The 72,089-nt window shown below is 36.6% G+C and overlaps 1 protein-coding gene across 3 annotated transcripts; it reads right to left on the bottom strand.

The window, feature by feature from the left end:
• Positions 1 to 23,109: 23,109 nt before the first annotated feature.
• LOC145687578 (angio-associated migratory cell protein) lies at positions 23,110 to 67,934 on the bottom strand. Of its 3 annotated transcripts, XM_081761048.1 has the most exons (11): positions 67,793 to 67,934; positions 62,647 to 62,751; positions 62,066 to 62,137; positions 57,414 to 57,618; positions 46,214 to 46,341; positions 41,699 to 41,830; positions 36,943 to 37,087; positions 33,578 to 33,777; positions 29,796 to 29,942; positions 25,192 to 25,373; positions 23,110 to 23,239 (listed from the first exon to the last, which is right to left on the bottom strand). In XM_081761048.1, exons 4-11 carry the CDS (start codon positions 57,616 to 57,618, stop codon positions 23,164 to 23,166), a joined length of 1,215 nt encoding a protein of 404 aa, XP_081617174.1. In that variant the 5' UTR covers positions 62,066 to 62,137; positions 62,647 to 62,751; positions 67,793 to 67,934; the 3' UTR covers positions 23,110 to 23,163. The 3 variants fall into 3 exon arrangements, with proteins under 3 accessions (XP_081617174.1, XP_081617169.1, XP_081617180.1); XM_081761043.1 differs by lacking the exon at positions 62,647 to 62,751; XM_081761054.1 differs by lacking the exons at positions 62,647 to 62,751; positions 67,793 to 67,934 and adding an exon at positions 67,623 to 67,647.
• Positions 67,935 to 72,089: the final 4,155 nt, after the last annotated feature.

Raw genomic sequence — 72,089 nt, 5'->3', positions numbered from 1 at the left:
ATATGCAAAAAAGGAAAAGGTTGGTGTGGTGAGTGTAGGGTGGCGCCGAATTCTACTTCGCCCCGGGCGCCGAAATCTCTAGCTACGGCTCTGCATGCATAACAGGTTGGACTTTCATTAATGTATTTCACGTAGATACTAGGGATGGCTTAAATTCCGGATTTCGGAAAAAATCCGGAATTTTTCTCACCCGTAATTTTTTTGATTTCCTTAATTTTTTCGAAATCCGGAATTTTCTAAATTTCAGAATTTTTCCGATTTTACTTTCCGGATTCTGGAAACTAAAAATTTCGGACAGCCATCTCCAGTAGATACGGAACTTATTTAGATTATTCATATACGAGTCTATTAAATATTAAGGTTAACTGCTGTATCGCCGGAACAATTTTAGGAAATTTATCGGGTCACTTTGTGAATTTATTTAAGTTTGTAAGGAAGAATAAGTGGAAGTCAGGTAAGGGGAAAAGTAAGATTTAAGAGTGGTTGTATTTGTTGGTTGTATTTGATGTAAGCGACACTGTATGTGGAGGTGGACGGACTATTTCGCGGAGGTACCTTGTTATGATATAGTGGTGCGACCGACAGTGTCGAAATGGCTCGTGTATATCAAAGCTATGACATAGATTGTAATATGTACCCAAAAAAAAGCCAAATTTTTAATTTGACCATTCCATGTCGAGAACAGAACCCAACAAACCCCTCAAAAGAGCCTAAGTCAATTTTTGTCAATTTTGAGATATTGGTTCTATTAAGTTCCATTTCAGCATCTCCGTATACTAAACTGGATTTCATGCCAAAACTCAATAAATCAAATTAATTGTAGGCAAAAGAAATCAGTGTTGTTTTCCAAAATATCCTTGTCAACAGTGTTCTCTGAAGTTATTTTCTGACTCATGCCTAGAAACGCTTATTTAACTCTTGCTATAGATGATAATTTCACCGTTATCTTACGAAAAGTAGGCAATTACAATTTTCTTTTATGTAGATTACTTTTCTTTCACAGAAATAGAATGATGGAAACCCCCAAAAAATCGTCTTCTGAAAAACTGACTTTTTTTTGACAGGATCTTTTGGAATTGAGCTCTTCAATTCTTGATTACCATAATGTTTGAGTAATTAGTTAATGTACCCCTGCCGCTGATAACACTCCGTACTTTGTCCGTTAAATCATTATTCTCTGAGTTTAGGAAGAATGCAAAATCCATTAGATTGTTAAATATAGGGTAGTTTGAAGTACTACCCTAATAGTTAAAACAAAGACGTGATGGTATTCAAATATGTCACAGGTATTTTGGGGAGTATGTTGAAAAGACCTATGTTATAAGTGTAGTTGTTCGAAGTTAGATTTAGATGGTCATGCTGAGTTATAGGGACGTTCCTTATAGGCTATGTCATATACTCTTTATTATAGATATTGTATTTGCGCCTTTCTACATGAATCACATCAGTGCACAGTGGTCCAGACGACCTCCAAACTTGGCCAAAACCTCAAAAATTCGAAATTATTAGAAATATGAAAGACATTACAGATTTAATAAGGAAAGATGTAAGGTGTGTAGAAATAGGTAGGTTTTCGTAAAGGTTGGGCCTACAGTTAGAACTAAAGTGAAAGACTAAAATCATGGAAGAAGAACATGTATCCAGCCCGGTAGCAGACGCAAAGTTCATGAGTGAAAACAAAATAATGTTTCGTTGTTAGGCGTCAATAATGATTGTGCAGAACATTGTTATACATTCGTCGTTCGTGACACATACGTAGAACTCTATTATGCTTTCATATGTTAAGCAATATGTGGATAAATAAAATTAGATCGAAAACCAAAATTGGTATACTTGATATTGACTTTTATGTAGAGTTTTGAGCAGGCCCGCAACTAGGGTTTCTGTCACCCGGGGCAAACACACAATTCGGCGCCCCCCCAGGGACGGCGCTAAGGGTGGGCGGGGGTGGGCAACCGACAACCCGATGGATGGCCTCGCCCACCCATCCGCCCACCCCAACAGAACAGGGGTGTCATTAAAGGGGGGACAGGAGGGGGCAATTGCCCCCCGCAAGATTTTGAGGAATACATATACTTTATCGATTGTCTACTAATATACTAGTGCAAACTGTGAAAGTCTTATGTTGTTGGTGTTCTTGCCCCCTCAAGCGAAGTTTGAAATGACACCCCTGCAACAGAAGGAGAATAATACAGGTGACCAGTGCCGGATTTAGGCTTGATGGGGCCCTAAGCTATTGAAGATAATGGGTCCAATTTATTTCTAGCATTCTTTTTCAGCGATAAAATTTCGCCTTTTCTGTTTGAATATATGCTATATGGTAATTTATGGACCTAATACATATCTATTAAGTAAATACGTTTAATTGTATATTTCGTTAACTTAACTTACTGTTTTGAATACATTACAGAAAACTGTAAAATTTGTAAAATTAGCGGTAGTTTAATTTGGTACCAATAAAGTCCCTTGTCGATCGTTTTGCACCAACTGTGGAGACCGCATCATTTCTCCATATGTGGAGACCGCATCATTTCTCATTTCAAGTTGTTTCTATTCAGTTGGGTAAAGTTTGAAACGTTTCCAGGGATCCGTGTAAGTACATACAGTCTAAATATCATCCAGGGTTGGTAATTACTGCCTGAAGCTCAACTAATCGTGTGAGCTTTTTCGAGGTCAGGTTACTGGAGTAACTCAAAATGGAATGCAACCCTCGAAAATTACACAAGGTGTAATACGACACAAATTCGCTGGAACCAGAGGCGAACTTAGAAGTTTAAACCTGGAGAAGGGGCAACTAAACCCAGATTATGATAGATATATCGTGAGTTTACTCTAAACTTTCAAAAATATGTAAGTAATGGCTTCAATTATTTTTGTCACTCAAAAAACTGGGATCGTAGACCTCTCCGGCCCCTGGCTAGATACGTCTCTGGCTGAAAATCATAAAAACATCGTTAAAAAATCTAACTGTTGCACTAAAATTATTATAAGAGCTATAAATGTAGGTAGCATCTTTTTACTGCGACGTGAAAAGATGTTGGTACCTTGCCTTGCTATGTAGTAACCAGTGGCGTATTTAGGGGGTTGGCTTCCGGGCTTAAGCCCCCCCGAAATCACTTAGTATATAAAGTAAATGAAATATCTTGCAGAATTTTCACATTTCCAGGCAAACCTCCCCCCCTCGAAAGTTAGCAAAGCCCCTCCCGAAACAAAATCGTAAATACGCCACTGGTAGTAACTAGTGCCGATAATCTAATAGATTCAGCCTGTTGCATACTAACTTACACAAGGTAAATTCGGGCAATTCTGAACGTAACAATACATAAAATACTGTTAATATATACAAACGAACGACTCATATGCCTAGAACGAATGGATGAAATCACTACGATTCGTGCTCCTATTCTTTCCTTTAGTCAGGGGCGGATCCATTCTGAATGTTTAGGGGGGGCAGTCGTTCGAAGTCAATAGGTTTTATTTTACGTTTATAATACAAAGGTGAAAATTCTTAGGATAGGTTTTATTTTTAAAATAAAAACACATTCAATTCTGGGGGGCGATCGCCCCCTGGATCCGCCCCTGCCTTTAGTGATCCATTATTGCACTCTATAGATCATTATATGAGCTCCTCCGTGGCTAAGCGGTTAGCGTACGCACCTTTGGCGTGGGAGACCCGGGTTCGATTCCCGGTGGGAGCTCATGTGGTTCGGATTCCACGTTAATCAGTAGGTCCCGTCTCATGTAGCCTCGCTGCTGAAAGGGACGTTAAACTCAAAATCAACTCAACTCTATAGATCACTATGAAAATCAGTGCCAAGTTCTGAAAGTTATGAAAATACTTCTGCAAACTACTTTTCATACTTACGTACAGCGAAATAAAATAGCTATAATTTTGCGATGTAAAAATTATTGCCGCTTAGGGCTGTAATTCCTTTATATTTTACTATTATTTCGCGAGCTTGTCGTTTCATGCCTTCTTCTTAAGCATCCACTGTTACCAGACTCAATTTCTTGTCGAATTCCAAATAGTACAAGAAAGGGTAGCACTAGAGTTCTATCCGTATACAAGATACTGTATCACTTATGCTGTGAAGTCTTATCAACGTAGCTAAGTGTAATGGCTGGAAAACAGGGTCCCGATTACAAATGGGGCTCTGAAACAAAATCCCCATTACAAGCAGAGCTGGGAAACGAGGGTTCCATTATAAGCGGGGCTGGGCAACAGAAATCCCATTGCAGGCGGGTTGGAAAACAGGGCCCTATTACTTGCTTCATGAGAGCTTAATACATAACAGTGCAGAACACCGTTGTTGTATGTGCGTTTTATCTTATTTGCTTTTTCTTATTATTTGGAAATGTCATTACAGCCACTTTTTCTTTAAAATTTTTGGGGCCCCCAAGAGAGCTGTAGCTTGTTTAGCTTATACGCAAATCCGGCACTGAAGGTGACATCCTGTACTTCACAAGCAATAGGTATTACTTTCGATTGTAATGTAATAGGTTCTATGACTCTGTTTAACTCTGCAATGGACAATGATTTTAAGACAGATACTTGTAGTGATATAATGATGCCAAAAGTCGTGATTAATGAATTGAAGTTTAACACACACGCACAATCGTGCTATTGAAACGCCAGTGTTTGTATGTGCTGCACTGAAAAAAAAAAAGTGCTTTCTAAAAAGCCAACTAAATAATGGACAGAGCTGGCCAGTATTATCTATTGTCTCATTTTGAGAAAGAGAGGGAGGAGAGTAGTGCTTTGTGTCAAGGGCGCCGATCCTGGGGGCCCAAGGGGGCCCGGGCTCCCCCAAAGCCCATGTGCGCCCCTGCATTTTATTTATGAATATACAATATTTGGCATAATTTGAATTCAATTTGTCTTAAAATCCTCATGCATGCCTTCTGCATCTGAATGTCCCCCCCCCCAAATTTACAGAGAAATCGGCGCCCTTGCTTTGTGTTGGCGCGATAGGGTTCCAACTTGCAATTGTTTACAGCAATGTACCACATGTCTTACCCGTGTGGCATTAAACAGATTTGTAAAAACCCTTATTATAGCATTGTTGAGTTGATCTCTGTTACGTTCAGAAGTCTTGGCGGTCGGTGCTAGTTCAGCTAATATGTCGAAAAAATTTAGCGATTTCTTCTCAGGCTCGGTGTCTTTCTCGTGTTCAAAGAAGAACGATTTTCAATCCGTTGATGTTAGTGGTAATCCTTCTTCTTCAATGGGGAAAAAGACAAAAAATACAAATACATGTGACAACCAGGATTCGCAATTTGAAGTGTTCGATTTCGAGGAAAGTGAAAATGAGCTAGATGTTGGAGAAAGCGAAGACGACAGCATTGCTTCTGAAGTTACTCATTTATATTTTTTGTCTCTTGCTTTCTTGTAATAAATACTTCAAAGATAAAAATGTTTGCAGCAGCCTATTTTATCCTTGTTTTACTTTACCTACTTATTGTGTATTTTATGTTATTAACGAAAAGTAGAGTATTATCTGTTAGTCTGCGTTGTTTGAACCTTCTTTTATTTCTATGCATTCATGTGCATTCTTGGAGGGAGAGGAGTTAAAGCAGTCTTGAACTTCGACAACACAGAACACACCGTTATTATTATTTAAAAAGCTGAAAGTAGATGTAGTGTGTGTGCCACGCGGAATTCGGTAGATCGAGCATATTGCCACGAACTCCCGCAGCCCATCCTAAGTCCTGCATTTCTTCAGTCTTACCAGGTGAATGCTGGAATGGCACCTTCTATAAGGCCAACACAGCTGTTTTCCACATCCTTGTTTCTCCCCTATTTCGGTCTGAGCCTTAGCTAACTAAAGAGTATAAAATTTGAAATTTAATTATTGTCAAAAAATGTCTACATTGCCCAGTTCTCATTTTCGTTGTCCGCCCACCCAGCAACTAGGTCCGCCTCTTTCCGCCCACCCCATCAACGTTCCTGGCGCCGTCCCTGCGCCCCCCCCCCCAGGTTTAGTCGAAAAGTATCACTTATGGATTGCAACTGTAAATAACATTCTTAATGAAACCAGTTATATCGATTTTTAAGTACTTTAACCCTCCAATACGCGCGCCTGCTACCATTGTAGCCCAGCGTTTTTATTTTCCTTGCCGCAAAGTAATTTGAGATGATAACTCAAAGGGTGTCTGTGTACCTTTCTATCAACTATCATTCTGCGTGTTTAGGGTGTGGTCAAACGTAAAATCGAAAGGATCTCATTGTTATTCTGCTTGAAAGTTTCATGGGCTACATCTGTAGCCCGCGCGACTATTGATGTCACGGGTGTTCCAAAGCGTCAAAGTTTTCTCATTATAGTTTGAGTGTTGATCAGATGGTCAATGAGTTTGCAAAATGCCAATTCTGATGAGAAATGTTTTTAAAACCAATATTTACGATCCAAAATTATTGAGAACATAACAATGCAACAATGAAAAGCTTATTTTTATTTCTGTAAATTTTTCGGTGTAATCCTTTGATGTGGAGAAAAGAAGAAAACTTTCCATCAACAATGAAGCACACAAGAACTCCACACTATATTGTTATGTGTACCTCTCGAACTTGAGCACTTTCTGTACCTTTTGGGCACCTTTCTGTATACTTTCTCTTTCTGTATATATGCACCTCTAAGGTGAACACAAGTGATAGAAAAAACTGATTCGAGCAAAGCATCTCTCTTTACAGTGCATTAACTAGAAAGTTCATTAAATATGAAAGAAATTGCTTCATAAAATATTAATAAATAGATCAAGATATTTAGATTTAATGTATAGTAAATATTATACATTATACACGATTAATGTAAAAAAAATGATTGAAATTAACAATAAAGCATAATAAAGCATGAGTTGGACTGATAGATAACAATTCAAAATGCCTCGAAAAGCTCTCAAGCAAAACTAATAGATAAAGCTTCATACAGCCTTCACTCGCAAAATCTCTTGGTAGGCGTACAAGAAACAATTAAATACACCGAGGCGTGTAAATTATCTTTTCCGCCACAAAACTGCCCTCTAGTTTAAAAACATTACAGCAATTGCGTAACATTACAGGGGGCGCGTCTGAGCTAAGCTCTTCAACCACCAGCAAGCAACAAAAATCGGGAACTTTTCGCCCCCGCCCCTATTGATAACAGCGTTTTAAACTTCAGAGCTGTTCTCAATGGAATTATACAAACAAATAGCTCCTTGTGGTAGGAAAAGGAAAGGGAGGCGGATTCTCTGTGGTCGCCCAAGGGAACAAATGCATGCAATATTAGGTTTTCAATGTATGACATTACACCTATAGTAAATATCAGATATATATAATCAACGAAAAGAGGTCCCATGGAAAAGGCCAAGTAAACTTTTGATTTCTTTTAACCTCTAGAATAAGTTCCTTAAGGGAAAGGGTGCGATTTTTAAAACAATTGATATATCTTCTTTCCGGCGCCCCCTCCAACCACGCGCCCGGGGCACGTGCCCCCTCTGCTCCCCCCTAGTTGCGGGCCTGGTTTTGAGTCCAGCCGAGTCCAGTTCTATTATGCGCTGGATATGATAGTAGAGGATGTTTATCTGTTAGAAAAAAAGACCAAGTGTTGCCCATTTTTGCCCGATCTGATTTGAAAGACGTATTTGTACGTTAGTAGGGTAATATTGTTACGAGTAGTATTTAGGCCAATGACTGTTTTTCCTTGTCATTCCAGAAATGTCATATATACGACATTCCAGAAATGTCGTATATAAGTAATTATCTACCATTAATATAAATAGTGGAAAATATATTTACTCTTTATTGTATCTTTTAGCTTTTTTATCTTTCAAAATTTTTGGGTAGGTCCGTGCCTACCTGGCCTATCCGCTAAAGTCGCCACTGTTCTAGTATTACAGATTATTTGTAACATGAAAAATTTCGTTCAGATGAAGGTGAGTTGGTTCATGGGCCTATAAGGGTAATAATGTCAATTAAACGGCGTAACAAACATCTTGTCATTTGAAGGCGGCGCACAATGGGACAAAACCGTGCGTACCGTCTCAAAAATCTGTAACGTTGTTGTTGATTGAAGTAAATAGCTGCAATTTGGTATGTAGTATCTCTAATGTATATACTAGCAAGTAATGGCTTATTCGTTGTTGCTTTGTTAGTTATAATATATAAAAAAATGATACAAAAATAAAAATGACACTTTTTCGTACAAGAACATAGTTTACTTAATGTATTGAATGATAAGTAAACAGTTTTATGATACGAGTATTACACCATTATTTCGTATTTTGTAATCAAATAATGGTTTATTCATTGTTGCTTTGTTATGTATAATATATAAAAAATGATACAAAAATAAAAATGACACTTTTTCGTACAAGAACATAGTTTACTTAATGTATTGAATGATAAGTATACAGTTTTATGATATTACACTATTATTTCGTATTTTGTAATCAAATAATGGTTCATTCGTTGTTACTGTGTTATTTATAATATATAAAAGAAATAATACAAAAATAAAAATGACATTTTTTGCGTACAAGAACATAGTTTACTCAATGTATTGAATGAGAATTATATAGTTTTATATGACACTATTATTTCGTATTGTTGTTAATATAACATATGACAATAACCTATAATAAATAACAAACATCTATTAATCCACGACATAAAAGAGACAAAAATAAATGTATGTACATACTTCAATTTAAATATCTAAGAGGTTCTTGGCTTCATCTAACAGTTCCTTGGAAACAGTGACTGATGGTTTTCTGAGACTGGATATGTATGTATCTGATGTAAATAGAAGACCATGAAATACGTCTTCATTCGTTGCGGACCTAGTGCACTTTCTAGCGTGATATAATATGATATTTTTGTAATCTTTATTACGCGATTCTTGGGCATCCTCAGATAGATTACCAATAGGCAGAACAGCAAAATGTCTAATTATACTTTCCCCATGTATTAAGATCTTATGTACTGAAGAAGGCATGTTATACCACATATATTTCGTTACGTACAATTGTGCAGTAGCGCGAGTATATTCACCAAATTTTTCTGAATTCACAGCAATACCGGATGCCAAAGTCTGAAGAATAACATAAAACATTTTAATAAGATCCGCATCAACTCCTGTAATTTCTGAAGAACAATAGTAGTTCTCAAAAAAACGTCGAGATGTATTGCCGTCATTGCTGTTTCCACCTCCTTGCCGTGGTTTATCAACGTGCAAGCCCATTCGGCTTCGAAAGAGGCTTTGTACAAGTTTCTTCTTCTCTGCTTTACTTGTTTTATCTTCCGGAGTTCTCGCAGCCCATTTTTGAAACGAAAGATTATATGAAATATGTAAAATTAACTCCATGCACCTAATCCACGCATGCAACGTAGACAAACCGTACTCGTAAGCATTCATATGATCTGGCTTTGATTCAATCTTCTCCAAATTATTCATCTCGCTTGGTTTAGCCCTACACACCGTACACACAGCTCCAGAACTTGTGTCAGTTAGAACTTGTGTAACTTTGCCATCCACCATAGTTAAGAACAGCTCGTGACTTATTTCAATTACCTGGTCCTCCTTGTGTATCTTAGACGTTTCCAAATTATTAATTTGACCACGAATATCACCAACCACCGAACGGGTTTTCTCTGGCGTTTCTTTTACAAATACAATCAGAATTGGTCGGCAATATCGAATAGAAGAGCAAGCCGGATTTTGCCAAAGAACCTCGTTTGTTTCAGTATCAGTCAGCTTTATTGGTACCAAAGACGCTACAAATAAGTTTGCATCTGAGACTAAGTCGCTTTCATCTGTTAAAACTTGTTTATATTCGATTTGTCCCGATGAACCATCACATCCGCATTTGGTAAACAATTTAAGATTTCTTCTTGTTGGGTTGTAAACATTTTCAATGTTTAAGATGCGGGCACTCGTGTGATCCAGCAAATCTTGTAGATTTACTTTAGCGCCTGTATCGGTTATTTCAATGCTAGAGGATGGAGGATAACACTTTTTTTTTTTTTTTTTTTTTTTGCGTTTGTCAATATAATATATGATGGCAGTATATCGAGGTTTTTGCTAATCAGACTTGCTCGAAGTAATCCGTATTGTGATTTTGAAAGATCTAAATCAGCAAAAAGACTTAAAGCTTCATCCGCCGTCAAATATGTTGCATTGTGAGTTTCATGCAACAATTTTTCCTTTATGATCTTTTTTTTTATTTCTATCACAATTCCGCATCATTGCAACAACAGAAGCTTCGTGGAATTCTCCTTCAGACCGCAAACCTTGAATGTATGCGTTATGTACATACTCGAGTCCATATTCTTGTATTAACTGCATATTCTTCCTTTTTTTTAGATTTCTCTGATAGATCTTCATAACACTTTGGTGGTCGTCCACGTTCTCCAGATGTAGTAGGTGTGATATCCATTGGTACTTCCTCGAATTGTACCTTAAATTCACCGTCCAACCACTTTGAATTTTTATTAAAGAAACGTTCTTTGGTTCGGTTCGATTTGGTCCAGCGATCGTTAAAAGGTGATATAAGTGATTTTTGAATATGTTTCACAACTAATTCACTTTTTGCAGACGTCAAATGGTGATGATCTTCTAAGTATTTTTGAATATCTTTTGATTTTGTCCCATGGTCAATAAAAAATGCGCATAATACCCGTCGAGGCAAAACAAATTCACTCATTTTGTTGTTTAGATACTTCGCAAATATTGATTTTATCGAGGATGGTGAAGCCTGTAAGAAATGAAAGTAATACATTAACCAGTATTTCCACGTTACCTAAACTTTAGTTTCGTTACTAATAGACAATATTATTTAACAATAAAATGTCAAAAATCATGTATTTTCCAAAAATCTCATAAATCAAATCTTAAAATAAATTTTGATAAATTTTTCATTTTTCCCCCATCAGGCATTTTCGGTCTCATTTTAAGGGGGGCAGATTCGGGCAAAAAAAAATTTTTTGCCATGACTTTTATGTGAGCTGCTTTATGTGATGCTATCAACATTATGACATAGGCAGACATCGCTAACTGTCAAAAGTCTATTTAAAGTTTCTAATATGGATAGGAAGTTATAGGATTAGTGGAAGAATAATATGGATTAGTGGTTTTTACATAATTGTCCACTTAAATACTTTTTACATAAAGTACTTAATAACCATTCTAACCATATATCACACTTACCGATTTGCATTGACATAATGAAAATATAGCCATGTAAACTGGTGGAATTCTGTTCTACATAATCGACATTATTTTAAGCGTCAATTTGCAAGTCCAGTTTGGTTAGCAAAAAGTGTGCAATAATCTATTTTACATTCTCTATAATATGTATTTGACATTCAGTGAGATATGTGCATTACCAAAATATTCAATATCGAACATTCCCAAAACCTATTTTTGAGACGGTACGCACGGTTCTGTCCCACTGTGCGGCGCTCCAAGTTCCCTTTAAATGCTGCTAGCAAATGAGAGGCCCGCGGTATTACCACGTTTATTGCGTACACATTCACTTCAGTCTATTCCCTGCCACCTGATCGCGCTGTAGTGCGTCTGCTTAGCCAAGTCATAGCCGCACCCTTTTACCACTTGGCAACGTCGCGTCAGAGCTTGAGTTTTATTCGTTTAACTGAAATGCCAAGATGTTTGTCACAGGGTTTAGTGCATATAAAGTTATGTGCACCCAGTAAGGAGGGTTGTATAAACACCAGGCGCAAAGGAGAAAGTTGTAATATGTGTATAGAGTTGAGTTGATTTTGAGTTTAACGTACCTTTCAGCAGCAAGGCTATATGAGACGGGACCTACTGATTAATGTGAAATCCGAACTACATGGACTTCCGCCGGGAATTGAACCTGGATCTCCCACCCCAAAGGCGCAATTTGTGTATGGAATTAGCCTCCCCAACATGAAAGAGGAAAGTAATAAAAGTAATTCCCTTTTCTTTACAATTATTGTATTAATTTATTCTCTTTTGCACAAGTTAGAAACTGGAAACTCCGAGAATAAGAGAAACTTGTTAAAATAAATAAATAAACATTTTTACAAAGAAATTACAACAGAGTTAAAACATCGAGAGAGAGAGAGAGAGAGAGAGAGGTTTATATCACAGGATGCTGCAATGTGTATAAGCTGGCAAAATTCTTTGTCGCATTACCAACAAAGTTATTCGTTTGCAGAAAAAACATAATTTGCAGACATAGAATGCAATTTCATTCTAAACTGAGAGAAATAAAAATCTACAGAGATGAAGAACTTGTATAAAATTTCTCTTTTCTTCATGTACAATGGGCGAAATTAGGAATTTTTAAGTTTGAATCCTTTCCAGGAGTTTGTAGCAACTGCATATACTCACATACGTTATTTGTCTGACTAGGGAAGGTCGCGACGTGTTACTCTGACTTCATATTGATACTATGCTTAATCGACTCATTTTTACATATGAAACAATTAAGTATACGGTGAAATTCTCGATAGAAAGCGTATTCGAATTACGAGCGTTCAAAATTCAAAATTGAACAAATTTTTCAAAGGTTTGAAGTAACTTTTTTTTTTTTTGATACTCGCTTCATTTTTGGTATCGGGGGATTTTCTTGACTGCCCAGCATAGTGGTGAGATCAAAACGTACGCATTTTGTAAGATAAGGACACTTATGGAGCAGGGGCGGATAGACATCATTAGGGGGACGCGGGCGCTTTTCCCCCCAGAAGGGCCGCTAGCATCTTAATATCACAAATCAAATTGCAGTTTTCTTTCTACAGTAAGTCAATACTATGAGGGGAGGCTGGAAAGTTCATGAAATCACCAAGAAGAAATTTACCTGGAAAAGCCATTTTAATACACTATTCAACGTATTCCCCCCGAAGCTCAATACACTTTTCACAACAATGTTGCAACATTCCTAAGCCTTGCAAATAGAAGGTCTTTTTTCTGCTGTGCAAACCAGCCCTTCTCCTCCGCAATGAGTGCCTCATCGGATGAAAAATGTTTGCCTTTGAGATGTGGGAAGAGGTACTAGTCGGTGAGTAGGGTGGGGGAGGTACACAGGTGAAGCCCAGATCCACCACTAATTGCATGGTTTGATGAGCCTTGTGGGAGAGTGCATTGTTCTGGAGAAACTGAACCCAGTGCTCACTTTTCATCGACGTTTTATCTTCAGAGCCCCCTCCAGCTCAATCAAATAGTTGGAATAGACCCCAGCATTGATAGTTTCACCATTTTTAAGATATTTGGTAAGGATGACACCGTCCTTATCCCAAAACACCGATGTTAACACCTTCCCAGCTGATCTTTGGCTTCGGTAATTCTTCGGTTGAGGAGATCCACTGTGGCGCCACTCCATGGATTGCTGTTTAGTCTCTGGATCATAGTAGTGCAGCAATGTTTCATCTTCTGTCACCAGACTGCGTAAGAACTCACCAGGGTTTTTTGCTATTTATTGGAGTTCCGTCAAGCTTTCACGTATTCCTCATTCATACTGAGGAATGGCTCAACATATCTTTGGTCCGTACTTCTTTGAGGGTTCCATGCCCAGGTTATTTATCCGGAGATGTTGAATGATTCCACAGCTGCAGAATCTAGGCATCAACAACACGGTTGTTTACCAACACGAAGGAGCTCCCGCTCAGTTCTCACTTGCTTTCCGTGAACGTCTGGAAGCACTTTTCCTGGCCAGTGGATAGAACGTGGGTCCCCAAATTCACCAGCCCCTTATCCTTGGCCACCTCGAAGTCCGGACCTTACGACACTAGATAATGCCATGTGAGGTATCATCAAATCACATGTCAGGAAGAAACGGTACGGGGACAATGATGCTCTGCGGACAAGTGTATTTAAAACTTTCCAGCTTGTGACGCCGCAGCTGCTAAAGCGGATAATTAGGAAGACATGGAGGAGTATCAAGCCGTACAGGGATAGTGGAAGTGTACATACGAACGTTTTGAACAAATAACTGTATTATTAGTGTAGGGATCAAATAAGTGCAGGTGTAAAGGGATTTTTTGGCTACCCTGTAGCTAGAAAGTAAAATACTAGGCAGGGAGATTAAAATGTCCGACTCACATGTCACTTTTGAAGGCTAAGGAATTAAAAAAAAAATAGCTGGTTAGAAATGTAATCTCCAGCTGCAGCTAGACACTCTTACCATTCTTCAGTCAACGATTGGATTCCATAATGAAAGAAGTCTGGAGTATGTGATGCAATGTTCTATTTCACGTCCCACTGCCCGACAATCAGGGAAGTTCTTTCCTGCTATGAAGTGATCGAGATGCCAGAAGAGATCGTAATCTGCGCGAGAGACGTAAAGAGAATACAGTGAGTGAGAAAGGGAATACGGTGAAATTCTGAAACCCATGGAGAGTCTACACCGTCCTTTGACTGACACGTGAGCGTGTATTGTTGTACAACACAAGGACTCCATGGCTGTTGATCATTGCTGGATATTTGTAGACAAGTTTCCAGTGCAGTTCATGGGACTCAGCTCTGTAATGATTGAAAGTGATGGTATCGGGGAGAAAAACATAATGAATCATCTTCATCAGGCAGAACACCTTCTGCGGATGGAATACTGGTTTTGGAAATCGTCCTGGACGTTCATCATGATACACCCAATGTTCTGATTGTTTATGGTTATCATGCCACGTCCATTTTTAATTAGAAGTGATAATGCGATGCAGGAAATCTTCCTGGTTATTCTGTACTCAGAGAACTGCACACTTCTACATGCCGATTCTTGTTGGCCGGTGTCATACTTATGCGGAACCTGTTGTCTAACTTTTCACTTCCCTTTAACAACAGCGATATAGTATGTTCCTAACATCATCATCAGAACATCCTGTAGATTGGTGAATGAGAGGCTTATTTTTCAATGTTGTGTCATGGACATGAAATTTCACAAACCAACTGCGTTAATTCACCACTCGTGGCCTGAATGTACGTTTTCCCCGCCTAGATGTACAGAATCTCCTATTTTAAATTTTTCAAAGAAAATTACTCGCAATTATGTTATTCATGGTGTACTTCCATACGACCTCTTGTTCAGTGAAATTTCTCGTGCCTGACTGGGCATCCCAGCTTGTTTTCTAACATGTACAGAGTTTGTGATGTTGTACGCGTGATTTATCCATTGCGTTACATATAGGGATATCTCTTCAGATGTAAAACTGGACATTTCAATCGCACTAATAAATAATTTCATGTAAAAAAAATGGGTGAAAGAGAATCCTGGATGCTTGGACATCTTCATCAATTATCGGAATGGTATTTTTAACAATCTCGGCCGGATTTTGGCTTTCCTTTCTTTATTAAATTGAGAATGATTTTTTTTTTTTTTTTTAAATTTGGTTAATCCATCAAATACTAACACTCAATTTCTGAATGAGGAAATAATCAGCAAACATGATCAAACCTTGCATGTCGTCAATGATCGTAATGGGTAATGATTTTATTTTTTTAAAAAAGCAGGGAAGCAAATGTAAATAACTTATTTTTTAACTTCTGGTCCGGATTTAGCTTTACCTTCACTTTAGATATGTTACTCTTGTGCAATAAAATCCTACCACATACACTACTTCCACAAAATACTCTAATCAGAATCAAAGACCATTTAGAATATAAAATCCGGTATCTTATCCAGCATTTTTATAAACCGTTCTTTGTCAAATCTTTTATCTTTGAAACAATTTGCCCCATCTCTCTCAAAACGAGATGCACTTGACTTCACTGTAAAACTTAAAATGTTATTTTAAACCAACCACAAATTTGTGATAATCATTAATGTCTCTTCTTGCCATCGGCTTCTCTGTTGATCCCATGTCAACCATCTTGGCCATCATTGACAATTTGGCCCACTTCCTCGGTTCCAGAGGTACTCATGCTGATTTCTTGGACCACAGCTATCTTCCCAGAGCTTAGGAACTCCAATGCTATATAATAAAATAGTAAAAAAAATAAATAAATAAATAAATAAATAAATAAAATCTTTATTTTACGTCCCACGGTTATGCCGGTTAGGCTAAAGGAGACGGTGATGATGAGAAATGAATGAAATGGTGGGATGAAGAAAGTGGGAGGAAACGGGAGAACCCCGAGAAAACCCACGAGCACGGTGTTTGTTCACCACAAAGTCCACACGGCGCGAGCTGGGATCGAACCAAGGACCCCAAGCACCGGGGGTGAACGCTCTACCACTGAGCCACCGCGCCCGTTGAATTGCAACAAAACCGGCACCTCTGCTGTTGCTAGGTCCTCCAATGAGGCTTGGGCATACTTTCAATATGCACCAAAAGTGCGTTTCTTGTTGCAACGTTAAGAGCCCACTGTCTCAAATAACAATAACAGCGCCAGTGCAACGATTTAAACTGCATAATTGCGCAAGATTTATATCTGGTAAAGAAGCATAAAGCTCAAGTACATATACTCCATCCTTCAAATACGAGGGTTATTCGTAAACCATAATTATTTCTTTCTCGCAAATTGAGTACAAGATGTAGATTTGAAAGTATGCGGCTTGTACTTCTAAATGTTGCTACTAGATGTAGTATTTTCGCTGAGTGGCGGATGTGAACACGCACTCAAGTTCTGTCGTTGAGTAACAATGCTCAAGAATGAAGGTGACGAATCGTGAACAAGATTGCATTCTCCGCGGCAGAAATACACATACGCAAGAAGTGGGTATACATGCCCTGTCCTGTTGAACAATGGCGGAAGAGAGAGAGCTTCAAACAATGCAGAGTGTCAACTCCTGGTATGTATTGCAATGAACGGATTGTATCCAAAAAGAAAGATGTATGGGTGGTGGTGATCGAAGAGTGCTTGTTGAATGAGTAGAGGCACTGGACAATAGAGATGCAAGGGCTCGGAAAAAAACCGGCTTTTTTGAAAAAAAACTCGGTTTTTTCTGCTTCGACTTTTTGCTTGGGAAATTTTGGGCTTTTTTCAAAATACTGCTTTAAATTGATAAAACAGACTTTGTATCACTTCTCTATAACACAAAAAATCATTTAATTAGTGGTTGATGCTGATAATAATATAAAACATCGAAAATAAACTATGAATTTCGAAAAGATATTTCAAACAATTTTTCTTCAACATATTTACATTATGAATTCCACAGGATTAACCAATGTTTTAACCTCCTATATACAAAAGTAAGCAGAGTTGGCAAGAACCATATGGTTGTTTTTGAAAATGCCAAAACCCGTTTTGGGGGATGTTTAAACCAGGCTTTTTTGATTTAGATTTTTTGCTTTATGTATTTATATTACATATTCACAGAAATAAGTTTGTTTCGCCTTGGTGTTATTATGCAACAGCGGGGTTATGCCGGAAGAACTCCCATAAGCTTAAAGAAGTCCAGTCAGTAAATTTCTTAAATTGAGAATCTCCCGCCCTAGCCATTGGGAAAATCCCGTCATTACTTGAAATGTAAGACAATAACGGGAAAATCCTGTTATTGCTTTGCATGTAAAATTTAAAGGTCAACGTACCATAATCAGTACGCTAAAACTGAGGTATTAAATTACAAATTTAGTACGTAGATATCATTGAAAGTCCAATCCAAGGTAATGTTGGAAGCTACGTAGACAATCGATACATTTTGCCAATTTCTATCAATATATTTAAGCAATCTTGGCTTCTTTATAAAACAACAGGCATTTAGGCATGCAGAAATATACAATTTGGTTTGTTTCGTATGTTTAGGCTTAACATCCTTACGAAATACCGAGGTTATCAAGGAGAAGACTTTCGCTTAAACTGAGATCCGAACCTCTACTTGGGTTACGCATGAAAGAAGGTTTGTGGTTCGACCGAGAATTGAACACCTTGATTGAAAGGTGAAAGGGAAATAAAACTATTGCAGGTGGTTTGATATCTGGAAACGTCACCATGAAGTTCACACGTTTCGCATTTTTCATTCTTTTTATTTTTTTGGTTTAAACCAGTTATAAAAAAAAAAAAAAAAAGTTGGTGTAAACCAGCCAACCCTAAAAGTAAACACTTCTTTTAAAAGAATACACAAATAACTAGCAAAATAGTATGTAGTAGTTTTACTTCAAAATATTCCATACCCTCTTTTTGAAACAAAATAAAATTAAAATAAAACATAAGAGAAATACTTAGATTTATATGATACACTTAAAGGCTGCACATCTAGAGCTTTTGGTTCTGTATATTCTTGAAATTCTACAGTTAAGTTTTATAGAACCACCATCACAGTTTACCCAGTCCTCAAGTTTTCTGAATTTTTAACAAGATGGATTCAACATATCATTACGGAACTCCCCCCTCCCCCCCCAAAAAAAAGGACTACGGAATATATTTAAGTTAAGCTAAATACAACTGCACAACAAACATGACTGAGTGATTAGCTTTTGAGCTTCTATCGGGAAGTCCGGGATTCAACCAGCATTCGACCATTCTGACAAAGCTTTTCTTCATTCCATCTGTAAATGTAGAAATAGTGCGTGTGCTGTGAGTTGGGCGACTTCCTTTCTTATTGTTTTTAAATCATTATTACTAATTACCAGCAGTGACGGTTTTGCGAAGGTTTGGGAGGCGGTCTTTCGGACTGAAGCCCGTTCCCCAAAGTTACGGAATGTCTGCAACAAACGAAATATCTATTATTTATGCCTTTACTCAAACTTTAAGCTCCCGTCAAATAAAAATTACGAATGTTTAAAAAAACTAAACATTAGAAAGAAAAACCCTTCCCAAAATACTCTTCTAAATCCGCCACTGATTCTCAGTATAAAATGATTTTTAAAGTTGTATCCGGAAGATTATTGCTAAACATATAAACGAAACGAAATATTAGTTATGCCTGTACTCATAAACTTCAAGCACCTCCCAAATAAAATTAGGACTTTTTAGGAAACGAAACAATCAGAAAAACCCCTCCTAAAGTACTTTTCTAAATCCGCTACTGATTATTTGTATAAATTGGTATTCAAGGTTGTGTCCGGAAAATTATTGCTAAATCACTTCACAGCTACAGTATAACAGAAATGTGGAAGTACGGTTTGACGGATATATTGAAAAACGTACGCTTTGACGGATAAATAGAAAAACGGGCAAGTTTAACTTTTACGCTAGAAGCTAGAGTACTAAAAGCTCTTAGAAATGAAACACGGATGACAAACTAGAGAAGAAAAAAAGATGTCGATAACTCAAAAGTTAAAATAAAGTTAAATAGCCTCTAAAATTATTCTCAAATACGACATTCTTCATGTTAGCTTTAATTCGTAAAACATGTGCTCCATCCATCTTGATGGTGAATTTCCGAGCGAAATATCGCATTTAGGTCATGGAATTCTTATCTAACTATAGAATATACTATAAGAAAAATCATGAAAATGAAAAAAGCCAAAATTTCCAAAATTCTCGTTTTTTTCCCAAAAAAAGCTGGCTTTTTTGCATCTCTACTGGACAATGATGGAATTAGCCCAGCAAACAGGATTTGATGTCTTAATTGTGAAGTGCAGAACATAAATGTCCAGAACCACTACAATACGCTATTATCCTACACAATCATGTGACAGCTTACACAAGAAACATTGTTAGATGCCGTTTACTACCGTTGAGATGGGAGATTTTGTATACTAACCTACTCTCCCTCTCTCCAACATAGAGAACATTTTAACAACATTTCGGCGAGAAAGTACTTATTTCAGAGTAGTCACATGCAGCAGATGCTGTTCAGCCTTCCCTATGCTGGAAACAAATCAGCGTGGATTATCTGGGTGACTACTTTGAGGGCTGTATCATTACATGTCATTCATGTGTTTGTGTTTTATACGTCTTGTTCATGCCACGCAGTCATACTCCATCTGGTGGCAACATTCAGATGTACACTCATGTCCAAAATTATTGTTGCATGTCTATAAATATGTTGTTGTAGGAATATAATTTGATAACGAATTCGCCCGGTATTTCTTATAACGTTAGTATGTGTATAATCGGCAAAGACATATCTGTGGAAAATTTCATGTCAAAAAGAGCAGTAAATAGGAATAAAACGAAAATAAAACGTTCTTGCCCATTTAGCAACATTTTGTTTTACTCATTCTAATTTTCGTATTTATAATTCTTTTCCTATGAAATTTATCATAAATATACATTTCCCGATTATACACATAGTATCAATATTAAAAGTACCCTGCAAAATCATTATCAAATTATATTCCCTAAAGAAGAGTTATAGATATGCGACAATCATTTTGGACATAAGTGTACATACCATACACTTTCAAATGTGTATCCTTAGATGTATGTGCTGCTTCCCGTTCGTGAGGGAAAAAAAAAAGCCATGACATATGAATCAACTCTCGTATAATGGAGAAGACGAGGAATAGTCGAAAACTGTACAATGCTATCTTGCAGGGGACAGGAGGCATGGGAGTATCTGTCCATATGTGATAAAGAGAGGAACACTTATTGTGCCCATGATTTCGTGAGTATATGAGTGTGCACAAATTTTCCTCGCGGGTTTAAGGTTATTGCTAATTACTCTGTAATGGAAAACTTACGCTACGCAGTGAGTGGACAAAAAGGCTAAAATCAATGCAGGTAATCATTAGAAGAATATTTTGGAGAAACTATAACGCAAGATATTCCATCTAATATGACAGCAACATATCTTGCGTTATCATTTACCAGGACAAGGTATCCAGTCATATGGCGAAGTCAACGATAACGTAAGCTATATGGATTGGATAAAACATAGTGGAAAAGAAAAAGCCAGAATGGCTGGGCTAGGTTGGAACCTGGAATCATTCGATTTCGATAAAAGAACGTTATCTACTGACCCACACCAGATAGATAAATTCAGCTATTAATTACACGGCTCGACAAAATAAAACTTTTTGAAGGCTGTTTTTGATTTGACACCTGATTTTATATAATTTGGGGTTGCTAATTAAGAAAATAAAATTAGTCCCCCCCCCCGTCACGTCAGGTTTTTTCACAAATTGGAAAATATGATTGCGTAAATTGTGCTATTTACACAGCATCGCTGCTAATATAGAGTAACATTGTGACTACATATTTTTAACAAAGGAACATTATTTTGCGTCAGAACTGATCTGAACATCGATATTCTAAATAATTAAGGTCATCAGTGACGTAACTAGGGGGCAAACGAGGCTTGTGCCCCGGGCGCCGGATTGGGAGGGCCCAAATTAGGCAAATATTTGGGGGAGCGTTTTGATTTAGTTGGTCAGGGGGGCGCTAAGGCGCGTTCTTGCCCCCAGGCGACAACTAGCGTATTTACGTCGCTGAAGGTCCTTGATAAACAACTTACCTCATTTTTGTCTCTGCCTTTTCATTTGGAAGCTCCTAAAACTAGACTACCTTTTGTGAGTAATTCGTGAATCTTCACGTACCAACGTCCAACAATAATCCGCCAACATTGTTGTTCTCCAACGTCCCTAATAATAGAATTCAATTGCTTTGATGTCCTGGTGAAATCTTTCATAATGTTCTTCACTTTAATCACCGAAGTTAGAATGAAAGCTGTCTAAATGTGAATACAGAAAATAAATCTTAAGACTCATTTTGCACCCTAATGTTTTAAACTTCTGGAGCATATTAGACACAATATACTTATAATTTTCGTCCCTGTTGTTTCCGAGAAAATTATGACACATGTCCCTGAATGCACTTCATGCTTACTTTTCAACACTTTTCATACAATGTTCAAAGTCTGACTGATCTGAGAACCAATAAATATTCCTTCTTTTAACTTAGCACTTGAAAGTTCTGGGAATTTTGTCACTAGACACTGGAAGTACTGCCCATCTTTATTCAGGCCTTTGACAAATTGTTTCATTAGGCACAGTTTAATATGCAAGGTGGTAATATGACTTTTCAAGGGTCTACGAGGCAGATATTTTTCACATTTTTACTTCCTATATTGCGGCTTTCACTGACAGGCCAGTCAATTGGAGTCCAGTGTTTACCGCACTCTCTGCTGTTCCATTCGCAAAATGTGGCATGAATATTTGGTGTACCCTTACTTCTGTCTAAGAAGCATACATATCACCTTCAGATCGATGCACAATAACCACTGATGATCCTCGTATTTTATTGTTTTTAAAAACATTTCCATATTTTTATAAGTCTCCTTTAAATGCAGAGAATGAATAATGGGTATAGAGAGGGTTGTTGGTTGCTGTTGTGAAGAAGCAGACCGTTCAAACTTCTCTTGTTGGAATCAATAAAAAGCCTCCATTCCTCTGCATTATAGTTCTCGCAATCACAGCTTACACAGCACTGTTATTGCGTTCCCAACATGTAACGCGTTGTGATGTCATTCAGTGCTACCAGATACAGTACATATTTTTTCAATGTTAACAGAATAAGTAACTGCACGTCTTTTATTACAAATTCAAAGATAATCAGAAGGATATGGCATAGAAAGTATCTTTTTATATTTGTAATTATAATCAGTACTTCTTCCGAAATATACATATATACGGCTATTTACATCTCCCCCTCCCCTCTATTTTAAGAAAACTGTACGTGATAGGGCAAAACACTACATTTTTGGATTTCTCAGGTCAAAAACATTAAAAAAAATCTTAATAGTTTCCAAACAACAAAATCATTGTAGAGCAGTGTTATTATTATATTTTAAAGATACTTAACTAAATTAGGAAAGGTGTTCGGCAACTTTAAATAGGTCAGAACAATGCTCTGTATATAAGACGACGACAAAGCAAACAGGCGACAACTTAATACTGCACAACTCAACACCGGAACACAATAGACATCTTCAACAATTAGTGTTTGGCAGTAAGATTTTACAATATATGCTTATCTCATTGTCAACAACGCTAATATACAAAGATGTTGATGTAATACGATAAATGTGATTTCATTTGTGCTTTCAAAAAGACAGTAAGCTACGGACAAAATTTCTTGAGATTCACATATGAAAATTCAATGTATCATACCCAAGACACTATTGATTGTAACTCTCGTAACGTGATGATACCATAATGAATTCTGCATTCATCCCGTAAAGATTGCAATGATAAAACATTTTATTTATAGTTTATTTACCTTAGTGAAACAAATACTAAATCAATGGGTCACAATGGAAACAGAAAAAATATTACACTTTTCACAATTTATTAAACAAAAGTGTATATACAAAAACGACAGTTATTCATCGATCGGGTCTAGTAAGGGAGAATACCCTTGCAGTCTTATCATCTGAGGCTGTGAGGAGAGCACTGCCGTCCCTAGAAAATAAATTAAGAAAAAAGTTACATATCACATTACTCTGCGGAATGTTATTCTGACTACTTACTGAACATCTTAATAGCCTATTACCCTTGTTTTTACAATCTTTATAATTACAACGCAAGTTATCAAAATAAGTCGAAGGCTACAGGTCTTTATTTTCTATGGGCTAGTAGCTATATTGTTGTCCACTTTGAAAATAAGTTTTCGTTCACATTTTTTCATACGCAGTAACACATAAACACAAATTTTTAATTATTATTTAAAATATTACAGGATGTCGACATAGAACTTCTGCTCAAATTAACTATTTTAATTACTATAAATGAACGTATAAGGTGTCCAAATAAGTTCTTGCCGTTTGTGATGGCCTTGTTGTTCGAGGGTCATAGACATGCTATGACGTTAGTCACTTGCGCGCGACGCGATAAGGAGGTACGCAGGGCACTGACTGACATTAGTAGACGCTCGTTGGGCACACTACAGAGACCTAGCTCAAGTGGCACAGTGAAATGGAGGTGTGGAAGCAACTCATTGGAGGTGTCGAAGCAACTGACTTCAAGGTAGGCCTATCAACGGCCGCATCACGTCGCCACATATGCCAGGCGTTCGGGGAGAATGCCGTGAATGAACGCACCGCCCGACAGTGCTTTCAAAAATTCCGGATCGGCGATTTGGGCTTGAGTGATTAGCCCCGCAGTGGACGACCACATGTGTTGGATGACGACGCCCTGAAGACAGCCATCGAGGAGGACAGTAGTCTTACATGTCAGGAACTTGCCGAAAGGTTTAAGTATCGATGGAAACAGTCAGACCACCTGCATCGCATAGGGAAGACATACACACACATTGTCATCGACCAAACGACAGCGAGTTGAAGCTAGTTTATCGTTGCTCCCCAAGCACCAGAACACACCGATATTTGATCGATTGATCACTAGTGACGAAAAGTGTGTCCTTTACAACACACCCAAGCGTACTCGACATTGGTTGTCGCCACGTGACGTAGTTCCACACACCTTAAGACCTCCTCTGCATCCCAAGAAGGTTATGCTGTGCGTATGGTGGAATTATCGCCATGTGATTCATTATGATCTCCTACCACTAAGCCAAACCATCAATGCGAATGTCTACTCCCAGCAGTTGCAACGAGTGCACCGTGCATTGCAGGAAAAGGAGCAAGCATTGGTTAATCGCAAAGGTGTGCTGGTCCTTCACGATGATGCAAAACCACACGTGGTAAAAAGGATCCGGGAAACCATTCTGCAACTTGGTTGGGAAACTGTCATCCACCATATTCCCCTGACCTTTCCCCTACAGATTACCACTTGTTTCATTCCTTGGACAATTACCTTCGTGGGAGACAATTTGAAAATGAGAGAGACCTGCGGATCGCACTCACGGACTTCTTTGCTTCCAAGACCGCTGACTTTTATCACCATGGCATTGTACAGTTGCAGGAACGTTGGCAGGTGCTGGATGCAGATGGCGATTACTTCGAGACGTAACCGTGAGTATTTTGTGCTACAACGTAGACTCTGTGCGGACTCTGAAATCGGCAAAAACCTTTTTGGATATCTTGTAATACCAGTAGTGTTAAACAATGAATAGTGCAATGACTTTTAAGAAATTTGAAATAATAATAATTTCCATTAAATTTTAATAATATAAAATGTGTTTCTTTTCTCATTTGTTATCACAATGAAATTATTATTAACAAATTTATTTTAAATATTATGTTCATAACAGCACAATATTTATTCTGGCTTTTTATCTTTCATGACTCAGTTGTACGGGCACATGGATTGTGTACTTTCTAACACGCGGCCATGTTAAAACTTTGGTTACTTGATTTGTAACTGGAAATGGATGACAAATAGTATACAGATAATCTTTCAATTTTCTCCTTACATTAACCTACTTTATATAATACAATGTCCAAAATACTTACGCTAACAAACATAAATCCAATATATCGCCATTATGTCCTAACAGCACGCTTTCAACAGTTCCACTTCTTCCATCGTATAACCTTACACTTCCATCAAGACCTGCTGTATAAATTATGGAACTCTGTCCTTGCCATAGAAGTTTTGTTATACCACTTTCCTGCTTACATTCGTGTCGTTTCATCTGAATTAAAAGAAGGCAACATATATTTCTTCAAATATATTTTGCATATGAGAAAGGTAACGACAAAAAAGATTATTAAGCCATCCTCCGTATATTTAAGTGATTACTCCATTTTATTAACATTTTTATGGGAAGCCAAACAATATCAGAAATATGATTAAAAGTTAATCTAGTTTATAAATGATACGAAAACTGTAGCGCTGAGTGAGAAGGTAGTAGCCACGAAACAGTCAAATACAGTACATGCTATTGTCACTGCAATATCATCATGCAAAGTGAATAGTTTGTTGGAACATGGTACGAAGGTTTTATCTAAAATATTTGATTATAATCGTCGCAGAGCTGTAAGTAGGCTTAAGGCAGGTAGAATTGTCACAGAGGTTGCACGTTTGATGGACTATTAAAAAATATTCCTCCTACTTGAGACTTAAATCTATGTAAAACTTTGACCTTCTCTACGTGGTTTGTATAATATACGTGTTAGGTAAAACCTGAGCAGCTACTCAACAGTTTATATCACAATGGCTTTCCTTTAGTTACAATCCTTAAGGTGGATCACTAGGTGTTCCCACTGCTATGCTAAACGCTGCTTAAATAGTGTGGCGTTGCCAGATAGTGTCGAGTGTTTACTAATGCCAGATAATAAAGGAAATAATCATGGAATTCTGCTTGGATACTTGCTAGAGAAATAAGTTTTCGACCTTTACAGCAATTCCGCTTCTTGAACTGCAACGCTAGAATCCAGGAATTTTCTTATTGTGACTACTACAGTAATCGTACAAATTTGGCAACAACGCATTATGGCGTTCTGCGCAAGTTTCGTCTCAAAACCTATTTCCTTAAATGTAAATTAATATTTAAATAAAATACGAAACATAACACGAAAAACGGTCAAACAATATATCTATTTCGTAATAAGATCATTGCTTTAAAATGCTTTGCACATACAAATGAACATTTCGTAAAACTGAGCACTTCTAGTAAGATCTTATAGCAAGTGCTATCTTGTGTGCTCATTGTAAAACGAATCAAATACTTTCTTTTATTTGTTACATTTTTCGATATCAAGAGAGAGAACCAAATGAATCAGTGCCTTGTGCTGTAGCTGAAACATTACTCTATCTTATAGTACAATATTTATATATAATGTTTTACTGTGCAGTAGTTAAGGCAATGAGCTAAAATATGTCCTGACTTTCGGGTGATGATCCACCTTAATTCAACCTATTTATAAAGTTTAATATTTTGGACATGAGTGCTCAATCAGCTTAACTGTAGCTCAATCAAAAAACATTTTCTCGGGCTAGCTTAAGAAAATAAAAGGATAAGGATTACACCTTCCATTTCCATTTTACTCCTTCTCCGCAATTAACATCCTGCAAAGGAAGGAAATTTTTCTCATCACTGGATGTTTCCACAGGAAACTGTGCTGATGTTTTGTAAAATCGGTTCATAAGAGTGCTTGTTATGGACCTGAGCACATGATGAATGGTGTAAACAACTGGCTCTTCTTTTTGGAAGTATCCTGTGAATTGAGTAATAAGTGACACTTGAATATATAAACAGTAATTCTGCTTTCAATGTGTCAATTTTCAACACACAATGTTTTTATATTTTGAACATTTCATTAAATGACTTTTGTACTTTGGGATATATGTCAAGAAATATTTCATTACTGCAGGCCATAGCTCTAGAGAAATATTTCATTACTGTCGGCCATTGCTCTAGAAGTCTTCTACCTGCAGGCTCCAGGGTCAATCATCTAGAAGTTACATGCTTGATGAATCTATGACTGGGCAGTTTTAGATCATTTTGAATTTGAGAAAAACTTTCCCATCTTGCAGGCCAATCAAAAAAAAAAAAAAAAAAATCATGAATTTGGAAAAAATTGTTCAAGCTACCAAAGAGCCTAAAATACTGACACAATACTGACTTTACTGATCAGTTTGCATCCCTGCGTAATGTTCGCACAAGAATTTTAGAGGTAAAATTAAAAAAAAAAAAAAAAGTTTCTTTACTTGAAAATATACGTTACGGGCATTTGTATTTTATTATTGTTATATGACGTAACTTTTATTCCTCTTTTAGTCATGATGAAGGGTATTTTATCTCCGTGAAAAACAGAAACGCGTCATATACATCTTTAAAGAAAAATAGGGTAAGGGAAAAAAAGAAGTAATGTCACAAAAATTCATTTTCGAGAACGGCGTTTTAATATTGAAAACTGCGTAAAAAAGAACAGGGTTAGTCAAACTTTTGTCCCTTTTACATAGACATTTCTACATCTACGCATGCAGTCAAATACAGTCAAATAGTACCATGAGTCACCAACAGATAGGGCCAGGCACCCGATAAAGCACACACATGGACATTCCTTGTTTTTTCCCCTTCTCCTTCATATGTATTTGTTTGTTTCCAGTTAGTGCCGGAACGGAAAGAAGGGACGTATCCTCACGCTCTCGTCCTGGTGTTCTTCAGCCATAACACCGGTGTCAAAATGCGCATTTTTTGAGCGAGACGCGGGATTCTGCACCCTATCTTGATGTTCCAATATAAGTACTTAAAAAAAACTGCCAACATTGCGCAAGCGTATACGGTATTTGCGATATTTATTATATTGCTAATGATCTCTAATGAACATTTTGATACTTGACAGTATAGCTACATAAAAGAATGACAGTCAGCCTTCGCCAAGCAATACTGGATAAACAAGCTAGAATCTGCCTTGAGAAAGAACATTCAGACACAAGACTTATTACGAGCTGTTTATTACTATTAATTATTATTATTATTACTGTAAGTTTCTTCCTGACTAAAAAGACAAAAAAAAAAAAAAAAAAAAAAGGATATGTACAACACAATCCTTTTGATATTCTTTGTTATTAATTAAACAGGAACTTGGTATGTACGGATCACTATGGACTACAGGTAGACAAAATAAAACTGCGCCGGAAAATAATTGTAATCCTGACACAAAACGTACCCTTTTTCATAACAGGAGAAATGTCCTTTACAGAAAATGCTGGAAAGTCACTGGTGACGTTGATGCAACAATCAGCTGCCATCACATGTCTGCGCATGCTCATCTCCCGCACGCTCTGTTCCAAGTTCTTTGCTGCGTCATTAAGTGTGAATAAGTGATAGGTGCAGACGTGTCTAGGAAGCAGCGGAATGCAACACAAAATGGTGCTCACGATAAAACAGCGCGTGTTCATTTTGAGTGTTATGCGAAGCACAATTCATACAAAACGTGCGAGACTGCACAAAAGTTTAAGAATGGAATTGTTTTGGCAAAACCTCCAGTGAAGTCTGCAATGCAAAACTTAGTGGCAAAATGGTGCGAAACGGGTTTTTGTAACGGATCAAAACCTTAACTATCCGAAAAGAGTTCGAACAACAAAAAACATTTCTTGAGTGAAGGAATGCTGGTACAAAGTCCAACGAAAAGCCGTTTATCTGTGCAAGTGGGAATTAAGATACCGTGGTCTCGAAACATTCTCAAAAAGGACCTAATTTTTGTCCGTACAAATTTACTGTTGTGCATTATTTAAAGCTCCAGACACACTTTCGCGTGTTGAGTTCCGCTGGCAGTATCTGAGTGAAGTGAAATCAGGGCTTTTGGATCCTCAGTTCGTCATATCTTCAGATGACTGGTTCAGCCTGTCAGGGTATGTAAACTCACAGAACATGCACCATTATGCATTAGAAAATCTCCATCATTATTTTGAAGAGCCGTTTCACAACCTCAAGATTATTGTTTGGTGCGCAAGGTCTAGTTTCCGCATCATAACACAATTCTTTCAACGAACTGTTAATGCATACCGGTATCTTCAGAATCAGTTTAATTCATTTGTGGATCAAATCAGAAGATAAACGACCGTATGGGTATTTACAGTAAGACAGGGCAACAGTACACACCACCTTGACAATGGATCAACTCAGAAGATAAACGACCGTATGGGTATTTACAGTAAGACAGGGCAATAGTACACACCACCTTGACAATCTTGTCACGAGTGCATATGTTCGGTGAGGAGAGGACAATCAGGAGAGGCAAAGTAATCTCCTGGCCACCTCGATCGCTTGATCTCTCTCCCTGTGGTTTTTAGCTAGGGTAAATTCAAGGGTCAGGTGTACTCACATAATCCCCACACATCGGAATAACTACAGCAAAACACTGAAAACGCTATTACTGCTATCCTTCAGGGAGATGCTATGCATGTCTCTTAGTTTGATAAATCGAGCACATCGCTGCATCGACGTCAACGGTGGCCATTTCCAGCAATTTCTATGACAGGCGGTTCTCCTGTTCATTAACAAGGGCCTTACGTGCCAGTCTTATAAATATTTTCCGGGCCAGTTATTTTTTCCTTGTATACGGAGTATATTATTAACCTCTCGAGTGTCAAAGAATGTACGTACCTGCTTTGAAATATCCCACACAATAAGTTCTCCCTCCAAAGTTCCAGTGGCAGCAAGGGAAAGAGATAAGTCTTGACAGAAGCCAACAGCCTCCACAGAATGTTTGTCTTCTTCATCTTCAGACGCACATGGCAGTACACACACAACCTACAACATACACATACTGATTTTGGTAAACAAAAATCGTACGAAAGACTTGGAACAGCATTTAGTTCACTAGTTTCAATATTTTACTAGTGACATCCATTTTTGTTGAGTATCAATCCTAATCGAAGACTGTAGTTGTACATCAAATACAGATTAAAAGGAAAATGGTAAAATATGCAGTAAAAATATATCATCAAACTGCAATATACTTCAATTTAGAGGTTTCATAAAAAATAAAATAAATAAATAAAATAATTGTTTAACTTGTTACAGCACACGGAATACACTTTAGAAAACAACATCATTTACCAATTCCGTTACTTAAATTTGAAACAAAATATGCATTTGGAAGTTCGCTGTAACTTACCTCTCTACCAAAAGAAGAGGTAAAGAACTTCGTACATGATAATTGTTTTCTGTACGTATCAAGCAACTTTGAACATGTGTATGTTATTGCACTGTACAGTGAACTTGATAAAAAATATGGTCAGTTAATGCTGACTTACCCAAATATGAGATGGACACCTAAAGTACGTGGTTTTGTTCTAAAGTCTACATTTTTTGTCATTTTAGGATAGCAACCGCGGCGTCGGATACCTCCATCCTTCATTTCTAAGCAGTGCAAGTTTTGTTTACCAGATGACTAAACGTGGAATTTTCGGTTGACGAGCAATGAGTAATTGTGAAATTCCTCAACGCAGCTGGACGATGTGCAATCAATATTTATCGCCAATTAGGGGATGTGTGTGGTGATAATTATCTTGCATAAAACACTGTTAGGAATTGAGTGCACGAGTTCAAAGCATGAAAGATGAGCAAAGGTCTGGACATCAAGAAAAATCAACTAACGCTAACATTTTGTCCATGTTGAAAATTTGATCATGGAAGATAGCCTTGTCATCATGCAGGAAATTTTGATGCACTAAGCCTAACAATGGTAATATAGAACGAGTAATTACAAAGGAACTGGACATAAGGAAAGTCCCTTTTCGCTGGGTTCCACGAATGCTTAATGGCGATTAAAAAGAGGCAAGGATTCAATCAAGTGTTGCAAATTTGACACGATTCAGAAGAGAAGGAACGCAATTCCCCGGAAAGCGTTGCGATAAAGGATGAATCACAGATTCCACTACTCAACTCAGAAACAAAAAGCCAGTCGATACAGTGGAAACACCAGTGACTGAAAAACGACCCCCTCCCCGCTCAAAAAAAAAAAAAAAAAAGTCAGGTGGTACCTAATGTGAAGGTACTGTACGCTATCCTCCGGGATTCCCAGGGAGTGATATTATCCTACCCGAAAGGTCATACAATTACGGGCGAGTATTTTCGTACACTTTTAGATACAGAATTTTTGTCAATATTGACTGAGAAACGACCACAAACGGCAATTTTATCCTCCACATAGACAATGGACCGTCACTTCGTGCTAAAGTTGTGACCTTATTCTTGGCTGACTACGGTATTTAACTTCTACTACACCCATCCTACTCACCAGATTTAGCTCTGAGTGACTTCTAGCTGTTCTCAAACCTCAAAAATTCTCTTCGTAGATGCCATTTTGCCACAAGATCATCGCTTGGAAGTGTTATTTTCCAGAGTCTGAAACATATCCCCGAAGTTGACTAGCCACATGTTACACAAAATGTATGGAGCGATGACAACTGTGTATCAATAAAAAGAGTTTGTTGAGAAATAGACACAGGGTAGTTCCTTGTATTTCTTTGTTCTTGTAAATTAGAACGAAACGACATTACTTTTAGTGTGCAACTACTACAGAGTACTTACAGAGTACTTATTTCTCACCATTCTGTACGTTTGAACTAAACGGTCAATGTGAACGAATCATTTATCGTGTAACGTGCAAGTTTTAGTATAATAATTTAATATTAATTTTAAAAAATCAACACCTTTATAACGAATATTATACATGAATTATATTTCTAATTCTTACGGTTTAAGGAAGCTACAGAAACAAAAATCCAGGCAACGGAAACTGTCCTGCCCTAATTCAATTTAGGTTAGCCACTTCCCTAAGATATTCTTTTATATGTCATCCTTCAATTTTCATTGAGGTTTACCATAAAGCTTCTTGGAGTTGTGGTGACTCAGTGGTAGTAAGCTCACTTCTGGCGCGCAGTGTCCCTGCCTTGATTCCAGCTCCCGCCAAATAGGCTTTGCGGTGGATAAACACCATACGCATGTGTCTTTTCAGGGTTCTCCTGTTTCCTCCCACTTTCGTCATTCAACCCTTATAAATCTCATAATCATATTCTCCCTTAGCCTCGGTGCAAAATCTGTGGGACGTTAACCTCACTCTCAAGCATATTTCCTTTGCGACCCGTGTCCTGTCTATCTTACGCATCTTGTATACTTGCTCGCATGATATATGGTGATGAGTACATATTGTACAGTTCTGGTTATATAAAATCCTCCATTCTCCCGTTTCTTTATTTAGTCTCGCTTCACATATTTTCCTCTAGTCCATGTTTCGAGCATTCCCGTTTGATTTTAGAATTTACTACTTACTGGAACATCTTGTGTGCGTGTATGTTTAACTTTCTTTCTGCGCACTAAGCTATGTACAGCGTGAATGTGATCCAATCCACATATACTCCATCTAGAAATCGAAGCAGAAACTTTCCCATGGTCAACGAGCAAAAAAATCACCCTTTCAGCACGAGAGAGCTCTCTAAAAATCATACTCGAAGCAAAGAAAGAAACAAATTCACATCTGGAGAAGCACATGTGGCTCTGTTGCCACTTCATGAGTATTTTGATGAGCCGCGCTCTGTAAATATCCTGTCTGACGAAAGGAGAGAACTTTTTTCTTGAGTTTATGAATGAAACAGAATTTATGTTTGTGCGCGTGTATGAGAGAGAAAGGAAAAATGAGGAACAGAGACGACACTTTACTACGATTGAAAGATTTTTTTTTTTTTTTTTTTGTAAAATAAAACAACGTTTAAAGCAACAAATTGAAAAAAAAAAAAAAAACGGAAAAAATGAACAATCGAAATAAAGGAATACAAATCACAATGTAGTTCGCCATAAGATTAGGCCAAACATTGATTGGTGCAAAATGGGACCTCATCGATTTCCACCTGGGGTAAAATGCTGAGCGCCATTAGCTGGAGCAAGCGTATTATCCACGTCTCCGAGTGTATTAGGTGTACTGAGAGCAACAGTATCCAAAGTTTTTAAGTTAGTTTGGAGTTTAACGTCCCTTTAAGCATTGGGAGAGGCTATGAGACGTGGACTAAAAGCTGAACGTGAGATTCGAACTACATGAAATTCCATCGGGACTCCATAAACTTCATGAACCGGGGTCTCCCGAGTCAAAGAATCACCCGCTAACCATATACCTATACATTGCTTTCGTAAGACGTAAAATGCAAATACTATGTATCCGATGTAGATTTTCTAAAAACCTTTGTATGGATTTTTTGCTTTCCTCTATATATGGGCAAGACCAAATATTACGTTTATTATTAACTTCTTTCTCTACACTAAAGGATATTTGGTTTTATTATGAGCACAACCTTGACATCGTTAAGCATATATTTGTATTTCTATCTTTTGTAACGCCTGAACACATAGACCAAATATATAAAGGAAAAATGTATGACAATTTTTACCTTTCCAGTCTGGGTCTTCAGTATTGCAGCGTTTCCATCAATACCACCAGTAATAATTAGATTATTGTCAGTGTGACAGTCTATACTCGTAAGAGCACTTTTGTGAGCCTGGCCACTGGGGAACTGATGTTTCACTGTTGCTTCCTTCAAATCAAACACTTTAATTGTCCCATCGGAATATCCAACTGTAGCTCGTCTACCTGAAATTTAGAGTACAAGACCAGTTCTAGGACACTGCTTCAATACACAATATTAAAAGCCAATAGTATCTACTCAGTGCAAACTAAATACAGTTTATATACAAAGAGGAAAAACTGAATGACGGGACCGACATTTGAACCCACATCTCCGACTTACTGTGCTGATGTGTTACTCAACTATCAGAGGTGTTCAATAATAAAGACATTCAGCCGTTAAAACAAAAAACAAAACAATCCATGTGATCTGAGTATAGACTGCTTCAGTATAGACTTCAAGCTCATAGATGTTCTGAGAGCAGACTGAGTAGCGTAGTGGTCAATGCATCAGCACGGTAAGCCAGAGAACTAGGTTCGGTTCTCTATCCATTAACGTATTTTTCACTCATTGTATTCACACCACCTATGGAGGAAGTGGTGTAATTTAAAAGCTGTTATTTCTTCTGTTTTTGATATATATAATTACAGCTGACTCAAAATATGACTAAGTTCAGATGACAATTACAACAGTAAAAATTAAGCAAAGCTATTTTCAGAAATTTTTTAGATGTGGAACAACTAATAGGGAACAGGGAGGATATGATAGAACTACGTAGTGATGCAAATTCTGTTAGTACCTGTTGACAAGAATTTTAAACTTCAACGGATAGCAGTGGAGAACGGATGTCACTATGTGTTGGGCTGTGGTAGAAAAGTGAATTAAAAGGCGGGTCTATTGGAGGGAGGTCTTTACGAAGTACTTCCGCATTAGATGGACAAATCACCATTTGAATTCTTCAATACTCTGCAAAGTTTAAGATCAGCACAATGTTTGCCTATCGGGTCAATAGATAATGTGAAACACAGACCACTGAAGACTACCTCAGGAAAGGCCGACCACACAGCGTGTGAAGACAAAAATCGTATTTGAAGAAATTCTGTCAGGAAACAAGTAGTGACGGCTTGTAAGCTAAACATTTTTAAAATGTCGATATCTCATGTGTTGAGAAGTCACTGGCGAAATATTGGTTACTTCCTCACTTTATAGCTTAAGGTCCAGAGGGACTAAAAATCATGGGCTCTTTAGTATTACGCAAAGAGTGGTCACAAAAGGACTCTTTTTACTAATGAAAAGATTTTCACACTTGAGGAATCTTTCAACTGTCAAAATGACAGGATGTAAGCCTCCACATATCCCAGGGCATTCCTTCTTAAAAAAAAAAAGGGAGGGGGCTCTGAGAAGCCATTATTCATCCCGATTCAATTATGGTTTCCTGTGGGGTATTGTACAATGGCACACTCCACTTGTGAAAATGGTGCTAAAACGTCAACCAAGGTGTAAAAAGAAATAAGTTAGAGCCTACTGTGTAAGTTTTCACAATCACCGTGTTCCATAATGAGCCTTGAAACTTCCAGCAGGACTCAGTACCTGCCACAAAACAAGGATAACACAGTAGCTTCTGGAGAATGTACCTTATTTCATCTCACCAACTGATTGGCCCTCCATCAGCCCCAACCCACTGAACTATTTGAACAAGTTGTGTCATCAGTGCTCTTTTTAAAGCAGTGGCCGATTTTACGTGTGTGCCGCGATTAACTTAAGATTTGTCCATTTCCAGGAATGATTGGTGCGCTGAGCTGGTAATATCTGTAAGTCTCTCAGATACAAATATTAAATTAGCTTTCAGGCTCTTCCCGTATGTTATTAAGGACGAAGAAACGCGAATTTCTGAAAAGGAATTAAAAGAAAGCAATACAAAAAATGAAAGCATGAAAAGAATATTTCTTCTTAATCTGTGCCCAATGTACTCTTTAACTATCGCAAATCACCTTTATAATTTCACTGCTAGTGCACATTTTCCATACTCAATATCTTCCTTTTAACTCATATCATAAACGTAACTTGAAACATCCTTCATAATTCTATATCTTATTTACACATGCTACTTTCCTAACTACATACAGGACATTCTCATATTTGTGAGCACTTTCAGCCCAATCCTATTTCCAACACGCCCTTCATGATCAGAATGGACATAATCAAATGTCACATCAAGTCAAATACTCAGCTGAAAATGATGATAAGGAGCACTGTTCTTTTACCGATTTGATTTAGGATTTAGATTTATGGGCTTTCGGCACCTAAGGCCATTTAGCCCTTCACGATTTGAGGGATGACGTCCGGCAAGCACACAATCCGGGAAAGGGAAGAAAGAAAAGATTGGGGAAGGAAGGAAGCGGCCTGGGACCTATAAGTTAGGTACTACCCCAGCATTTGCCTGGTGTGAATGAGGAAAACCCAGGAAAACCTCATTCAGGGTGACTGGCCTGAAAAATCGTGTTACACTTTTTCGACCGCGTGCCCCCACCGGGAATCGAACCCGGGACCGCTCGCACTTTTACAGATTTGAGTCTCAGAAGAGTTGTATTTGTGTCCTTCCTTCACTGAGACAATCTATCCTGGCGATTTCCAGTGAGAGCTCATGCAGTTGAGATTCCACGTTAAACTGTGGGTCCACGCCTCATATAGATTCGTTGCTGAAAGGGATGCTATACCTCAATTCAACCAATCTACCCAAAACAAAAGGAATATCAATACTGAAGTAATTTAAATGAAAATATAACTTTAATTGTGGAAACAAAAAATTTTTTGTTTGTCCTAACTATTAGTATGTGTATACCTAAGTAGATATGAAACTTCTTTATATTCGTGATACATGAAATTTAACTTGGAATTTGAATACAATTTGCTGCTGAAAGAATTAAAAAATGATCTACAGGGAATAGTAACCTTCTCTGCTGATCTAGTGGCTAGCGTTTGCGCTTTTGATGCACGTGGTCCCAGGTTCGATTCCTGGTGAATGGCATTTTATTTTTCATTACCGAGAATAGTAAAACAAAACAAAAAGGTAAAAAAAAAAAAAAATGAAAACGGGGATTAGTACGTTAGTAATGATAACAGTGAAATGCACAAATTTGAATATAATGTAAATGGAAGAAATCAATCACATGTGAATGATATGAATTGAAGGGCAAGGAACGAATCAGAATGATTAATGTTATTGAAAGTAAAGAAATATCTATGTTGACTAACACAAGAATGAAAGACAAGTATACAGAAGCACACGAACATTTATTTTCAGAAGTTAATAAGAACGGATTTCATATATATCTATAATGAAAACTTACCATCAGGCATAATCACACCGCACTCGGATCTCTCGCCGTGGCCTTGAAGTACTTTGCAATCGCCACTAGGAACTTTCCACATATATACTTCTCCAGGAACAGTCCCACCGAGTAGAACATGGGCACCATGATGCCATTTCAACCACTGAATACAAAATAAAAGTAAAATATGAATACTTATTTATTACAGCATCAATATTTGTTACAGTAACACAGGTTCACTCTAACTGATTGTAAATGCACTCAGAATGACTACCAAAGTAAACTTTAGAAGAGAATCTGTATGGAATCTGTGATCCTTTTTATACTCTTTAGAATGAACACACCTTACAAACAGCTACAAAGTTAATACAAGTTCAGCAATTGCTAAGTACTACACAGAAATAAACTATTTGAGAACAATACTATTGTATGAAACTTATTATCCTTTTCATATTTTTAATTCTTTTTAACATATTATCTACTCAAACTATACAACAACTCTGGTATCTCTGTAGATTATTATCTACTTATCTACAAAAAATAATACCGGTAACAAACCAAACACGGTATACTGGAGCCACAAAGAACAGTGATAAACGAACTTCGGGAAAAAGTACACAAATACAAATACAGTACAATCGTGTAAAATTGATTCAAATGTAAACTTTTCCGCGGCTCAACGTGTATTGTACTAATTTTAGCGGCCCATACCGGTAATTTGCATATTTATGAGCCTTCATATATCCGGAATTCAATCAATATCCTACTATAACGCTCGGACACATAATTGCTTTTAATTTCTTTACATGTAGCTGGACACGAATGTGGTCATATGCAAAACAAATTGGATAAAGTACTGCTTCTCTGACGCGTTGCCCACCCCGGCCGCCATCTTGGATCTGCCATATTGGATTCAACTTTCGGTTTTTCAAATGGGAATTGGTGCATGTGATACGTCAAATTCTTATAAAATTGGTGTAGTGAGTTTTACCGCAGCTTGTATTGTTTGAAGGTATTGCATGTTAAATGTCAAATGCTTCACGAATATTGAACCAAATAGAAAGTTGTGCAGGGCCCCGTGTTTATATGTAATCTTTTACGCAATTTATCATTGACGAAATATTCTTTGAACGTAGATGCATACAGACACACAAACGTCAATACGAAAATGGTAGGTCTTCACACAAATCTGGGCATATCTGGATTTACATTAGGAATTTTGACCTACTACAATACTTCCTTGCTATAATATAACATGGAAGTAATAACTTCCTTTCTATAATATAACATGGAAGTAATAACAATCACTCACAGAAATATAATAAGGTTATGGCACCAATGTTGTAAAGAGTTTGTTTATACCACCGTATTTTTCCAGTTAGAAATTGTTTTTCAACATCAAAAACGCAAGCTTAACTGATATTCCTCTGCAATGGCTATTCGCGAAGTGCCTGGAGGTATTTAACATGCAATACCTTCCAAACGGTACAAGCTACGGTAAACTTCACTACACCAGTGAATTTCAGAGAAAATTGCACATGAATTGGATGTATCACTTGCACTTATTCCCATTTGAAAAAACGAAAGTTGAATTTAATATGACGGATCCAAGATGGTGGACGTGGTAAGTAACATGTGTCAGAGAAGCAGTACTTGATCCAACTTGTTTTGCATATGCCCACATTCATGTCCAGCTACATGTAAAGAAACTAAAAGCAATTTTGTGTCCGAGTGTTATAGAAGTATATGATTGAATTACGGATACATGAAGCCCCATAAATATGCAAATTACCGGTATGGGCCGCTAAAATTAGTACAATATCATTGGGCCGCGGAGAAGTTTACATTTGAATCAATTTTACACGAATCCCGAGGGGACACTTCGCGAATGTACCTTGTTAGATTCAATATTCTAATTAAATGCTAATTTTTTATTAACGGGACAAATTCAAAGGTCTGTACTGAAAATGTATGTGCTTTTTGTGTACTACTACACCAAGAATATAACAAAATATTACTTATACATTTTCTTAAATTAAATATACGAACATGGAGAAAAATGTTTAGTTGTTGCAAAGTTATGCTTTACTTATGCATTACAATGCGGAACAGGATTTTATTTGAGGTAGAGAGGAGACTAAAAATAGTATCGCGAATTTATTTCAAATAAAAAAAATGGAGGTATAAGTAGTACACATTGCACCGAAAAGATCAACCAGCAAAGGGACCAAAAGGTCATGAAAATTTCCTAGAAGGTTAAAACTCAAAATTAACCAAAATTCCACTAAATAAAGATTCAAATTTACCAAAATCCAGCTTCAGTAAATATCCCCCTTTTATTTTATTGATCTATTTTCTTTTTTACAAATTATACACAAAATTAATTATGGTAATTAAATTTATACTTGTATAGTATTTTTCATAGTACTTAATTAAACTGTTTATATTTAATTTCAGTAATTTACAAAAACCCTTGTAGTACGTTGCTCTTCTGTTATGACGGTTAATATCTGGATTGATTACGAATTATATGACCTCGTGATGGTACATCATCACTAGGAAATAGATGAAAAATATTTCCGTTAGAAACTAACAAACACCAATTTGGAGAAAAAATCGCTTTACTGGCAAAAACTCCCTTTGAGCACCCTCATCAACAATGAAAAATGAAATGCAATTTCTAGTTTTACGTCACTCGCTATCTCCTTTACGCTAAAGAAGACGAATGATTAACACATTGATTGCAAACTAGAAAAAAATCTTTTCCCGAGATCCACGGTGTTTTAATACGAGAATAGATTAAAAGCTTGTAAAACGACATTGATTTATTTATTGTTGTTATTGTTGTATGTCGGCAAATATCCAACTGCCGGATTTTGTTCAAGGGCCACCCATCAGATTACATAAATGTTAGAACATGGTAGCATGGGTCATTCCATGTGAAATCAACCAAGCCCAAAACCTCATGGTGTCAGATTTCGATGAAACTTGGTGTACATGTAGGCCCCTATAAGAGATGATCATGCACCAAATTATAGCCCTGTACCCCTGTAGTTTCAGAGTACATGGTAGTAAAAAAAATAGACAAATTTGATGTATTTTGTAGAACCCTGTTAGCTTCAATTGGCCATATCTCCCGTAAATATTGAGCTACAGAGAAAAATAATATACCATTTTGAAGAGGAAAGAATAGGCTACAAGATATGTCAGGAACATTTATTTGAAATTCAATATCATTTTTCGGGAAAATGTTTGGATCAGTGATATCTCAGAAAGTGCCCATTTGATTTCCTTGAAATTGGGTACCAAGGTAGCCCCATATGTCCAGCATAAGTGTACCAAATGTCAACTTGGGCCAAGAATGGGCCTGGAGCCTACAATGATTTTCGTGTGACCATGTCGGAAGAGACACCTGGGATGCCAATGTGGCAATTTGCCAATTTGTCAGTACTGGTGAAGTAAGGTATAACTGACCTAGCAGTAATGTTTTCTGGTGCAATCTGTAATTCAATAATCCTGTGGAGATCTTCGGAACATGCCATTACGTACGCCAGCTGCTCTGGAACGGTGCCTACTTAGTTCCTTCCTGCACTTGTTGCACAACTTGCTCAGACTCTGAGCTTTGAGTTGAGGAGCCAGTTCTGCCATCCACGCCTCCACCGGGCGAAGTCCAACCATTTATCTTACTGCTATGACTGCCAAATGCATTGGCACAGTAGAGGCGTGGCAATGCTGACACAGTGAAATCACCTAAACAGCAATGTACTTTTTGAATGCACACAGTTACAGGTAATGCTGCACCTGGATCAAGGGACTATCCACTACTGGCACTCGGAAATATGCTGTATCGTCACTGTGATCCCACTAGCTATGCTTGAACACAATATAGACACTTGCAGCTAGACTACTTGTTCAGTCTAGAGAAAAGAGATTACTGACATGCAGTCCCCATGTCCTCTGCTTTTATACCGGTAACGATCTTTCCAGAATGTCCCAGACGGTTCTAGAACCTTCTAGAATGTTTCAGACGGTTCTAAAAATTTCTATAAAGGTAACCAAGAAAGTTCTGTTGCTTTTTCACCCACTACCTACGAACATCGATATGTCGCCTAACACGTATCTGGAAGATCAAAAATAGTCCCCATCAGCATCGACGACCTTCTGCCAACGTTCTGGAAGGTCATGGATTCCATCGCGGTAGAACTTGGTGGGCCGTGAAGCGAAGAAGGTTTGAAGTGCATTTTGGATTAGTGGGGATTTGAACTGGCGCTCTCTAAGCTGACTGTGCAAGGAAGGACCAGGTGATAATCGGACAGTGGAATGTCCGGGGAGTATGGCGGATGTAATAGTGTTTCCCATCCAAGGCGCAGAAGGGATCATTCTAGCTACGTGAAGCTTAGCGTTGTCCTGCAACAGAGGACCCCTTTGCGATTCAGAAGTGCTGGCTCTAGAGTTTTTCTTGAACATGACTCAACCGCTGACAGTACACAGTTGCATTGATGCTCTGACCAGCTGGTAGCAGTTCCCGATGCACGATGCCACGAGCAGTCCACCAAAAACAAAAGAGAACCTTCTTCTGTTGCAGTGCTGGTTTCGGCTGTTTTGGAAGTTTATTGGATGCTAACCAATGATGACGGCGCCGTGGAGTTTTGCAAAGGACCCAAGCGGAGAACTGGAAAAACTCACGGTCACGATCTCACCCATCAAATCACTAATAATAGTAACACTAATTGTTTTTCTTGAATCAAGTAGTTAGTTTCCTAAACTTACTAACCGAAAGGTCATCTGTCGAAAAATCCCATACTAAGTTTCCCGTTGACATTTTCCACACTTGGATAACTCCACTCATATCACCAGTTGCCACCAGGGATCCATCATGACTGAAGGAGGCACTGATAACGGAATCCTAAAAGAAAAATCAGAACAGGAAATTAGATAAATAAAAATATATTAAAATCATTGATCAATTTTGCCCCCTTTTGTTTTAGAGTCGGGAGAAGTAAAACGGTGGTAACAGTGAAAATGAATCCATGATAATGATGGTGCCATGAAGTAAGTCAGTTTTCGTTTGAAAACAGAAATTTTATATTACAAAAATATGGTATTTAATGTCTTATCTCTGTCATTTATGTATAGCACCGTACGATATTGATGCAAATCAAGAAAGGGAAGTGAGAGTTTCGCCAATAAAGAAGGCTTGATAGTAGATGTATTTAAGGATATAAATCATACTGGAAGAATCGCTACTAGCTGAAAGGTTTTTTTTTTTTTTTTTTTTTTTTTTGATCGTATAGAGAATCAAGGGATCAGATCACAGATATCCTTATAGCTCAAATTCCTAATTTAACTGTTCCAAAACACACAACTCATTACGATAGTACATTTGACCACACCTTCAGCGTATCATGTCTTCAGTGTTCCTCCGAAAGATATGGGAAAACACATTACTTTCCTATTCACAACCCCCTCCCCCCCTCGATCTGAAATGTCTGTAATATCTTGCCTTACTATACACACTCCGTTACCCATTTTTTTAAAAAAAAGAAAAAATCTTCGCCAATTTATTATTATTATTATTATTATTATTATTATTATTATTATTATTATTATTATTATTATTATTATTATTATTATTACAGAGTGTCCAACATACAATGCAACCCGGAGTTTGGGATAGTAGAACTTTTGAACCGGAAGCGGTACTCAATGGTTATGCCTTGTTCATGCATATATTTTTGAACTAGGAAGCAACGATTGAAGTACACTAGGAACCACATAGTGCTGCCAGATGTAACCGAAGGTGTAAATCAATTTTTTTACAAGTCCCATAAATTGACTCATAACTCATACGTATGGATGTTCTATCGTTAATTTTCACTTTATATAATTGGAGTAGCTTGGAAACTATGGAATGGAAAAAAGAATTTTTCATTTCCACTGATAACTAATCGGATGAGGGCTCCGTAAGGGTTACTAGGGAAAACGTAGATTTCATAAATTAACATTCTGAATTGGCAACAGAAATAATGGAACTCCAACGGCGAGGCAGATATGAAGTGATGTATATCAGAAAAAAGCACAAGAATTAGGACGGAAAGCTAACAGAAGTATACGCACGTTTGGAATCGAACATCAACAAGGTTATGTAGTCACTGACCATCATAGAATCATTACAATCTGAGAGAAATACATACAGGATTTGTATGACCAGAGGAACTGTCCCAAAGATATTGCGATCGAAGCAGAAGAAGTGGATGATGAAGAAGAAGGATCCAGTATATTGAAAAGTGAAGTAGTACAAGCCATCATGCGAAGGAAGAAGGCCTACTGGAGACAATGATACCAGCATATCTGCTCAAGGAATTGGGAGACACTGTAATGGAAGTACTGATTTGTACGTGAGTGGAAAAGCTGGCCAAAGTATTTTCTTGATGTTACAATGGTCGCATTACCCAAGAAAAAATAAGTAAAGAAGTGCAGTGATCACACAACCATTAGCTTTATTTCCCACACTGGTAAAATCATTGCGTGCCTACTGAATAGACGGCTGGAAAGTAAGATAGAAAAGGTGTTGGAGGAAGATCAATTTGGATTCCGGACATAAAAAGGCACCAGAGATGCTATTGGGTTAAGAATTATATCAGAACAAGTTTTTGACGTAAAGAAAGAGATGTGTTTGCTTCATCGGCTGGCAAAATGCTTTTGTCCGAGTCAATTGGACCGAACTTCTGAAAATATTTAAAACAAATCGGGGCCAACTGGAGAGAACGACGACTCCTTCGTAACCTGTACATAGGATAAAAGTAATGCTGTGCTTGAATCAAGGAGAAATTAATAGTGTTGAGGTTGGAAGAGGAGGAGTCAGCAAAGAGGTAGTATGTCACCTGAATTGTTCAACATTTACAGCGAATATATTAATAAAAGTAGGAAACTTTTTTTTAAATACACATCAGATCCTTTGAATTCAGTAACATACAAGGAGTGAAAAAATGAATGCTGGACCGCGACTCGAACCCGAGGTCTTCGGTATACCGTGCCGAAGTGTTAACCACTACGCTACCCAATCCGCTTCTCAGAACAGCTACACCCTCTCTCACTCCTGAAGTCGGTGCTCTCCTCTCGGACCACATGGCTTATACCACAGCCTACAGCAGGGCCAACAAGAGATCTCTGAAGTTTCTTACCACATGCGGAGGAAAAATGCTACTTTGGTGCTAGTGTTACCAACCATGGTCACTTTGTCTTACATCATTAATTAAATTGCCATTTTAGATTCACCGAAAAAGCCTTGATACGTGAGTAGTGGGAACGCCGCCGCGAGGTGTCAGAGACCTCTTGCTGGCTTCTCTATAGCTACTGTGCCTGGACAGTCCAATGTCCATATATTGAGAACATCATTCTGATGGTTGTGATACCATATAATGAAAGGGACAAACCACCGGAATTTTTTACACACCAGATCCTTTGTAAGTACGAATTCAATAACATACAGAGTGGAAAAAAAAAAATCAGTTGTTTCTTCCTTTCATTAATATATGATATCACAACCGACAAAAAAGTGTTTTCAATATATGGACATTGAATTGTCCATGTGGTACTAGCCATATGGACTGAGTGGAGAGCACCGACTTCAGGAGTGAGAGAGTTTGTGGTTGTTCTGGGAAGCGGACTGGGTAGCGTAGAGGTTAACGCATCAGTACGGTGTGCCTAAGATCCTGGGTTCGAATTCCGGTCCAGTCATTCACTTTTTACTCTTTGTGTGTTATTTATAGTGAATCTTTAATGAAGGATGCATGAATCGGAATTAGAGATATCAAGATTTAGAGAGCTTCGAAATGTGGTGTTAGAGAAAAACGTAGAAGATAAAATGGACGGAGAGAGTAACAAACGAAGATGTTATAAAACGGGTAGGAGAGAACGCTTTCAGCTTGCATTCTTCGTAGGAAGGCCAATTGGATTCGACACATCTTACGAAGAAATTGTCTTCTTTACACCGCCGTAGACGAAAAGATAGAAAGAAAGCGAGGAGTAGGAAAAACAAGAACATAACTGAACGATGATTTGAAAATGGAAAAAACTATTGGGAGTTAAAAGAGGAAGCTGCAGATCGAGAAAAATGGATGGAAGAAACATTTCCAAGTCCGAACCTAAGGAGGAAGAAGAAAAAAAAAAAATCAATCCCAAAACCTGCCAACACGCAGAATACTTAATAATAATAATTTAAATTATTGTTTATTCGCTATTTTTGTTAATTTCTTCACTTCGCTCCCCTGTACTCCTACTGTCCTAGACCCAACCGCCACATTAATCTTTTCCTTCCTCCATTAAACTCTTATCTATTTACAATTCGATAACATCAGGTGCCCATATAACCCTGCATTTCAATATGGCATCCACCTCGACGATTCTCATTTTTTTCACTGCTCCTTTGTTTAGCCTTGACTTTTTTCCTTCTACATCTGATGAAATGTTTCAGCGAAAGGACTCATAGTATTATGATTATATTTCCATTATTTTCTGGTAATTAACTTGATTATATAAAATCAAGTTAACATATATATATATATATATATATATATATATATATATACACGTCAATCAACTACTACGATGAATGTTATTAAAACGGATTCTATCTATTATGTAAAAATACCTTGATCAACATTTAAAACCTACCCTGCAATTATTTATTTTCAATTTCTCAATACCGTGATTCAAATTTTTACAAATGATTTGAGACACCTGCAAGTGGGGAAAAATCTCCTGTATTCTCCACATGTATGTTGGGCTTGTCATGTCTGTATAAATACGGTTGCATTGACAAACGCCTCGTATACACTATAGAAAACAGATCAATAAAAGAAAATTTTTGTGCTAACAATGTTATTCTTAAATTTTTCAGGGATGATAGACAGTCTCTTATATTATACATAAAATTTAATGAAATTGATCATTAACGCCGGACATAGTATTAATTATTGACAGAGAATTATTCTGAATATGTAATTAGTTTAGAAGCAGAAGATCAGGTTCCAATCTCCGTGAATCCAGGTTCTAAATTTTCTTGAACGTTACGAACCTCGAAGCATTAAAATGAACATTTTAAAAATGTAAGTAACTGATAGTATTTTAAAATTTATTCTTATTTCAAAACTATTGCAGAATTATCAAGAAAGATTTCAATTACATTTCTTACTGGCATTCACTATGGAATATACAAGAAGAAACAAATAAAATATTGAAAAATACATTACTGTCTTGTCATTAATATTACATCGCGCAAATTTACCTTATGGCCTGAGCAGCTGAGAACCACTTCTCCGGTTTGAATATCCCACACATAAGCTTTCTCATCTTCGCCTCCAGTCACAGCTAGCTTCCCTGATTTTGGATCAAGATGGCAGCTGAATACTGAACCTATGGGAAATGAATAAGGAATTACTATCTACAATTTCAAAATATCAGTTCTCCAAAATAGAGTGGGTTATAAAGTTTACATTAAAAACAGATAAGGGAATCAAAGTTATCTTCTGAGTGTATTATTTAATTTGGGCCGTAGTAACATAATCAACCAAAAACACTTTTCTAATCCACAGTGAATTTCTGTTATTTATATACCCTTAATATTTTTATATGTATTGACTTTATATGTATACATTTTCCTTTACCAAATGCATTTTTTGCCTTCCTGAGAATTTTCAGATAGACGTCTTTCTTTTATTAGAAAAAATGCACAAAATTTCAATGAGAAACATTCGGCACAAATGTACACTTCTTGTGAAATAAAAGTGTGCTAATATAAAAATCTGTATTTCTTACTTTTATAATTAAAATTTTTGATTTTTATTACTCAAGCTTTTCACTGTTCTTTTATTACGCTTTGTCATACCACTATCGTAATCGCATTTAATTTCAGACTCCAAGCGAAAATTTTGATTAACGAATACTGTTTCAAATATATAAAACTTTTCTCTGTGTTTATAGACAATTTTAATCTTAGTTTAATGTTTTTCCCGAAATTTTCTTAACTCTGAATGATAAAACATGGATATAGCGGAGAAAAATAAATTTTAACAGTCTTATTTTGTAACTTAAGATATGACTGCTTTCTGAGCAATTGAATCTCGGGTAATTTGTAAATTAAATTTATTTCCTTGTGAAAGTTCTTATCTAAGATTATCAATCTATATGCTCCTGTAAGTTTATGCGTACCTTAAATTTTATTAAATTTGAATAAGCTCATCTTTTATGAAACAAAATTTGTTAGAAGTGTGATTCCTGTGAATAGTTGATATGAATTATTTGTTTTTCCTGTGAAAGTTATATCCAAGCAACCCAACGTTACTCTTTACATTGAATCTAATTTTTACATCATAATAAACTTTGAAAGAACAAACTACAATTATTGTTCATTTTTATAAATAATTAACTTGCCATCTCCCATATGCATTTCATAAAAATTGCATTAATATGAGTTGAATTATGTTTCTTGCGTACAATATCGAAGTTCAGTTTAGTTTAAATACAACGACAGGTAAATATGCAAACAAGTGATGATGAAAGCATGAATAAAACAAAGATAATGGGAATAAAATGGGAAAACTATACAAAAATCCAAAACAATGTTGTCTTCTGTAAGCTCACATACTCTGGGATCGAATCAGGACGCGTTCGCATCAGCACAAGTAATACATCAGTAATTATTTTTCACATATATATATATATTCGGTTACCGAAGGTCTCAGAGGAGATCGATATAATGCATGAATAGTCAGGAAATTATTAATAATCGGATACAAAGGTAGATTACTATTTATTTGCTATGTATCCTAAAGCGTCCATCAGCAAACAACACGCGATTTTTTGTTACCACACGGTAGAAGTTCATAAATATGCAAGTGAACGAAGATATTGATTTTCATTAAATTGTTAATTATGAAAATAGCCGCTTAATTTCCCAGTCCAACGTACAATAGAACTCCTGGCTCAGACGCCTCGGAATCAGAAAAATCTTGGAACAGCAAAAACTCACAAAAGCCTTATTTCGCGATAGGGTCCTATAGAGTACTTAACTTTCTTCTACTGGCTACGGCATATAACAGACAAGTACGTACTGGAACAAAATGGCAGTAAGATAGCGCAGAGTACAGACATACTACACACAAGACAATAAGTCAGTTCAACAGTGTCGGATGTACTTTGATTAAGTGAACAATCCTGTCAACTATATTTCACAGTTAAATTATAGCTGCATTTAGTGCTGATGTTACAAATATTAAATATGGTAGCAAATGGTATAATACAGTAGCCAATAATTGTAACGAACGCACAAAGCAGACTTTCTCAAAGAACGCCTCAGCAGCATTTTGCCCTAATTGGGATGATGACTGTACTTCAAGGGTCTTCAATACGTTCACCCCACTTCCCCATCTCTTAAACAAATTAGTGAAAATCTTGAAGACAATAAAGAACATATCACACAGGGTGTCTGCTATTTCAGAAAAATAAAATTCCCTGACTTTTTCAGGTTTTCCAGACCAAAACAAAAAATTTTGCAGACTATATTTCAGTGAAATTAAGTAACCGCAATTCTCTAAACACTTGTAGTTTTATAATATCTATTCTCTTAATTGCGACTGCTGTTATAAAAATACCACGCTAAAGTAAGTATCTATCTATTCCTGGTAAGAACAATATTGTTAAATATATTTTTTGATGGTCTCCCATTTCCTCTTATAGCCATTCCTCTCCGCTCCTTGTACTTGTGAGATACACTCAGTTACATGAACTGATACAAGTGATTTACTTCTATTAGATTTTTTATTATTCCAGGACATGGAGTAGGGCTAATACATACACGACAATACACACAGATATATGGATTTACACAGAATCTTCTTACAAATATGCAAACAATCCCTCCGAAAACGAAGGATATCCAGTTCATATAACTTCTCTGATTTTAATGCTGTATGTGTTGCAAATTCGACATCAATCTGCTTAGCCGACCACAGATCCTTACTACCATCTTCTAGGCAACCTTTCATCAGGCCTTCAGAACTTCAATCACAATGGATTTTAACAAATCTAATCATAAGGGACTTCAGAAGTTTTAGTATTTCATCATAAAGAAAAGCAAGTGTTGGTGAGTCTGACTGAAATTTTGTAAGAAAAGGTTGAATGTCTGACGCAACGGTTTGGAAGAAAGCTAATTTAGCTCCAAGCAAAAATCACACATGATTTAACCATTTTAAAGCTGTCACAAGATGGTTCTCAATTACTACCTGAAACTGAATCGACATACTTTTTCAAGTGTGGTAATAATCGCTTAGCTCTGTCTACTACACGTTTTCTATCCATCCAATCGGGTAGAATTTTTCAGGAAACACAGATGATTCATAGTCCTGTGCATTTAGGCTTGAGCCTGGACAAAAATAATAACAAAGCGAAACTACTTGGGATAGTTCAGTATGCTTTCCAGTATATATTCCGAAAATTCCCACTTTCTCCCACCTTGGGAAAATCCGCCATCTTGGATTCAATATGGCGACCAGACCGAAACATTGACTTACATTTAAATGGCAATATCAACTCACAGAATTAAGCTAGAAACTTCATTTTTGTGTCAGTTTGAATATAATAGTATAGACTAACGAATGCAAGTTTGCATCATTCTATATATTGCATCAATATTGAAAAATGGCGGACATTACGTAAAAAATATAGTTATTCTCATTTTACAATAATGTTTTATTGGCATATAACTCAGAAACTAACCAAGATATTAAAACACGCCTCGAAATAAACGTGATAGAGCATAATTGAAACTTTCAAACGATGCAACTTACGTCGATCTATCTTAAAAAGTAAGGAAACTAGTGGAATTTTTGTGACACTGGGTTGCAATTTTCGGCACATTATTCTCAGGTGCCTGCTTTAATGGTTTCGTATGCACTTACATGTCTCATGTATCTGACTTGTGATACTTGCTTAAGGTTCTTAGAGCATAAAAAATATTTAGTCAGATTACTTAATATGGTCAGTAAGTCCGCCATTTTTGATTCAATATGGCGGTTAGATGAAGAAGCCAATGTAACACTTAGACAGCAATATCTTATTACAGAAGTAAGCTTGATACTTCGTTCTTTTCGTCAATTTCTAGATAATAGTTATTTCCTTCTTACCTATCGTTGCCATATTAAAATATGACCTTCACTGTTCTAAAAGAGTATTTTTTTTTTCTGATTTTTATTTCTAAATGCTGCATGAATGGCAAGTAAATTTGAAACTACAATGATCAAGGAACATTTATGCAAATATACCAAATTTTTGTAAACTGCACACTTGGTAACTTAAAATTTAACGGAAAATATAACTTTCTTGCAAAACAGTAACAGAGTAACTACGCTAGTCTATACAAATATATATTTTGTGGAAATTACGTTTGTTGATTACAACATACAACACAACGCTAAATAAGGAATATTGTATGTGAATTTTTGTAAAGAATTGTGTGTATGATCTTGCGAATTATGCAAATCAACACAGATCCTATATTGAAAGGATCTTCTATACCATCTTCATCTACTGAAGTCAAACTGTTATTGTAACCATGTCCTGTACACAATCCACACATGTTGGACCTGTACACTATTTCTGCATTCACAATTATTATTATTACATTCTATTACATTATTTTATACAGTTACAAGATAATAGGCGAATAAGATTTCGTGGAGTAGGTTCTTTCGCAGTTGGTATTGGATTTAACTTTACATCGTAATATTTCCATCCCCATTGCGTGGAATGTAGATTTATTCCCTTCCACTGTTGAACTTGTAAGAAAATTCTTAATGAATATTGTATTGCTGAGCCTGAGGTAGGTGGAAAAGTAGCTAGACTGAAATTTCTACTTGTAACACTCTGTTTCATTGCAGTTTTCAAGTAGAGCTTGCACTGATTCAGGTTATCAGTAACTTTTCTAGTGTATACTATCCAAAGAAACTTTTTTCCATCCTCTGCAATATCATTCGGTGACGACTGTTCTTCGTTAAAAAGAGTAACTTTCGTTCGTAGTACTGAATCATTCATAAGCTTATGAAATCTTTGGCTTTCCCTCTATTCCATACAGAGCCAAAGTAGTATCACATCCCGTTGCAGCATGGAGAAAAACCATGAAGTCCTTCATCTGACCCAAAGATTATTGAAGTGCTTTGCTACTGTATATTCTCTGAGGATATTTCCCCTTGCTTGGGGCAAACATGTAAATGTCATTATGAGAAGAAACATGCGCAATTAATAAAACTTACTGTAATCTTGAAACACAACTGTCACATCCATATCGTAATAGCTTATAATGTATGTAACATATTTCTTCACAATTTTTTTATATGTTTGATTTTCTTGACAAACTGTTGTAAGCAATAAATATCCTCCATCGATGGTGTAACTCTCAAAATGGACACAGGAAAACTACGCTTTGGCTTTGAATAACTCTCCAGGACTGGGATGAGAGCAGATTTTCTCTATCCTTCTCTGAGAATACATTCTTCAAAAAGTGCTGAAGACCAAGTTGCAAGCTGGAATTGAAGATATAGTGCAAATTGTTCATCAGGGTGCACAACGCAGAGAATGTGATGAAAACGCTGGGTAGAATTAGCAACTACGACGCCTTCACTGATTTCCATACCTTTTGTCATAATTCCAAAAGTGTTGACCGTGCCTTTCTCTTAAGATGAATACTGTTAAATGATTTTAAAGTCATGGATTTCACATATTCATGGAGGCCAACTTATTTAGCCGAATCACAGTTTATACCAATTAGCAACCAATCCATTAGCAAGAGACAATAAATCAGGCAAATCTTTATGGGAGGGATTGTATACGTACAACCACTTCATCATCGGAGTTCTACGTGCTGATCTAAAGTAGAATGTAACACTTTACAACTTTTTCTGTTATGAGCAACCTTAGTTATAGCTAACGTAGAGTTTATTCATCTAGCAACTGTGGACTTACTTAACTTTCGTCCATGGCTCAATCCGCCAATGGATTTCATCGAGCTCATAAGAAACTGCTCAATGATCACGTCTGACCAAGTTTTACAGTCCAATATTTATCTGTTCTTCTTATAGTAAAATAGGAACTCCTTACAAATTTTATGTATTCAATAGGAGGCTTTTTGTATTCTAAAGCCACTGTGCGCTGCAAATAAATATGTGTTGTCTTTGGATAGTTCAAATGCCCTGCCGCATAATAATAATAATAAATAATAATAATAATAAAAGCGACATAATTTGAATGTAATGTAAGTAAAGACTCGAATCACCAGCATGTTCTGTAATAATATAAAGTCGCACAATTTATACAAGATGGTAATATTGAACCTATAATTTTTAAGTTCGAATGTGAGTTGTCAGTTGATCTACTTTTTGATAGAATCAAGTAAGAACTGTCTGAGTATTTGTGTTTTCACTGACAGAACTTGGAAGCAATTATACATCCATAATAATAAATAAATATAGCATCCAACTGATGCTTGATAATATCTTCAGTTAATAGGTCAAAATTTAGTTCAGCCAAACCTTGCTGTATGAGAAAATGTGCACGTAAGACTATTGAGTATTGCTAACAGCTCATCATTTGAACTACACTGTTACTTGCATACACTGTATTCCGAAGGTCTTCTAAGCCACTTTCTTCCATAATCATACCGACTGAACCCAATAAAGACATTAAGAGGTGAAATCCTCTCAGACGGACTTCAACTGGAGACAAGGGTCTTCAAGGAGCAGCCGACGACAGAATTTCAAAGGCTTTATGGCAAATTGGCTGATCAAAGGTTACGAAAACTATTCTTTGATTTAGCTTTTCAATGTCTTTTGCAGCAGAAAGAACTGCCATTGATACAGCATTTAGAAATCAGAAAAAATGATCTTTTAGAACAATAACGACCATATTTTAATATGGCAACGATAGGTAAGAATGAAATAACTTTTATTTAGAAATTGACGAAAAGAACGAAGTTTTCAGCTTACTTCTGTGATAAGATATTGCTGTCTAAGTGCTACGTTGGCCTCTTCATCTGGACGACATATTGAATCAAAAATGGCGGACTTACTGACCATATTTAAGTCATCTGATTAAATATTTTTTATGCTCTAAGAACCTTAAGCAAGTATCACAAGTCAAATACACGAGACATGTGAGTGCACACGAAACCATTATAGCAGGCGCCTGAGAATAATGTGCCGAAAATTGCAACCCAGTGTCACAAAAATTCGATTAGCTTCCTTACTTTTTAAGATAGATCGACATAAGTTGCATCGTTTGAAAGCTACGATTATGTTCTATCACGTTTATTTCGAGGCATTTTTAATATCTTGGTTAGTTTCTAAGTTATATGCCAAGAAAACATTATTGTAAAATGAGAATAACTAAATTTTTTACGTAATGTCCGCCATTTTTCAATATTGATGCAATACATAGAATGATGCAAACTTGCATTCGTTAGTCTATACAAATTATATTCAAACTGACACAAGAACGAAGTTTCTAGCTTAATTCTGTGAGTTGATATTGTCATTTAAATGTAAGTCAATGTTTCGGTCTGGTCGCCATATTGAATCCAAGATGGCGGATTTTCCCAAGGAGGGAATTTTCAGGATATATACTGGAAAGCATACTGAACCTAACCCAAGTGGTTTCGCTTATTATTATTTTTGTCCAGGTTTGGCTTAAAAACTGCCTAAATGCACTGAACTATGAGTAATTGCCACAAAATCTGTTCTTCGCGCTGGAATATTTTTGATCAAGTTGTAGGTAGCTCTTAGGATTAAAGCTAAATTCCAATCACAACCTTGGAAGGATGTTTTGAAGGCATTGTGAATAACATGAAGACCGCTGCTACCAATCAAGTAATCTTTTACTTTCTGCGTCATTACTTGCCAAAGTTTCCTTTATCTTATTGAAGAATTTCCAAGTAACTGCTGGTTTGTCCATGGATATTTGAATGACGTTTCCGGATTGGATGTTTTTAATATCTTCTTCAAATGCACAACGCAAATCTTCAGCTGTCGTGGAATACTGAAGTTAAGAATCTGGTAACGACGTTATTTTAGTTGATATCCCAAAACGAACTAGTATGCCCATTTGTTCCTTTTCTGAGTATTTGTTTCAGCTTTCACTAAAACAGTATACGCTATTTGGTCTTTCTGGCGTTTCATACTACTAGCGATTTCATTACCTGGAAACATATGTGCGAATAAAGTAACTGCACTAGCTGCTTCTCCTAAAGACTGATGTGTTATAACTGAATGTAAACACCACAAAATTTCAGCACGAGTAACTTCTCTTTACAAAGAAATGTGTGCATACTTCGGTCTTTAACATCACCCTGAGAAGACATACTTCGGTCTTTAATATCAATTTAAGGACACATACTTCGGCCATTAACATGATTTTCAGAACACTGTGGGACTGAAGATTTTTTTCAGAAACAGTATGTATACGTAAAGCGCTCGCAATATAACTCTCGGAGTTCAGTTCTTTTTGATTTCTGAATTTGGTTAACCACAAGATAAGACTGCTATATTTCTCTTCTGAGTCTGCTAATGAGCGATGCCTTTTTCCACTTTCGTGAGAAACAACATCTTGCTTTCCCATATTACTCAAAGCAAACTTTTGTGTACATAAAATACAGTAAGCTGAAAATTTGTCATCTAGCACTTCTCGGAGCCACTTCGAAAATGACGGTGAACTTCTTTTTCCAACCATATCTTGTTAAACACAGATGTCTTAAACGCAGTACATTTCTACAATGAACATTTTCAAAAAATTAAGCCTGCTGTTCATTCATTTCCATCGGAGTCTGCCGTGTCAGTTGGCATTGCTCAGAAACTGTTTAATGACTCAAAAGTAGCGTGTGATATCGCGTACATAGACAGCAATTTTGGTTGGCTACCTACAAGCATTAAAAAGCTAGAGACTGTTGGGCGGCCTCTTCCAGAATCCATGGAAATCATAGAGGATGCAAAGAGACTGCTGCAAGATGTGTGTGGAGATGTAGGAGAGAAAGTTCGAAAGAAACTAAATGCAGTGCTGCAAAGAAACTCGGGTTACGACAGCCTATTGGCAGTGTGTGAGATTTTCAGTGGTGAAACAAGATATTTCCACCAACTACATCCCCCTGTTGAAATACGCTCCTGTTACCTCATGTGATGTGGAGAGATCATTCTCTGCATACAAGAATATTTTATCCGATCGCCGACAAAATTTTACTTCTGATCATTTGGAAATGTACCTTGTAACCCATTGTGCAACAACACATACTTGAACTGTAGGCACATCTTTTGTAAGTACTTTATTTCAAATTAAAAATGTTCATTAGTGGAAATATTCTTCAATCTTAGTTCAGCTGGTATTGTTTAAAAGATATAGGACTGTTTTTCCTTGCATGAAATAAATATATATAAAACAACACATTTCGTCTTAAGTTGCTTTTAGTATTTAAATTTGTATATTGCGTATAATTCATTTCAAGATTGGGTCGTGGTGACGGATGCGCATTTAGTGTAAAAGGTTCTAGATTTGAAACGGGACCACACCACACGAGATTTTTGACGTACAAATGCCGCATGCATTGCTTTTCTCGGGGCTTTCCTGTTTCTCTCTAGCCGATTCACATCTTCCTTCATTCGCGTCTGATTTTTATTATCCTGCAATCAGTCACGTCAGTGACATATGGCTGTCTCAGCTGTTCAAGCATTTCACTTCATTGGAGGACTTGCATTAGCAGGATAAAGTGTAGTAGATTTTTCTTTGTTTATTTTCATAATTCGTTTAAATATTGCATACTCATACGCGTGTTAATATTACGTTTTCATATATATGTAATATTGCATATTCTTATATAATGTTATATATTTCTTACATTTTTAAGCGATTTTTGTTACATATTTATGTATATATTTAGAAGGTTGATATTACATAAAAACCCGAACTCAATTCATAACTATTACATATACCAAATGCAAATATTAAATTCTCCTTGTCATTATTCTTGATGTGATTTTCAACCTCCTACACAAAACCACTATTAAGTCTATGCGAAATTCATAGTTGCCAAACAGTACTTCCAACCGTATAGTGATTTACTGATTTTTTCCATAAACTAACAAAACATTGTAAGGATATTTCGGAGTAAAAAATATTAATTTTGTAATAAGTGGTTACTGCTGTGAACCTCCTTTGTATGTGTATTTGTAATAAAAGTTTATATCAAGAGCAAAATCGGAGTAATAAAGGTATATTGTACAGGAACAAATTGTTCAACTTTTGTTAATGAAGTTTGAATAATAATATCCCATTCCTTGTCTAAATGCTCCTTGCACTTGTTTTGGATTTTTCGTTCTAATGAAACAGGCCTCAAAAACATTCCTCTTAATAGGTGACGTTGCACGGTATAAAACCTTGATGTCTTGCGCATTTGTAGTGGTTAAACACCCCGAAATAGTTTATCTTCACGTGACTTTCTTGGGTGTTCCTTTAATCTGAGTACTGTTTATATCTTGTAAAATGTATTCCATACGATTTATCAGTCGATATCTCCACCTAACTGCAGAACATACAAGGTATTGGAAAAATTAAAAATTAATGAAACTTATTAGTTGTATTATTGTTCATTATTAACGATATTGTTAATTATTACGAAACTCAGTAAACAATCACTTGACGTTCACATTTTCAAGTTTGTATTTTAGATGTCTCAACCAATTGGTGAATTTTATTAAAATTCAAAACCTTACGGCACTTTTAACGACAATACAATCAATTTGAATAGTCGTATGCTGAGTAGAATTCGAGTAAATACGAGAAAGTGGCTGAAAAACTCAGTAGAATAGATATATATGTGTTCATTTCTGATTTTTCAGACACCAGCCTTAAAAACGTATATTACAGAGAATCTTATTTATTTACTTGTCGTACAAGCGAAAAACATCAATTACTGATCTGTATAGATCAATTTCTCACACTGGACGTAAAAGATTTCTTTCAGTAATTTTTCATACTACTTAAGAGTTAACAGATTGGCAATTCTAAATTACGGAAACTACACTTTGAGGAATAGAAGTCCTTTAAAGGTTTACACGTTATTAGTTGAGTAATTTTTCAGAAAATTTTAATTACTGAAATTCAGTGATTAGATAGATCTTGAAGTTCAGTGTTTTTGGCTGGAGTAAAATTTATAAATATTTGGAATGAAGTAGAAGATTAAAAATGAATCTAGGTTAGACACTTTAAGGTCTGAGGTCCTGGAAAAGTCAGCAGATAATTAAATCATCGAAATGATCGGCATATAAAAAACTCCAATACACATAAGGTAAAGTACTATAATTTTTCGTATTTTTACATGCATAAGATTGTATTATTCAAAGATGAAAACCTTAACTTACTACGAAATAATAATTATAAAATAAATAATATAATACCTGTATGTTTAGTAAAAACAAAATCGGCATCATCTCGTGTATTTTCTGCCCCATCTTCACTACTATCACTGCTATCATCATCAACCTCAAGATTATCTTCATCATCCAAGTCAATTATTTCTGCTACGTCATCCTCGTTTAGCTCATCTGCATTGTTCCCTGCATCCGCATTTGGTGACATTGGAGGTGTATCTCTCAAATTCATCTACGGAGAAGAAAAAGTCTTTATTCAAAGAGAATAAATGAAACGTTCAACGTCAGCAAACTTGTATAGGAATGACTCAAAGGAACGTATCACTCAGACTTAAAGAACACCTAAGATATTCTAAGGACCAAAATTTGACAGTATTGAGATTATCTAAGCATTTAGGTCCCTCGAAGCATACCACTAATAGGTGCAATTACTTAACCAACTAAACAATCGTCCTAAGTCACTCTTAACATAAAACAAACTTATTATGCTATGATAATTATCTAATGGTAGTTTACTGTAATAAATGAAGTCATTATGAACTGAATAAACTTTTACTATACGCTATTTGGTATGTACTACAACAAAAGAACTCTTCTATTCTAAGTGCGGAGGGAAACTGGTTTTAATCTTGCAAGAAATTTAAAGTGAATTAAAATTTTGAATGTTCGTACTAAATAAATTTGATAGCTGCAATACTAATCGTGTAAAATTTTTCTTAAAGAAACAATGTTTTAGTCGGACATCACATATACAGGGTTTGTCCGGGAAGTAATAGGACTGATTTTATTCCGCCATGACAGTACTTCGGAGCGTGCGCGCACCGACTGGATCCGGTAGAGAGCGTTCCTAGCTAACGAACGAGCGGCTGGTTAGTTGTCTCCGAGCACACGGAGAGTCAGGACAGGCTTTTTCGCGCGACGTGTTTCTGTGAGTGGTGCAAGCCGAAAATGCAGCGTTCGTTAGAGCAGAGGTACGCGATTAAATTCTGTGTTAAACTCGGTAAATCTGCGACAGAGATGTTTGATATGATCAAGCAGGCTTACTCAGATGATGCTTTAGCAAGAAGTGGTGTGTTTCGGTGGCACAAAGCCTTTTCGGAAGGCCGGAAAGAGGTCGCCGATGAAGACCGTGCTGGAAGACCTTCGACTTCGACAAACACCGACAATGTGACTCGTGTGCGCGAAGTTTTGAACTCAGACCGTCGACTAAGTATTCGTTTAATTGCCCAGATGTTAAATTTACCAAAAACTGTGGTTCATGAAATTGTGACGGAGCATTTGAACATGCGCAAGGTGTGAGCGAAGATTGTCCCAAAAGTGCTCACTGACGACCAGAAATTGCGGCGAGTGGAATTGTGCCAAGAAAATTTGAACGTGTGAGAAAGTGACCCCCAATTTTTGAATAACGTAATTACAGCTGACGAATCATGGATCTTTGAGTATGATCCCGAGACAAAGAGGCAATCTTCCGAGTGGCACACGCCGGCGTCTCCTCGCCCAAAAAAGGGAAGAATGAGCAAATCCAAAGTGAAAACGATGCTCATTGTCTTTTTTGACATCAAAGGCATCGTCCACCATGAATTTGTTCCTCCTGGACAAACCGTCAACGCCAAGTTTTACGTGGAAGTGCTCAAGAGACTCAAACGAAGGGTCAATCGGGTCCGACCAGACATCGGAGCCGACTGGAAGCTGCACCACGACAACGCCCCGGCTCACACCGCCTTTCTTGTAAACAGCTACCTGACCAAGGCCAGCATCCCAACGCTTCCGCAGCCGCCCTACAGCCCAGATGTGGACCCCCAGACTTCTTTTTGTTTCCTCGCCTGAAACGCCCGATGAAAGGCAAGCATTTTGAGACGACAGAGGGGATCCAAGCAGCTTGCACCGCGGCTCTCAAGGCTATTCCGGAGAATGACTTCCGTGACGCCTTCAATGCTTGGAAATCGCATTGGCTATAAAATGACTTCCTTTATTATTCCGTCCCAAAAATTGCTGCATTTGGCTCCTATGGTATTTGTAAAACTGACTCTATGTCCCAGTTCTATGCTTTGCTAGTACTGAATTCTCGGGTTGCTGATCTCTGATGTAGCCATTCTTTGCATCGTTGTTCTTTGGTATGTCCAGTTTGCCCTATGTATGATTTGCCATATTCACATGGTATACAATACTCCAGGACTACGTCCTTCACTGGTTTGAGTAACGATTTGATGTTGGCTGGAAGCTTGTAGATAACTCTAATCGGATGTCTGGCAAGTATTCTACTGAATTTACTAGAGGTATGGCCGATCAAAGGTGATACGGTAGTGGAGGGATAATCATCACTCTTGACTATTTTTTCAATCATTCTGTATTGGGAAGTAACGGTTCTTTTTACGGTCATGATGATATCTGTAAGACTGTAGCCATTCTCTTGTAGCGTCGAACGAAGATGACTGAATTCTTCTAGTAAACTTTCCTGGTCAGTTACGGAGACTATTCTGTAGGCCAAGACAGATCCTTGCATTGAGTTAAAGGTTCGTATGTGTCAGCTTCCTATGTGTCTTAATGTTCCATCAGGCTTACGACGAATAAGAATATCAAGAAAAGGGAGGCATCCATTAAACTCCAATAATTAACTCTATGAACTATGGAATCCGGAGGTTCAATACCGCATCCACAAAAGCTCTCCACTGACTTCTGTTCGTAGCCAACTGGATTCACTTTCTACTTCGTATTCCTATTTCTGCAAGATTCATCTTAATATTGTCCTCTTATCTGCGCCGAGATCTTCGTAATAGTCGTTTTGCGATTGGACTACCGATAAAAACTTCGAAAGTTTTTGTACTTTCTTCTATTCAGGCTATATGATCTGCCCACCTGAGTCAATATTAAACGGTATAAATTATGCAGTTCCTCGTTATGAAGTTTCCGCCATTCCCCATTCCCGTTCTTATTGGGTTCGAATATTCATCTCAGGATCTTATTCTCAAATCTTGTTTCTATTTTCTATTGTTTCTTATACACTTCGTTATCTTGTTTCAGTGCAAATCTGTATGTGAAACATAAATAAATAAATACTTTCAGTCTATGTTCTTCCCTCAAAGTAAGCGACCATGTTGCGCAACCATACAGGACAACGGGCATGCTTATCGTTTTATATATATTTTAAGCTTCAAATTCCTCACCAGAATTCACAACAAAAGATTTTGAACTGAAAGATAACACGAATTCCCTGCTTTCAGTCGACACTAAATTTCTTCATGAATATGATTTTGGTCTGTTAATATTGATCTTAGAAATCTGAAAGTATCCACTCTGTCGAAAGTATTATTTTACATTTTAACGCAACAATAATTGGCAGTATTATGATCCCGACGAACGATCCCGATGTATTTAGTTTCTATTGTTCTCTTATCAGCTTCTTTTTATTACATCATCAGCATAGGCCGTAATCCAGTCTTTTTTTTCTTTTTCGAAATGTAACATTTGAATTAATCACTGCTTTTATTTCATTTTAACAAACTGAAAATAAGTTTTCAACAGAAAAGAAAATTGTAGATATAAAGGATTATAACAGATTTTTTTTTAAGTTTAAAATTCTACGATTGTGCTTCGAGGCCAAAGGAGACGGTGATGATAACGACGACCAAAATAGTGAATGAAAGAGGGAGGAAACGGGAGAACTCCGAGAAAATCCACGCACACAGTATTTGTCCACCACAAAGCCACACTATATGGTTTTCTATCGAACAATATATTCCAGACTCATTATAATAAATTATTTTTGTTGTAGTGCTCAACTCAAAGGTTGGATAGTTGCGAGTGCATTAAAGTAGTTTTTAGTGTTTGACAGTGTAAAGTAATTATCAACCAATAGTATGGTTTTCAACATTTAGGTTAATAGCAACATGACCATTACTGGCTGGCCTATCTATAGTAGTTTAGCCACTGGTAATTATCTCAGTATTGAGAAAATCTCTAGTAATTCCTTTTTCTAGTGAAACGTTTGTTAGGTCTTAAATTCAAATTACGGTATTATAAAAAGGTTTATGCATCTGTAATTATTATAAGAGAAGATTTTGTTTCCTTTTTGATGCAACTCTTTTTGGCTTGTATGTGTATAATTATCCAAATGTAATGTTGAGAGAATGCAGGTCAATCCTCAGTAACTGCCTTTTTTAAGTGAAGCATTTTCGATTTGTAATTAATTGACACACAAAGAAAGACATTTTATTATTTGTTTGTACTAATACGAGGGCATGCATTACAAAAACAAAGAGAATGTAGTCGTATTGTTTTTTGTTCCAAATTACAGTTGAATACCGTTACGGTGAATCAGATCGAGCGCGAACAAAATTTGTTATGCATGATTAAAAAAAAAAAGTCAATAATAATGCTCTGAAGATCTCTCGACACACAAATACACATTTAAAGTCAATTCTAAAACAAGGAGTGTACTGTAAAACACGATTGAAGAAAGTATTTATAATCACATTAAGATGATCATTTCAATACAAGTTTTGAATTACATGTTTGAACGTGGTACTATTGGGCTGGGGACAATTCCAATAACTTTGGCTGAAGATCTGAAGATAAGTGTCCGAGTGTCATACTCAAAATATTAGAAGAAAAACTGACTGATGAACATTACTTGATGAGTAATTTGAAATATTCCTATTAAACTTTCACACTATACTTACCACAGAAATTAAATAAACAGTTCCAATACTCGATCGCCGAACTATTCTTATGAAGCACAAACACAGACACTTCTGGAACAAAAGAAATAACAGAGATCTAAAAACAATTATTAATAACTTTACCATACAGATTAAAGAACATTTTCTACTAATAAAGCACAACTAATAAAAGAGAGACCGTACACTTAAGTACAAAAACAAACCATGAGTACGGAGAATGACGATGAATGTCACACATAAGCTTTTGAAAACATGGTTTTACAAGGGACTCAAAGCTTCTCTGTGACAAATGAATATGTCCAGATACCTCATGCTGCTATTGGCGCCATAACATAAAAATCGAGGAAAATTGATTTAATCATTATTTCCGCGTATTCTTCAAATATTCAGTATTACTACGATCACAAATTTGTAGTCACCACCAAAATTCATACCAACACCATACTTTGTTCTTCTGTCAGTAACTTCCTAAGGAATACATATTATTTTGAGTTATGTTGAAAATGCACTGTAATAATGATCTTATACACAAAAAGTAAAAACACGACCGGACCGGACTTCGAATTAAGTCTCCGACTCACCGTGTCAATGCGTTAAACGCTATGTTACCCAATCCGCTCCCTAACAGCCATACATTCTATCTCTCTTGAGGTCGGTGCTCAGCTACACAGACCACAGACTCGTACCTGGAGAGAAATTGGTGTTAGATAGAATCAGTTTATAATGAAATTTCTAGTTTAACTTCCCATGCTTACGGTTACGCCCTTCTACTAGAAATAACTGTTAAAAAATTAATTATCTCTCTATATTTTTTGCAAAAAATCCTGTTTCAGGCAATATGACGTTATACCTATTTGATATATATATATATATATATATATGTAAAGAAAACCACTACAAGTAAGGCCGTACGATTTCTCTTACAAAAATCGACAGCTGATGATTATCAATTTTCCATCCTACTATCAACTTTTCCTTTATACTGTGTACATGAAGCTGAAGGGATATTACAAGCATGGTTATATATATATATATATATATATATATATATATATATATAATTCTTTTCTAAGAAATTGTCACAGTGTGTCTTAAAAGCTCGTGCTTTATAAGTGACGTTGCATTTAACGACGCATGAGGAAACTTCATAACCCAGCGGCAAGTATAGGGACCGGAGCGAGTCAATCAGGGCAAATGTCACAGAGTGTTATTCGAAGTCCTATTTGTTGTCCCTAGAAGTAAATATGCATATCAGACAATTTCATTAAAACTGTGCAGAATGAGAACACTCATTACGCATATTGCGGACACAAATATTGTAATTTTTGGCACAACTTACCTCTTACACTTATTCTATCATCTCCAATTAGCTAAATATGTTTGTACCGAAAGGTTTGTCTTGAAATCTACTGGAAAGCTTGGGGACTTTGAGAAAGAACGGACAGCCAAATAACATAGAGGGCGAGGGCACTATTCCAAGCTGCCTAGCCTAGAAATACTTTAGATAAGTACATATTTGTTGAGTGTATATAGTGCGTGAAGTGCTTCTCTTATGGAAATTTATATGGCAGTCATGCATATGTTATGACTAATTTATATCTTATTATCATAATCAAAGATTTCCCGCTTGCATGAGTTCCTTAGATATTATTCTTTCTCTGTAAAGTGGTAATTTTATCCGTTTCCATCTCTATGCCGGGATATTTTCAATATGCATCAAACTTGTATTGAACTGATTATTGTATGAGAGACTCTCATCTTTACCCACATCTTTTTCAAGGACATAGGCATTTTAAAACTGTTTCCCTCAACTTCTTCTGTACCAAATGGAGGTAATATTATGCCAACAGTACAAATCTTAAAATGGTATACACATACTTAATGGAAGAAATTTCGGGCAAATACAATGGACTCTCCAGCTGCGCGTCAATAACTATGACTGCTTTAAAAGGGTAAGTTTGGATCCATTTTGTTAAAATTAATCGACTGTAATCTTTCGTGTCTACGAATACCAACTAGAACGGGCACTGTAAAGTTCACCCGAATTTTCGTTATTGAACATCCGATGAAACAGATGCTACCTATTATTGGTATGTATATTACACTTCATTTTCTTCCATATTTATTTATTTATATCTGGCGCCTTATATTTTTTTCTTTCTTTTCTATGACCGATGTCGGATATTCAATTTTACCTGTAAATTCTTCGAATTCTGGTGCCTTTAGAATTAAGGCACACTTTTAGGGAACGATAAGCAATAAATCTTACAAACGTATCATATACTAAATAACTACGTCATATTGCCTACTGTAAAACCTTTAGGATACAACACGGATAATGACAAAGTTTGATTATTAACTTACCCATTCCTCTTCTTCAAATTTAATTCTAGTGTACATTTGGATTTACTAATGTATTTATATGTGTCGTTCCGACGAATACCATAAAACTATTGTGCAAAAAACAATAACTAATCTGTGAACGTGGCAACTAAAAGCACGTAGCTATCAAACTTAGTCAGGGCAGAAGCGCAGTAGGGGCCCGCGCGGTAACTCGTCAGCGACAGAGGATATGCGGACAGACGAGGACAAAAACCTTTATATCACATAAAAACGCACTTGTATAGGTTACAGCACTTGTCATGGTTTCACACTAGTAACATAAAATATACGTTCCCTATATGGAGCAAAATTCCGCTAGTGGAAATTAATGTATCGGTAGAATTCTCTTTTAAAACATAGCGTATGATGAAGTCAGGTATTTAGCTAGCGAAACCATTACAATACAGTATGTATCATAATAAAATTGTTTTGCTTTGCCAGTGATTAGTTTATTGTGGCATGGTTCTAGAACACTAGGTCGCATTCCCATTGAGTAGTAATAAAGAAAGTAATCAACCTGGCTGCTAATTCGCTTTCACTCGCAATCAATCTATCTACATTATTATGTGAATTCAGTATGAGCTTTGATCAAGAAAAGAAAGGAGTCCACTTTCACCTATATTTATGGGCCAACATTCTAGAACCTTCCCGTTTATTATTTAACTATTGAATATAATAGCCAAGGCTGGTACAACGGAAAATATTAATATGTTACACAATCGTCTTTCAAATACACTTACCCACTTTAACCGTAGTGTAACACTTGTAACCTTGCAAAAATTAGTTTCCTACATTGTGCAGAAATGCTCCGCCATCTCTTTCATGTGCATTCACTCATTTTAACCGTAAAATTACAATTTTTGGGGCAGTGTATTTGCTTTACGAAAACATTTAGACCAAATCAAAGATGTATCGTGCCGACAGAGATTCCGGATCCACCTATTTTTAAAATTTACCGAAGAAATTTGCAATATTTTAAAAGTCCAGTGTGTAAATAATCGAAATATGCTGTGTTCTTGCCTGTGAGATATGTATCAGACCTGACAGTCTAACCTGTTAAGCTCCATACGGTAGCTATCGAGCACAGTATGTAAAGTGTAGGGAAGTTCGCTTGAAGCCAAAGTGCTAATTCATTATGCACAACCATACAATGTTCAAGAGTTCAGGGATTCACATATTTGTGAATTAATCCAAGTAACGTGTCATGTTATTTTAGAACAACAATATGGCAGCAATGAAAACATATCCGATCTCATCTCTAACTTCCATAATAACGTACAAATACATAATCCAACATTCAAAGTAAGCGTTTTATGCCATAGTGTTTTTCCGTTATCCTCGTTTATGGGTATACTCACCGTCGCTGACGCACTTGCTTCCTATGGACGTCGAACGTATCCCCACGCTCGCCGCCCGTTGCACTCCTGCCCTGACTAAGTTACTTAGTATTTATACATTTTGGTGATAGTATCTGCAAAATTTACAAGTAAAATTTCAACACACTGTTTGGAAACACGTTTATAAAGAACAAATTTCCGCAGGTGGCAGAACGAAATAGTAATACAGCTGTATCTTATGTTTATAAGTATACGGTTATTAGTGTATAATTATTACAAGTGTATACGATACCTGAAATAAGTGATTGCATACGAAAGATGATTGCATTAAGCAGTATTTACCGCCGGCGGAGTATTTCTGCAAATGTACAAAAGTTATATTTAATCTTTACAACTGTCCATTTTTAGTATGAAAACATTACAAGTGCCATTGTAACTCGTATCATAACGAAAGCCCACGTTTTCACTACCCTAGCTTACGTTTATACCAACTGTCAGTAATACGCCTGCTCCCTTCGAACGCACCACCGTGCGGTCCCGACCTTTGCCTTTCCCTAATCCGGTTAGATAGTATTTGTGCTTTAAGTCGCTACCTAGTACAAGTTGGCTACAATTTTCTGCACAACAGTTTTTATAGCATATGGAAACTTAAACCCTCTTAAAGATAATCTGGACTGAGGAATGAAAGTTCACAAACCATAAATTATTGTATAAGGTACAAATAGCGAATATATTGAAAAAATGTGGTACTGGTGTAGTTTTGGCGCACCACATTTTGAAAGATTCACAGGTAAAATTCAATAGTTTGCATGAAAAGACATGTTTATAAGGAACAAATTTCTGCAGGCGACAGAATTAAATATACAGCAATACAGCTGTATTTTAGGTTTACAAGCGTAGGATTAGTAGTGTAAAATCATTACAAGTGCTTTACAACGGATCAAACAAGTGAGCGTGTATGGAAGATGACTATTATCTATTAGATGGTATTTTCCACTGGCGGTATATTTCTACAAAGTGTACAGAACCTTATCTTGTTTACAAGTGGAGCGTTACTAGCATGAAACCACGACCATTAAAACTCCTACCAGGTCAATGTTAATCCAAGGGGATCCAGAGTCTTTGACACCACTTCTTTCTATTGATTTTCGTTTGATTACATAATATAATATTATATTAGGTTAGGTTAGGTTAGCTTAAGGGGGTCCAGTGTAGTTTTAGACCCCCTTAACGGTACATGAACCCTCATACTATAGCCAAAAATTACTTTTTGTCACTAGCCTCGCTTATGCGCAAATCCACCATCAATGACGCGCCTGCTCCCTTTGGACGTAGCGCGCTCGGGCTCACAAGCCTCGCCTAACTTTGTTATATCTTGCTTTTTAGTGGCTAGTTAGCACGGTTTGGATTGTATATTTTGCACCGTGGTTTTTATGCCATACTTAAGGAGATCGCAGATCGTAAAAGAATTATAAATTTTCAACAATTATTTCTGGTGGCTCCTTTGAATTTTATCTATGCCATGTGATGTATTTCATGACGCCCAACGGAAACCTTTTGAGAGACAAAAAGAAGGAAACTAATGGAAGAATTGCAATTTCTCAACAATTCTTTCTAGTGGTGTCAAAAGTAAACCAGTACGGAAAGTATATTTGCAATGGATGTATGTAGGGTTCGGATTCTTAATCTGCACCGATAAATCTCTCCTCAATTAAAGAAATACAACCAAGTTCTGTTGTCATCTCTGTACCGTTTTCTATATTATTCTTAATTAGTTACCGTTTTTTTTTTTTTTTTTTTTAATGCATAGTAACTCAATATCACCAGTAAAATATTACCTATTAACATTAACGTATTATGTAACATCACATCACTACCAAACAATAAAGTCAACTAATTGCATTTATATCCTGAACATTGATCAAATTGTCACCCATGGCCTTACACATTTAGCAAGATTATTTCTAACAACACTTGTCTCTATACATATTTCCCAATCTAGACCTACCACACGTGTAATTTCTGTGTACTATCTACCCATCACTCTGTTTATTACTAAATTTATATTAATTATATATCAACAGATTACAATATAAGTATCAACAGACTGGGAAATTACGGCTGCACACAACAATACTAAGAATATACACACTAACTAGACGAGTTGGGTAGACAGTAAAAAGAAGAATTTCACCATATGTAGGTACATAGTACACTCGATTCAAAGATTTCACAATAGATAGAATTCAGCATAATATCCTTGATTTGTGATTAATCGGTCTTCACACTGTTTTCTTTTTTTTTCGGTGTATCGGTAGAGAAACATTTTAAAAAGGTATGAATATATTTTAAATATAAACATTAAATCAAAAATAAACTTTAGTGTAACTATCTGTGTAACTAAATAAATCAAAAACACTTTGGAAAATAGTAAAGCATCTTCTAGGGAGATAGGAAACATTGAACTGATTCATGTAGATACTAAAATAACTGACCCAGTATTAGTTGCTAATATTATGAACAACTATTTTACTGAAATCGGAAATAAAAGTGTAACGGGTACTAAATTCGAAAAAAAAAAATCTACGGAAGATAGGCTACAAAAAACGATGTTCCTTCAGCCAGTAATACCTAACGAAGTTGCTCAAATAATTTCAAAGCAAAAAGACAAATGCTCCGTAGGTTTTGATAACATTCCAATGACAATAGTGAAGAAAAGCTCCGCTTATATAGAGGAACCTTTGACATATCTTACAAATCTTTCCTTTTCATCAGGACAGTTTCCTCAAAAATTAAAATTAGCACGAATTAAACCAATTCATAAAAAAGATGATAGGTATAAGGTAGAAAACTATAGACCCATTGCCTTACTTTCGCCCTTCTCAAAAATCATCGAATCAACTATGCAAAAACGTATAGTAAGCTTCTTGGAAAAATATAATATAATAGACATTGCTCAAAATGGTTTCCAACGCAAAAAGTCAACTGAGACGGCGATATTTAATTATCTCGATTACATTCGGGATGCATTAGACGACAGGAAAAAATGTACTGACATTTTTCTTGATTTAACTAATGCATTCGACCATCAAATACTCCTCGAAAAACTAAACAATATCGGTGTAAGAGGAGTTGTAAATAAATGGTTCCAAAACTATTTAAATGATAGAAATCAAGCCGTAGAAATTGATTGCACGGATTAGCGGGGTACAAGTTTCAAATATACCTCTGACATCAAACCAATAAAATGCGGGGTGCCACAAGGCTTGATTTTAGGGCCTACTCTCTTTATAATTTTCATCAATGATCTTCCAGCTTACATAAAAACAGCCAAACCAACCATGTTTGCTGACGATACAAATCTAGCCGTTACTGAATACACTGACAGTTAAATAAAAGTTAGTATCAAACAAACAATAGAAGAATTAAACTGATGGCTTGAAAATAATAAATTAAAATTAAATACCGATAAAACTACAGTAATAAACTTTCATCACTCTCGAAATACAAATGTAAATAATCCAATCATATCTATTAAAAATAAATTTATAGATAACGTTAAACCAACGAAATTTCTAAGACTCTGGGTAAGTGATACGCTAACGTGGGATAGGCACGTATCTGTACTCCAAAAGAAACTTTGTAAAGTTCACTGTGCCTTAAAAAGTGTGAAGACATCATTCAACATATCAGCATTAAAAGTAATTTATTAGAGTCAGTTTGAGAGTCTACTTACGTATAAAATAGTACACTGGGGGAAACGCAGCAGAAAGTAAAATTTAAAAAATGTTCTCCTCTCCTTACAGGTAGAATTTTCGAAAGCGCTGCACGTGTTTAATGTTGAGCTTACATTCCAAGCTTCATCTTTCTAACTTGAGAGGCTTGTAAGCAGTGCCGGACTGGCTACGTTGAGTACTTGGCGATCACCAAGGGCCCGAGGGGGCCCACAGGGATCACGAGCCGTAGGATCTGTGTAGGTCTTGGTCGAATTTTCGCGATTGCAAATGCTTTCTTGAGTATTCCTACTAAAAAAAGTTGTGGAAGCCTAAGTTCGTCTTTCCGAAAGAAGTCTTCTCGGGGTCCTCTTGCTCATATCAGTGTGGCCCCGTGAGCCAATAAAACTTCGTACTTAGCAAAGGCCTCCTCTTTCGTAACGGCCCCCAAAGTAATTTTACGTTTACGTTTGATTTTCTCAATATTATTGTAACTATTTTCGCGGTGTGTCTTGTACTAAATATTTATTATATAATTTCGGTTTTGCAACTGATGTGTTAAGTTGTTTTTTTTTTCAACAATTCTCATTAGTTTATTGTCAGCATATATACGAGGGCTGACAATAAAGTAATGAGTATTGTTAAAATAAACTACTTACATTTTTAACCAACCACAATGTAATCACTAGAGCCCAGATTTCCATGCACAAACTCCGAGATATGCATGCAAATATGCACGAAAAAATTTAAAATATGCACTAAAATATGCATTAAAACATTTAACATATACACTAAGAAAATAACATTTCTACTTCTAACAAAATATCTTAACTTAATGACCTCTGTTGCAATGAATTATGAACGTCTTCCTTAGGTGTTCTTCTGTAAACCCTCTGCGTTTATCAGTGAGAAACTTTTTGTAGATGGAAAAGTTCCTTTCTACATCAGCAGAAATCACTGATGCATTTGATGATAATGATGATTCTGAGTTTAGCGTCCCTTTCAGCAGCAAGGTTATATAAGACGTGGAATCCGAATCACATGAGCTAACTCCGGGAATTGAACCCGCACCTTCCACGCAAAAGGTGCATACGCTAACCGCTAAGCCACGAAGGAGCTCACTGGTGCATTTGAGAAACACCAAATGTCTTTCTCTGCTAGGTCCTCTTCGAATTCCATGTTTTCACTGTTAAGTACATTTGCAATGTCACAGATTGTTTCGTGACCGGGATTTTTACCTAATACTTGACAGTTTGACGGTATTTTTGGAACACCGTTAGTTTCACTGGACAAAGTCTGCGATAATTCGCCCAACGAGGAGAGTGAATGCTGCAAAGCATTGTTACGGGATGCCAACTGTCTGATAATTTCAGATATTCTCTGGAAGGGGTTGTATATGTACTTAATTTTGTTCTCAATGCCAAACATTTTTGTGACACAGATGGCGAAAAATTAAGTGGAAACTGTCGGACTCCAATACTAGAAGAAACCACAGACACATTAAATAGAGGTGTTTTGAGTGTTTGATGTTCCCCTCACAGAAGGAGAAATGAAGCCCATGGTGTGTACGATGTATGTATGAATTGGAGTGCTCCCATGCTAGTATAATGTAAAGTTAAGTTCGTAAAGGTGTCTTTATGGTTACAGATGAGGTACTCCATATATGGTTTCTGTGATTAAGGAACCAAAACCCATATGCCTATAGTTTAGCACATTCCCCTCGTAGTGTTTGACAGTCCATTAGAATTGTGAATCAGTTTATCTCTACACCGAAGAAAATTCTGAATATCTCGAATCACATTGTTGCAAACATAGAAACGACAGTCCTAATCCTTCCAAATTTCCCGTTCATTACTTGTTGTGGATCGTAGATTGTGTGTGTCTTTCTGTCTAAGAATTTCTACAAGATCAGGCATTTGTGCTTTCTCTGATGGTTTTCAAACAAACAAAACAAAATGTACTGAGATAATTCTTCAGAAAAATTCGGTCGTTGTGGAATTTGTAGAGTAATCATTCAGAATTGGACAGTCACACCAGCTCCAACGTGCTTAATAGGTCTTCGGAGTGCGAGGCGTGAGTTATCCTGGTGAAAGATGAAGTCCTGCAAATAAGCCCAAACAAGGTCGGAAGACAGGACTGAAGACGCCAAAAGTGTACGACGAGCTAGACACACTTCCTAAAGAAGATCTATATGTCGTCGCCTGAGAACCAGAGGAACGTAACTCCATTTTCATAGGTTTACAGGAGAGAGGAAAATAAGTGATTTTAAAAGAAAAATTTACAAAATAATAAGATTGTAAAAATATTATTGAATACTAATCAAGGCATTACAAAATGGGTTTCAATACTGCACAAATGACCAAAATGACCAGAATAGCTTACCAAAATAGTAATTCAGTTTCGTGCTACATACTATTGAAATGAGATACGTTCCTCTGACTCTGAGCAGATTGTTTTGAAGGAATTGTTCTTGTGGACATACGCTTAGCAAATTATAATAGCCTTCAGTTTTCTTATTACGAGCTTTAACTAGAAACACTAAACATTGACATCTAAATGTTAAAATAGCACCACTAAACACTAAAATAACAT

Source organism: Thermobia domestica, chromosome 1 (genome assembly GCF_964235325.1).
Source record: "Thermobia domestica chromosome 1, izTheDome1.hap1.1, whole genome shotgun sequence".
In the NCBI taxonomy this organism is placed as follows: Eukaryota; Metazoa; Arthropoda; class Insecta; order Zygentoma; family Lepismatidae; genus Thermobia; species Thermobia domestica.
The sequence above is the reverse complement of the archived record's forward strand: the minus strand, read 5'-3'. Positions and strand labels throughout refer to the sequence as shown.

Coding starts and splice junctions, on each gene's coding strand:
- LOC145687578 (XM_081761048.1), bottom strand. CDS start 57,618: ATGAATTTGAGAGATACACCTCCAATGTCACCAAATGCGGATGCAGGG. Junction 29,943..33,577: donor TGAAGACCCAGACTGGAAAG/GTAAAAATTGTC, acceptor TGTATGTTGTAG/GTTGTGTGTGTACTGCCATG. Junction 23,240..25,191: donor TTGGATTTATGTTTGTTAGC/GTAAGTATTTTG, acceptor TTTATTTTCTAG/GGACGGCAGTGCTCTCCTCA.